The 70147-nt window shown below is 57.1% G+C and overlaps 2 protein-coding genes and 1 pseudogene across 2 annotated transcripts; 1 reads left to right on the top strand and 2 right to left on the bottom strand.

Moving 5' to 3' along the window:
• Positions 1 to 28112: 28112 nt before the first annotated feature.
• C14H14orf180 (chromosome 14 C14orf180 homolog) lies at positions 28113 to 30719 on the top strand. Its single transcript, XM_075531609.1, has 4 exons — positions 28113 to 28235; positions 29671 to 29800; positions 30279 to 30314; positions 30502 to 30719. Exons 1-4 carry the CDS (start codon positions 28113 to 28115, stop codon positions 30717 to 30719), a joined length of 507 nt encoding a protein of 168 aa, XP_075387724.1.
• A 5749-nt stretch (positions 30720 to 36468) lies between these two features.
• TMEM179 (transmembrane protein 179) lies at positions 36469 to 42862 on the bottom strand. Its single transcript, XM_075530629.1, has 4 exons — positions 42558 to 42862; positions 37367 to 37504; positions 36995 to 37073; positions 36469 to 36648 (listed from the first exon to the last, which is right to left on the bottom strand). The coding sequence occupies exons 1-4, from the start codon at positions 42860 to 42862 to the stop codon at positions 36469 to 36471; spliced, it is 702 nt and encodes a 233-aa protein (XP_075386744.1).
• A 7759-nt stretch (positions 42863 to 50621) lies between these two features.
• Positions 50622 to 51034, bottom strand: LOC142426134 (large ribosomal subunit protein eL32-like; annotated as a pseudogene).
• Positions 51035 to 70147: the final 19113 nt, after the last annotated feature.

Raw genomic sequence — 70147 nt, 5'->3', positions numbered from 1 at the left:
CCGATGCGTTTGAATGGTGCTGCCGGCAAAGAAGGCTGACATTAGCGTGGGACGTCAGACGCAGCGAGGAGACGTTCGCGGAGTGGAGGGGCAGCGAGGGAGGGGGAGGCCTGCAGCGAGATGGGCCCACACGGCGGCTCCAACCAAGGGCTCAGAGGAACAGCGGTGAGGACGGGCCGGGTTCTGTTCTGCTGGCACGGGTCGCTGTGGGTCTGAAGTGACTCGATGGCACCTGACAACCACAAGCAAGTCGGTCCTGGAAGAGGTACGGGCGGGATGCTCCTTAGGCTTGGGGCGGGTGGGGCTGTGGTTTAGGTACTCAGGGCATGGTGTCAGGAGAGACCAGTGCCTCGCTGAAGTGGAAGGTCAGGGGGAAAGATGGACCCTCCAGTGGCTGCAACGATGGGCCCGAATGTAACAGCTGGCAGGGTGGGCAGGGTGGGCGGTGTGGCATTGTCCACGGGCGCCCTGGGTCAGAGCGGGCTCCCTGGCACCCCCACAGCAACAATTCTCACTGAAGCAGATGACGGGCTTGTTCCCAGGGGACCCCTGGGTGGGTGTGAGCTAGTGGCCTTCAGGTTAGCAGCTGAGAGCCATACCCCCCCTCCACGCACGCACACAAACGCACATGCTGCAAAGGCAGGGGGTGACCTGGAGCCAGAAGGCAGTTGCAACAGTGCTTTCAGCAGAGGCTGTTTCTCCAGACAAGCTGGGGGTTCCAGACCCCGTCTTTGAACACACGCTCCTCTTCGATCCCAGCCGTTGTGGTTCCCTGGGAACGAGTGGGTTCTGTGACCCTCAAATCCTCTCGCAGCAGTAAGCCAAGCTTCCTCCCCGCCCCTTGTCCGTCCCGTGGCGTGGCGGCTGGGGCTGTCGAGCTCCGCTCCCTGGCCCTCGGGGCTGCCTCCTTCCCGGTGCAGCAGTGTGTGCGGATTGTTTCCTTGACTCAGGGTGTGTGTTGTCCAAACACGTTTGTTGACGCGTCTGTTGTTTACGCTCCTCTCCTTGTTCTCCCCCTGTGCTGGCTCTGCTCTCTCGAGCTGTTCGCTCGGCTGTTCCCCGTTCCTCGGGGTTTGGGGGCCTGCTTCTGCGCCGAGTGTTGGTGGGTGGGGTATGTGTCTGGGCGGATGTGCTTGGCTGCATTAACGGTACAAGGGGCCCCACCTGGGCATCTGGACACACCCGTGACACCAGGACCCCAGCGAGCCAAGAAGCCCATCCCTTGCAGCCTGTCCCATGTGCCCCCAACTCGCACCCACGAGCATGGCTCTGCTCCCTTACTCCACTGGCCACAGCTGCACGCCTGTGTCCCAGAGCCTCAGGCCAGCGGTTCACCAGTGTGTCCTCCTGTTTGACTGGCCTCTCCCCCACGGTGTGACTACCTAGTGGTTCACCCCGTTACCTCCTGTGGTAGTTACATAATTTCATGTCAACCTTGTCAAATGGGTTGTAGGGGTGGAGTCTAGCCTGTCACTCAGGTCATAGCCAATCACGCCTCTGTCCGGGCATGGTCTTCTCCTGAGGATTCTGGGAGCTCCTGCCTTCCTCCCAGGAGGCAGGGCACGCTCTCCCTGCTTCATCTTCCTGCTCACAAGACCCATGGAGCTACACTGATGGAGCCAGAGCCCTGGAGCTGGAGGAGCCACATGGAGACATCTGCCAGCACAGAGATGCTTCCACCACCACTGGACCCACAAGACTCTCCACCCACTAGCCTGTGATCTTCCTGCATTCAGTGTCATTGCCTGTGTTGTGTGAGCCTGAAGAGGAGTTTATAGACTGGTATCGGACATATGGACTAATATCGGACTTGATCTGGACTGGGCTGGGATGTTTTCTCAATATCCAATTGCTCTTTATATAAATCACTTTCTTATACACATATGAATATCTATGAATTTATTTCTCTAGTCTACTTGGACTAACACACCTCCCAAAGCTCAGCTGCACACAGTCCAGTAAAGCTTGTGGGGGGTGGGGTGGGGAGAGGGGATGGGGGCAGGGTGCCAGGGGTGGGTGCACATCTACTGACTGGGAACTGGGAGGTTCAAATCCACCCACAGATAGTGCTTGAGGAGCACTTCCACGTGACCCACATGGGAACCCGTGCAGGGTTTCGTGTGTCATATGGAGTGTCAGGCCTTGGGGTCCTAGACAGCAGCTCGCCTGGGGCTGTGCCTGATGGCCCCTGTGTGACTCTGCTCAATGAGGGGGTGAGCTGCTCTGGGGTCTGGGCTGGTATGAGCCGTGTGTTCACGTGGCTGTGGCAGGGCTCCCAAGGGGCACACTGAGTTGTCCCGTGGTGTGAGCGGCTCAACACCATCCCCTCCATCGCGGGAGCTGCTGCAAGCAGTCCATCAGTAAGGAGACCAGAGGAACGCAGCACCCTGCCTCCGGTCATAGCCCTGATGGCATGGAAAAGGAGCTGTCTCGGGAAGTGGGCTGCTCCCCATATAAGTGGATGTTTTTTGCTGAGTGTGGGTCCTGCATCTGGCTCATTGACCTCCCGTTCTGTGAAATTTGAGCCAACGGCCTGTCCATCTTGGATCCTTGCTGACAACCTTGGATTCACCTGTACTGCAGCTAAGCGAGTCAGGTGGAGCCTTCAGCCTGACACCTGACCACAAACTTGGAACATGCCCCGGCATGTAGCTTGCCTAGTTCCACAACCATAGGAGCCTATCTCTGCTGTGCCTGTCTCTGTGTGCATGTCTCTGTGTGTGCATGTCTCTGTCTGTGTGCATGTCTCTGCGTGCGTGTCTCTGCTGCGTGCGTGTCTCTGTGTGCGTGCGTGTCTCTGTGTGCATGTCTCTGCTGCGTGCGTGTCTCTGTGTGCGTGCGTGTCTCTGCTGCGTGCGTGTCTCTGCTGCGTGCGTGTCTCTGCGTGCGTGCGTGTCTGTCTGCGTGCCTATCTCTGCGTGTGTGCGTGTCTCTGCTGCGTGCGTGTCTCTGTCTGCGTGCGTGTCTCTGCATGCGTGCATGTCTGCTGCGTGCGTGTCTCTGCATGCGTGCGTGTCTGCTGCGTGCGTGTCTCTGCGTGTGTGCGTGTCTCTGCGTGCGTGCGTGTCTCTGCGTGCGTGCGTGTCTCTGCGTGCGTGCGTGTCTGCTGCGTGCGTGTCTCTGTGTGCGTGCGTGTCTCTGCGTGCGTGCGTGTCTCTGCGTGCGTGCGTGTCTGCTGCGTGCGTGTCTCTGCGTGCGTGCGTGTCTCTGCGTGCGTGCGTGTCTCTGCGTGCGTGCGTGTCTCTGCGTGCGTGCGTGTCTCTGTGTGCGTGCGTGTCTCTGCTGCGTGCGTGTCTCTGCTGCGTGCGTGTCTCTGCGTGCGTGCGTGTCTCTGTCTGCGTGCCTATCTCTGCGTGTGTGCGTGTCTGTGCTGCGTGCGTGTCTCTGCTGCGTGCGTGTCTCTGTCTGCGTGCGTGTCTCTGCATGCGTGCGTGTCTGCTGCGTGCGTGTCTCTGCGTGCGTGTCTCTGCGTGCGTGCGTGTGTGCGTGTCTCTGCGTGCGTGCGTGTCTGCTGCGTGCGTGTCTCTGCGTGCGTGCGTGTCTCTGCGTGCGTGCGTGTCTCTGCGTGCGTGCGTGTCTCTGTGTGCGTGCGTGTCTCTGCTGCGTGCGTGTCTCTGCTGCGTGCGTGTCTCTGCTGCGTGCGTGTCTCTGCGTGCGTGCGTGTCTCTGTCTGCGTGCCTATCTCTGCGTGTGTGCGTGTCTATGCTGCGTGCGTGTCTCTGCTGCGTGCGTGTCTCTGTCTGCGTGCGTGTCTCTGCATGCGTGCGTGTCTGCTGCGTGCGTGTCTCTGCGTGCGTGTCTCTGCGTGCGTGCGTGTCTCTGCGTGCGTGCGTGTCTCTGCGTGCGTGCGTGTCTGCGTGCGTGCGTGTCTCTGCGTGCGTGCGTGTCTCTGCGTGCGTGCGTGTCTCTGCGTGCGTGCGTGTCTCTGCTGCGTGCGTGTCTCTGTCTGCGTGCCTGTGTGCACTTCACTCACTTTGCTTCTTAAACAGCTCACGCTGGACCCGTTTTCACTCGAGAAACTGACTGACAACGCAGGCGGGCACGCCCGGAAACGCCCGTCATTAACTTGGGGTCTTGAATTCATCGGTGGTCGTCTTGAGCTCAGAAACCCCATGCTGCCGAAAGCTCTGCGACCCTGCGTTCAGAGACGACACCCCACGTGAGGCCGTGAGGCAGTTTCAGGAGCTTTGCCAGAGAAGCCGGCCCAGGCGGTGAGCAGCCGTCACGAGATGAATGGGTTTAGTTCCCCGGTTTTCAGCCATCACCCGAGGACCACTCTGAGTCAGCACGGACGGACGGCTGGCAGTGAGTTTGTTTACTGAGTGGCTAAGGCGCAGGTGCCTCCCCGCCCGCTGGTGGGTGTTCTCCCTGCTTCTGGTGCGCGGCATCAGGGAAGGCTGAGGGAGGGGCGGTCGTATGGACGCACGTCTTTCCTACACAGGTGTCCTCACTCCTGAAGAGCCCGCAGGACCTTCCCTCCAGTGCATGTTCCAGGGACTCTGGTGGCGCTGCAGGGAAAGCAGTGGCCGGCTAACTGCCCTGGGTCTCGGGCAGCATGGAGGCTCTCGGCTGCCTATGGGAGAGGAGAGATGAGGCCCCCTGCCCGTCAGGGGACAGACAGCCTTATGTCTCCAGCTGTCTGTCAGGGGAATGAGTGTGGTTTGGGACACCCAGCCACACTTGTAGACTGCCTGGGGCAGCGCCACGCATGCACACACAGAGACATGCAGGACGCTCAAGCCCACAGATCTGCACATGAACACACACGTGTATACGCACGTATGTGCGTGCACTCATGCATCCGCATATGCACACTGACAGGCAGGTGCGCACACAGGCACATGGACACACAGGAATGTGCACATGAGCGTGCACACACACGCACAGTCCAACCCCGCCTTCCCCTCGAGCCATCAGGGTGGAGGGGTGGGCGAGAGGCTCCTGAGAATGAGTGGGCTTGGATGCAAGCTCCTCCCTCCAGATGGCTTCCGGCTCGTTAGCATGCTAATTTATTCTGACTCACTCGGCTCCCAGCCCAGTAGGGAGCAGCCCCTGAGGCCCAGCCCAGCTGGAACCCACCCTTCCTGGCTGCCACTGGTGGGGGGGTTGGGGGAAGAAACAGGGCACAGTAGGGCTGTGGCATCAGCTGCCAGGAGCAGGCGGGTTAAAATTCCATCCCTGGCAGCTGAAGTCTCAACAAGTCCTGTACCAACTCAGGCTGTGTAGGGCGAGGGCTCAGAGCTCGGGTCAGGCTAGGACAGACAGGTCACAATAGGGCTCCGGGCACACACCGGGCTCTTGGCCAAGAGAGGCACAGGGTGGTGGGGCCCACATGGGTCTGCTGGTCCAAGGCCCTGATGTCCATCCCTCCTCAACTCTGCCGACACCCTTGTATCCACCTGCATCCCCAGTGCCCGCCCTCCCCTGATACTGTCCTCCATTTACATACCCTCCCTCCTGTACCAAGCCCTCCCCCCTCCCCGTACCTACCCTCCCTGTAGGGATCAGCTCCCAGCACCCACCCGTCTGCCCCAATCCCCCGCCCTGCAGAAGGCGGCTCAGAATCCCTCCAGGATCTCCAAAAGTGCAGGCTGGCGAAGCCATGGGGTCCAGCATCACTGGACCTGGGTGGAAATGTCCATTCTGGCCGGGCCACGCTGCACCCCACTGCAACAAGTGGATGGCCATTCATCACAACCCTGCAGGGCAGAGAAGAGCTGACCGCCATACTCCCAGGCCTTCGAGGGAGCTGACTGCCTCATCTTGCTCTGGTAGAACAGCCGGGCGGGTTGAACCGCCATCCTTCTGGTTAACAGCCCACAGCTTCACCCACAGCCGCAGGGAAGCAAACCCTCACAGAGACAGCGCTGGAAATACAGCAGGTGAAGACTCGCCTCCCCAGGAAGAAATGACCTTCGTGACGAAGTCTGGGCAAAGCGTTCTCTGCCTTGCTTGCCAGCCAGGTAGGATTCAAAATGAGAGCAAACAACTGCTGCTCCATTACTCACTGGAACGTGGAAGGATATACCGAGTGTGAATCTAGGAAAACTGATAGCCATCAAAAATGAAATGGAACGCATAAAGATTGGTAGCCTAGGTGTTGGTGTGCTGAGGTGGACCAGCATGGCCGTGTGCCCCGCAGACAGAACAAAACGCACCCGGTCCTGAGTCACCCTCAGAACTGTCCTTAGGTTTGAGCCCACGGCTGCAGCCACCGTGTCAACCCATCTCGCCTCTTTTCCACTGCCCCTCTACTTTACCCAGCATGATGTCCTGGTAACGTGCCCTGTCCTGATAGCGTGCCCCATGTACAGGAGACAAAGCTCACCATGAGCATGCAAATCAGGTGTAGAGGGCCAACTCCGCCTGATTGGTCGGCGCTGCCGTGCCACCAGGTGTATAGGATCATCTCCGAAGCAGGGGCAGAGACTCCCGGAAGAAGAGCTCTAGCACAGGGCGCCCTGCGGGCCCTGCCTGCATGCAGAGGGGGGCCTGAGACAGGACAGGTCGCTGAGTACCTCTGGGCAAGAGGCTGGCTCGCAGAGTGGGGGATGCTGGGAGCATTTCTCAGTGCTAAAGGAGCTTCGTGACACCTACTTGGTAACCGGTGACCTGAAGGTCAGAGCCCATGGGACCACGGGACAGAGAGGCTGAGGACCAGAGAGAGACGTGGCCGCCGCCGTGGTGAAGGGGTGCTGCAGACAAAAGAACTGTACCCTTAACATTTTCCGACCCTGACGGGTAGCCTATTAGCTTTCCTGCTGAGCACTCAGGATGAATTCTGTGTGTCAGTTGCCCCTGGTTATCAACCCAGCAGAGAAAGCATCGTGTTCTGCAGGGAGCGGGGTGTTGGTGTCAGGATGGGGTAAAGGAAATTGGAGGGTGGTGGTCTGGCTCATCTCTGCCTTGTGGGAACCAGCCTTGGGCTGGCGTAGTGTTGGATCCCCCTTCTCCCTCGTGTCGCTGGGGGAGGCCAGATGTGGCCCCCACACTACTTCTGCAGCGTGGAATGAGGGCGACCACCGCTGGCTGCTGCCTTCCTGTGGCTTTGGGCTGGCACACCAGAGATGCTTGCTCAGGCTCAACTGGCTGTAGGGCTCTCCCCTGCGTGGCTCCTAAGCAGAGACGGGCCGTGGCGCAGAAAGGGGCTGCAGCACGCGTGGCTGTGCTCGTGCGGATCCTGGGCATGGACCAAGAGGCAGCCCTACGGACGGGACCGGGCGATGCTGCCTGGTTTAGAATCAGGAAAGGTGTTCACCGGGGGCATCCTCTCGCCACACTTGCTCATCTGTATGCTGAGCAGTTAATCTGAGAAACTGGATTATACGAGGAATGAGGCATCGCGATTGGGCAAAGGCTCGTTGACAACCGGTGATTTGCAGATGACACAGCTGTGTTTGCTGAAAGCCAAGAGGACTTGAAGCACCTACTGATGGAGGCGCACTACACCCCAACATGCCCACTGAGCCCCGCCGGGGAGGGGGTCCTGACTCGGGGCCCCATGGCACAGAGAAGTCCCAAGTGCTTCTGAGGATTGTAAATCTTTGCAGAGGCAAACAGTGGCTGGAGGATCAGTCCCACCCTCTCAGTTACCAGCCAACCTCTTAGTCCACTGCCCCACCAGGGCTCCAGAACGAGCCTCAATCAACACAGAACCCCTCACAGCTGGGCCAGCAGACAAAATCAAACAGAACTCACTGGCCCCAAGTCCACGCTGACTCACGGCGACCCTGCAGGGCTAGAGCTGCCCTGCTGGCTCCTGAGACTATGCCTCTTTACAGGAGTAGAATCTCACCTCTGTCCTTCGGAGAGGCCAGTGGTTTTGAGCCACTGACCTCGCCGTAGCAAGGACCAATAAGTATCCTCAGAATAAGCAGAGAAAGGCTGGGAGCTGTTAAGGAGTTGTCTCGCTGGGTCCGTCCTCAGTGCTCATGGAAGCAGTAGTCCGAGCGTCCAGTCCGTCTGCTGCGCAGAGCTCTGCACGGGTCGGACAGCCAGGGGTGCACCTGACCCACGCACGCCGTGGTCTTCTGAGCTGCCCCACCTGCATGGGGAAGGCTGGCTGATGAGCCAGGAAGACCCCACGGAGCCCACCCCTGGAGGCCCCACCACCAGCCTCTGACCCACCCTGCCCACAGTGGCATCCTAGGCAGACGGCGTGACTTCCGGAGGCCCCCTCACTGACAGACCAGCCCTCTAGCTGCAGCCTGTTCCTGCCAAGGCTGACTGGTGCCCGGGAGCCCCGGTGGGTCCCTTGGCAGCACCTGGCTGGTCCATGTCCAGTTGGCCCCAAACTGCGTGCTGAGCCACACTGGCCAGCTGAGGGGCCACATTCACTCGAGGCTTCTTTGAAGGAGACATCTGGCAACCACCTTCCAGAAAGTCCAACACGGGGACCCTACGGAGGGCGGGTCACTCTGACCATGGCGCTGGCCACGACTTTGACTCACAACTCTGATCACACGGCACCACCAGGTGGAACCGGCAGCATTGAATGGCTTAGTTGGCTGTTTTATAAATGAATGAAAGTCAACCACTGTCATATTGGGGAGGTCAAACTCTGGTGCTCAAGGTGTGACCAGAAGGCAAGGGGAGGGGCCCCTTCCCCTCAAAAGTGGTGGCATTATACCTCTCCAGGGCATCTGCCCCTGAGGCCCGGCACCCTCCTGTGTGTCACACATCCACCACGGGCCATCAGAAGGGCTGTGAAAGGGAGACGGCTCGTGCGGGCTGCTGAACGAACGGCCCGGAGACACAGCCAGGAGGGACAGGGTTTAGCCCCTAACATCACCGCTGCCCAAACAGAGTGGAGAAGCAGATGCCTCCACCCCAGCAGATGACCTGGAGGGGGGTGGACACACTGGGCTCACTGAGGAAGAGCCCCCAGCAGTAAGTCAGGAAAGAGGGGAGTGGCACCCCAACAATGGTCCTCCAGGACCTCACCCTGGACCCCAGGATCCCTGCCTGACCCCCCCACCCTGGGGCCTCACCCTGGGACCCCAGGCCCTCTGGATGCCCCCCAACCCTGGGCCTGGCCTGGGAAGGCTGCAGTATAGGGAGGCCTCACCAGACAGGTCTGCCCCCAGGAGGAAGAAGATGGTATCACACCTGGGGGGCCACAAGCCCCCAGTGACATCAGAGCTAGGGCACCGGGCAGTCGGGGTGGGGCAGCGCCGTCCACAGCAGGGACTGAGGGCCAATGTGGGGTGCATGAGCTGAGGGGCATCGACCAGCCTCAGTGGGCTCAGGGACTCTGGTCAGCTCCAAGCTCTCGCCTGTGCTCTCCAGCCCCGGCTCAGTTCACACGGGAGCTGCCACACCTCCACAGATCAGGCTGACCGTGGACGGGGAGAGGCAGCCAGCTAAACCCATGCTCCTGGGGGCAGGTGAGAGAGGGCTGTTCCTCAAGTGATCTGTCCCAGGGGGTGCCAGCTTCTTCACTGGCTGGTCCCCATCCCAGCAGGCTGTCTCTCCCGGCTAGCTGGCTCTACCCAGCTCCCCACCCAGGCGAGGCCCCCAGAGACCCTGGCCTTAATTCACTCACCTGCGGCGAAGTACAGGATATTTTTAATAGAAATTAGGTACAAGCAGATACAGGGGATTAATCGCTGCATTATGATTTTATGGTCTCCGTACACACGCGGAGAGAAACACTCAGAGCGGTCGCTGCGGCAGATAAAATGGGGCATTTATTGTTAATGGAAAGAGGGTCTTAGGATTCACTGAGCCGTGCAGAGTGAGCCCGGGGCTGCGCCGGCCGAACAAAGACTCGGTGGAGGCGGGGGGGCGGGGGGTTGTGAAGAGGGGGGAGGGAGGGGGTGTTGGCTGGGGCAGCCAGGGTGAGGGTCCAGCTCTGGGGAGCCACTGGCCGGGCCTGGGCACAAGGGTGGGGCTGAGAGGTGAGGAGGTAGAGGCTCTGGGACTCTGGGAGCCCAGGGAGGGGCGACATCCAGGCCACAAGTGGCCACTGCCCACCCTGGTCCTGGGACATGACCCGGGGCTCAAATCCCCACCACCCCTGAGCAGGGGCATGTGAGCCCACCCTCCAGACCCCATGGCTGTCATCTTGAGCCCACCCAGAGGCCCCACTCTGTGGGGCCATGATCCCTGTGAAGACCCCCGTGCCAGGGGAAGCTAAGTGGGTGCCAGGGGAGGGGCTGCCGGAGTGCTGACAGTACCCCTGGGTGGGGAACCTGGTGGCACTGGCAGTGGGCCTGCCGCCCTGAGTCTCCCTCAGGAGGGCAGGAACCCTCCAGGGGAAAGGGTGGGCGGGGCTGTGTAGTGGAAGCCTTCAGCCCAGGAACCCGTGTCTGCAGCCGTCCCCATCACCTGCATGGCCGGGGGTGGGGGCGGGGGTCACCTTGTGTCCAGGGAAGCGGCCTCTTCGTATGTGGAGCTCCCTGTGCAGCGGGATCACCCCCAGCACTCTGACGCAGCCACAGAGCCTCCCGGCTGGTCTTTTTTCCTGACCCGGCCACCACGGTGACCCCATGTGTGAGATGCCTGCAGCAGATCCCCTGGCATCTCGGTGGCATGAAGGCCACCACAGGACGACAGGTGGACAGACAGACATACGATGAACTGGCGGGGGCGGGGGCGGGGGCACAGCTGTTCTCAGCTCCCCAGATTCCTGCCCTGTGGGGGCACTTGGCTTGGAGAAGCCCTTTTCCCCTAGAGCAGAGGCAGTGGGCCAGCAGGCAGGGCAGAGGCTGGGCTCCCACCCCCCACACAACTAGGAAAGTGCTATCAAGAAGGATCCAGCTCAGAGCAGCCTCTCCTGGTGGAGGGGAGAGTTCTTCCCATTCTGCCGGAACCTTCCAGAATCAGTGATCATGGCTGCAGTGCCAGGAAATCTTGTCCAGAGGCTTACAAGGCTGGGAGAGCCCAGCTCACCCCCTGTGGGAGCCAGGTTCCCACAGAGCATCCTCTGAGCCCTGGAAAGGCGGACGCAGGTGTGGGAAAGGAATGCTGGTCCCTGGGGCACCTTCAAACCCCTTAGGGCCCCACCCATGGGGACATGCCAGAGATGTTCAGCCCCGGTACCAAGGACAGATGTGGCTGAAAATGGGGACCAGGTACCCCCAAGGCTTCACGGAAGCGGACAGTGGTGGGTGAGAGGGGTCATGGCACCCCAAACAGGGCATCAGCAGTCCACATGACAAGAGCAGTCTTGGGGGGCATGAGCTGAACACCATCCCACAGAGCTGAGCTCGCTGACCAGCCGATAATAAGGCCCTGTCTCCTCCACATGGACACTGCCCTTGTCTGAGGCCTGACCCAGGCCACCTTCCTCTGACCCTGTGCCCCAGGGAGACACTGGTGACTCAAGACTGAACCAGCCCCAGCAGGGGGTCACATTTATGGGAGTGGGGCCTCTGAGCAGAGCTGGCCCTCAATCGGCACCCCCACAAGCCCAAGGATGTTTGACCAGAATCCAGGCTAGAAACCACCAGGCTCCCCCAAGACACCCCATCCCAGTGATTCCCCTCCTCCACGCTCGCCCTTGTTTCAGGGTCCCTAAGCCACAGGCAGGCTGGTGACCTCAGAATGTGGCCAGGGCCTGAGACCTGACAGGACACATCACACCAGCAGGCTGGGCTGCCAGGGGCAGCGCAAAGCCAAGCCCACCAAGACTCTCACTCATGGGGAACCTGCTCTCAAACCAGCCCACCTGGGAGGTAAGGCCAGGGCTGAAACCATCCCCATGAGCTCCATGACTGCACCTCTCGGGCCAGGCCCCACTCACGCCCCCCCTTCTGTGTGCTCCCTCTCCCACCCACCCATCCATCTACCCGGTATCCATCTGTCCATCTACCTATCCATCAGTTCACCTACCCATCCATGTAGCCAGCCATCCACATGTATCTATCCATCCACCCATTCATCCATCCACCTATCCATCAGTTCACCTACCCACCTACTCATCCATCCACCCACTCACCTATCCATCTATCCATCCATTCATCCATCCACCTACCCATCAGTTCATCTACCCACCCATCCACCTACCCACCCACTCACCTATCCATCTATCCATCCATTCATCCATCCACCTATCTTTCAGCTCACCTACCCATCCACCCACCCACTCACCCATCTAGCCACCTAGCCATCCATTCATGCATTTACCCATCTATCAGTTCACCCCACCCATCCCTCCATTTACCCATTCACTCACCTACTGGCCATCAACCCCCTCCCTGCCTCCATCCACTTCCCATCCATGCATGCATCCTCTTGTCCATGCATCCCTCCATCAATACCCAACAGCACAAGCCTCAAGCCCATGGGATTGGGGAGGGGTGTGAGGGGGTGCGCTGGCCCCAACAACACCTCCAAGCTGAGAGGCAGGCGAGACTCCCACTTTCTAAATCACACAAATTAATTTAGAAATCAGAGCGGCTCCCGCAGCTCCACTGCAGATTTAAAAACAGCTGAACAAATTACAGAGCCCCTTTAAGAAGACAAATTATTCCGCTCCTCAGCTCCCTGGTTAATTATGCATGCGCTTTTGTTCCTGTTTTTAAATATTCACTGGGGGTGCCTTGGCCCTGGTGCCCCACAGCCTCATCCGGAGATGGGCCCTGCTGGGTCCCCTGCAACTGGGCACCTCAGGCCCTGCCCTGCCTGGGCCCAGCCTGCCCACACCCCCAAGGGCCCCCAGAGGCACCCATTTCCCCTGCAATGAGGGGGGGTGTTCCTGGCTGAGATCCAGACCTCTGCTACCTCCTCACCTCCCTAGATATCAGGGCCCTGCCCCCAGGAGGCCTCCCATGACCTTCCTTGGCTGCAGCTGGACACTGTGGGCAGCTGGGGTGCCAGGGCAGCTTCCCCCTTGGGCAGAGCCCTGCGGGGCCCCTAGGAAACACTGGACATCCTTGCCTGCTCACTGCTCACCAGGCCTCCCCACAGGGGCCCCACTCAGGATAGTCCAGGCTCCGGACAGAGGCCACACGGGGTGGTCCAGAGCCCCATAGAGGGCCCAGGTGGGGTGGTCCAAGCACCTCTCTGCTCCCTTCCCTCCTTGCCCTGCCCAGGAGCCCAGTGTCCACAGACCACTCTCCACAGCCCAGGGAGCCACCAGCACCTGGGCCAGGCCCCACCCAGGAAGTCCAGCAGCATCAGCCATGTGGGCAGGTCTGCATCCTCGGAGTGGACAGTACTGCCAGCACTCGGGCTGTGGGGTCATAGACTAGCTGAGTGTTTGCCGAGTGGCCAGCCAGCCCCTCCCCAAGGCCCCAATCTGCCAAGCACAGCTGGCCCTTGGCTTTGAAGGAGGCTAGAGATCAGCTTTGAAACCCCTCTCACAAAGGCTCCGCCCAATGAAGTCCACATCTGGGGCCGGAAAGGACATGGCAGCCACTGTCAACCCACTGCCCCCACAGCCTCTTCCCAGTGAGGCTGTGCGGGGCACCTGCAGGCGGGACAGGCAAGCCCCGCCTCCTCAGACACACACTGTGCACACAGCGCGTGCGCCAACAGTTGTGCACATTCAGGCATATACAGCCATACATGTACAAGCCCCTTCCATTCACAGCCACACAAGCGTGCACACCTACATGTGCACATAACATCGTGTGCACACAAACCCGCACGTGTATACAAACTGACACCCACGTATAAGGCACATGTGTGCACAAACTCATAGTCATGCACATGCAAACCCACACGTGTACACAGCCCACATGCATGTACAGGGGAAGCACCAGGAGCCCTGACAATGACATCACCTCATGCTCCCCCTCGGGGCCCAGCTGAGACGCAGAGAGGACCACCCTCCCAGGGCTCCCAGAGCTCCCAGAGCCTGGGGCGCAGGCAAGATGAGTCCTAATCTAGCCCAGGGGCCATCGGTCCCATGACCCCCTCCTCACTCCCCAGCCCCTGGCATGCGGGCTGACACCAGAGGGCCACTCAAACATCAGCCTGCCTGGAGATCGGGTCTGCGTCCCATCCCACCCCACCTGGCCAGAATCTGTGACATCAGGGTGCTCCTGCCCCCCCACCCCCCCACCTCAGACACCAGCACCAACTCTGAAATGGAGCTTGGAACAAGCCAATAGGTGCCCTCCCCCGCCAGTGCCCAGTCGCTCACAGCAGCTCAGGGCCAGGGGGGCCCTGGCAGAGCCCGGGTGCCCAGACCTGTGCAAGGACCTCGCTGTCTGCAGGGCCTTGTCAGCCCTGGGGAGGGTAGGGTCTCTGCCCTGTGGAGCGTGGGTGGGCTGGGGGCAGTGCCGTGTCTGCATGCCTTCACCTTCACTTTGGAAACTGTCTGTTCAGCAGTCTGGCTGACTACCTGCTCGCTGTGGCCTTAAAACTGTCCCCACTCATAAATCACCGGGATTTAAATAAGCACCAGTGGCAGGTAATTCTTCAGAGTCACCCCCCCTCCCTGCCCCACGGCTGTAAATGGGAGCAGGGAATTGAGACCAGTTGGACGTGGGGGCACTGTCATCTCAGGAGGCTTATGCAATTAGAGGGGCTGCGGGTCCTCACCCACCACAGCCAGGACATCACACCATCAGGCTGCCACCGGGAGGCCCTGTGGGTCCCCCACAGGCCCTAGTCTCTCTCCCTGAAACCTTATCCCTGAGACTAGCCTCCAGGCTAGGGCAGGAAGGCCGGATGGGATTTGGGCCCTCAGAGGAGAGATGGGCGTCAAGGGCTGGAGGGGGTGCAAGCCCCTGAGAAACTGTCACCTGAGCTCCACACAGGCCCTACCGTGCCAGCACCACGCCCTGGAGGGACAAGGGGCAGGGTCCCTTCCCTGGACTTTCTCCAGACCACCCCACCCTGTAGCAGGTGAAGGTTTGGGTGCCGTGTCTCTGCACAGGCAGTCAGCCAGCATTTCAGAGCCCTATCTGGAGCCAGGCAAGACTCCATGTGGGTGAGATCCAGGTTCAGTGTGGGAGCTAGGATCCAGGCTCAGTGAGGGTACTGGGATCTAAGCTCAGCCTCAAGGAACCCCCACCTGTCTCTGTGCACTCCAGCTGGCCAGAGGCACCAGCACCCCCACCACCGGGGGTGGGGCTAGGACAGAATCCTTGCCAGGTCTCAGGCAATGACCTCTGAGGACTTCAGGGTGGGCAGGCCAGGCAGCTGGGGCACCACAGTAAGGGGATCGGGCACTGCAGAAACAGCTCAGTCAGGCCACTACACAATGGAACCACCCAGACCAGGGCTCAGTGCCAGGCACACAGCATGCTTAGCCTCAGCCCAGACTCTTGTGTGCTGAACCTGGGTGTGTCCTCAGCCAAGGAACAGCCCATCAGACTCCAACCTGCACTGGGCCTCGGGCATATGTGTTAGACAGGGGCAGCATGGGCAGGCATAGGAAGTGTGGGCAGACATGGGCAGCAAGGGCAGGTGTGGGCAGCAGGGAGGGTGTGGGTAGATGTGGGCAGGACAGCCTCCCCCGGACAGCTGTCTCTGGGTTCCTCTTGGGATTCTGAGTGTGCTGGGCCCCTGGATGACATCTCAGAGCCCCCTCACCAGGCCCAGGCCCACCTACCCCAGCTTCAACATCTCTGCCCTCCAGCCAGCCATCCCAAACGTCCTGGCCTGTCCTCTGCCGCCATCTAGTGGACCTCCAGCCATGTGCAGTTCCCTCCTGTTTGGGCTGGGACCCCCTCTCTTGGGCCAGGCTGCTGACCAGGGATCCCAGCCCCGCCCCACATGGTCACTCACTGGTCATCAGAGGGAGCAGACATTGAAGGTCACAATCTGGAGGGGCTGAGCTGCAGGGCCTCCCACCCACCACCCATCCGGGCCCTGGGTCACCCGCCTCCCACCCAAGCTGCCTGATTGTCTCGCAGGAGCTGTTGCAACTCTTATTAAAAAAGACTTATAAAAATTCTCATCAGCAGCACCTCACATGGGGCCTCATCCGCTGGCCCTCGGCGCTGCTGGCAATGCCACGGGGTCCTTTATGAGGGGGTATTACACGCCTCGCAGCTGCCCACCCGTCAGGGGGATAAAGTGGTGTTTACAGCATCTACTCAGAGATGCTCAGGCATGCCTGCTTCTGCAGCCCCCAGACACTGCCATCCTCCTCGTCGCCCCGAGTCTACAGGGCAGAGCTAGGCCAAGCACAGGGGGCTGGGTCTCAGGCCAGGGCCCCCCAGGTCTCAAGGTCTGGAGGCTGTACACCCTTCTGGCCCCATGACCCTGTGAGGTCTCCCTCCCCACTTTGGGGTCAGGGTCACTGTCTGGAGATCAGAGGTGCCCCGTCGTAGCCTCAGCTCCCAGGCTGCAGATGGGCTTGGGCCTCGTGGTCAGTGGACAGGGTAACTACTCCCTCACCATCAGCCTCTAAACTTTGTCCCCTGGGGTGGGGGGCTCTGCAGGGTAGGGTCCCAGAAGGCACAGGCTAGATCAGGCAGAAGGTGGGGGCCCCAGGTCAGCCTGCAGAATCCCTTCCCAGAAGTTCAGACAACATCCAGGCTCCCCCCTCACCTGCTGCTCCTGGAAAGAGCCCCCTAGAAACCACCCTGCCCAACTGGCCACCAAGCCCTAGTACCAGATGTACAGAGTGGGGGTGGGGATGATCCCCACCTCCCCACCTTCCCCAGGAACCTGGGAGAGATAGAGCTGCGGGCAGGGGTCTCAGTGCCCCTTCCCCAGGAAGCCTCCATGCAGCCCCCAGAATTCAGTCTCTCCAGAAAGTGGCCCCCAGCCAGGACCTTGGGGGAGATGCAGGTGGGTGCAATGGGGACCTGGGTAGGTGCTGGAGGAGAAGGTGGAGCACCCAGCAGGGAGGCAAGCGGAAGGCAGAGTCTGCAGTGAGACACATGGGGGCCACAGCAGGGGGACCTGGGAACCCCCATTCTCCCCCCACCCCCAGCAGCCGTGCGAACAGCTAGCACCATGGCAAGTCTGGAGTGAGGACGCACCATGACAACCCTCGGAAGCAAGGCCTGGAGATCGGCTTCCCACCCCCTGGTGCTGAGCCCCCTCCCTCGCCCCCCTGCTCCTGCCCTTGGCCACCTGAGACGCAGGCCGCCAGGATTTCTGCAGCCCCACATGCCCTCGGCGCTCAAAGGTGCCTGCACAGCCGGGAGGTGGAAGCTGCACGCCCTTGGACGGCCATTCAATCCCCACTCCTGAGCGCTCATCAATGGCCCACCCCCCGGACGTGGGCCACCCCAGCGCCCCGGGCCCAGCAGTAAGGGAACCGCCAGTGGAGGGTGTGGCTGCCGCCCCCAGCCCCAGGATGAGCAGCTCTGCCGGGGGTGGGGTGGTGGTGGTGGTGTCTGGATGACAGGGTGAAGGAGGCCTCTGCCTTAAGGGGTTCCCAGAGGACTCGCGCCTGGGCTGTGGGCCGCCGCCCCAGACAAAGCCTTTGCAACAACTGTGAGAAGTAGGGGGGTCGCCTGGCCCTGAGCCAACCTGCCACAAGGAAACAGAAACAAGGGTCACCTTGACCCTGCCTGGGTGCCCTGAGGGGCTGCCTCATCCAACAGAGCCCAGCCCAGCATCCCCTAGGGAGCTCCATGGTGGGCCTTGCAGCACCTCGCGCACCGAGGTCCAGGCGGACAGCACAGAGAGCCCCGAGGATCATCTGGAAGAGCAGACGCGCAGGCCAGAGTCAGACTCGCCTGGGAGCAGACCTGCTGAGCCCGGCACCCCACATGCCTGTTTGTGTCACAAGCTGCAAGGAAGCCCTGGGGTGGGGTGCCCCCACGAGGCAGACACCTCCCACTGTCCCCACAGGCACACAGAATGGACGAGAGTCACAGAGGTGACTCCCAGGCGGTCCCCTCCCCTCATGCCCCTGTCAGCTCCTGAGCTGGTCCAGCCAACCCTCCATGTGTGCGGAGAGCTGGTGCAGTCTCGCCCCCCGCCCCAACCACCACCAAACTCACACACACACTTACCTGTGATGGGGGTGGGGGGAAGGGGGCTCCTGCCACTTTGACTCCCTGGAGCCCCCCCGCCACCCCACCCTTCAGGCCCAGCAGAGAGGAAGCAGGCATATCTGGGTTTTGTTGTGAGTGAGGGTCTCCTGGCTGAGCGCCCCATCTCCCGGGACTGCAGAGCATTGCTTGGCCCATACACGCTGGGTGGACACAGTCAGCCCATGTTGGGGTGACAAGCAGCTGTCTGTGACCCCCTGCACCATCCCTCAGGCAGCCCCGGGAGGCTCCCCGCACCCCCAGCCAGTGCTGCCTCAGGGGCCCAGAATAGAACAGGGCCGGGGCCAGGAGCTCAAATAAGCCCGGAAGGACAGAGAGCAATTGAGAGCCAAATCAACACCTTTTGGAGCAAATTTACCTTAATGACGTGGATATTTCACCCCCCTGCTCCTCCCCCAGGAGTTGTGACCTGCCATGCTTCATGGTCACCGGCAGCAGCCTGTCCCTGCCCAAGGCAAACCCAGATACCCCATCACCTACCATCCCCTGCCATTGGCTTCTGGGCCCCACCTGTGAAGCCCCCTCTGTTCCCAAGGCTGAGGCCGGCCACCTGCCGCCTTGGACACAGCCCCTCCAAACATGCCCCATGGGCATGGTGCCAGGGGGTCCCAGGGCTGTCCTGCCTGCAAAGCCACAGACAAGGAGTGGCCCCCAGGTCGTGTGGGCAGGGTGACACCATCGCTGGGCCAGCGACAGGAGAGGGGACAGGAGTGACAGCAGGTGGGGGAGGTGACTCCACGAAGCCAGCACGCAGATGGGCAGGACCCCAGGAGGGGTCAGAGTGATGAGAGGAACTTACTGGGGTCCCTGCACCCCAGCCCCACGCTCAGGGCAGGCTGCAGGGTGGCTTGGGAGGGACCCCCAGGACACCGCAGGCACAGGACACCGCAGGTACACAGCTGAGGACCTGGGGGAGTGGGGGAGGGGTCAGACGCCCCAAGCTCTCTGGGGAGGGGGCAGTGTTGCCGAGGCGCACCCATCGTTCCACCTGAGGACAAGAGTCTTGAGTTGGGTGCAGAAGCTCGCCCCGGGTGCAGAAGCTCTTCACCTGTGCCGTGCCCACACCTGTGCTGTGCCCAGCCCATGCCCCGCCCATTCCGCAGCTCACAGACACGCACATACATGAGTGCACAGACGCCCGCTGACGCACTTTCCCTGGCAAAGTGGCCTGCGGGTCGAGGAGGGGCAAAGTAGTGGTGAGGGTGGTGGTGTCAGGAGTCAGGCCTGCCAGGAGGAGAAGTGGGGAAGGGAAGTCACCTTAGGGCACTCCTGGGGCCTCGGGGAGGCTGAGCTGGGTGCACACGCTGGTGAGAGCGCGTATATACGCATGCCTGTGAGGTCAGGTGGCTCCCCGGGGCAGTCTCACCTGAACCTCCTCTGCCTTCGTGCCCCACAGATGGAGCAGGACCAGTGGGAGGCCTGCCGGGGTCGCTGGAGGTGTAGGTTCTGGAGATCTCTGTCCGCCCCTGGGCACGCTGATGCCAGCCAGCTCAGCATGGCCCCTAGGCCATGTGACCTGTGTCCCCCTGAGCCCACGTGGGCACACAGCCTGGACGGGGAGTGATATCGGAGAATGGGCCTCAGTGTGAGCACCCCTACATCCACCTTGGGCAGAGCCACCAGCCACGAGTGACGCACAGGGATCCACCACCCCTCAGGGCCACTCCAGCGGTGAATGTGTGAGGACTGCCAGGAAGTGGCAGGCAGGTCCCCCTGCCATGTGAAGGGGGCCAGGAGCTGAGGAAGGGGAGACTCCTCCCACCGCCACTTGACCTTGCTCTGTATGGACAGCCAGCTCTTAGTCACAAGCCTCAGACCCCAGGGCAGGAGCCGACCTCCCTCCTCCAGATCCCCAGAACCTTGGCGGGTGTTGCAGACCAGTCAAGGGGGTGGAGGCTGCAGATGACAGTAATGTGCTAATCAACTGGCCACCTAGGGAGGCAACCAGTGCTGCCCGCAGGGCTTTCAGCAGTGGGCGGTCGGCTGGACGGGTGTGACCAGTAGAGGATGGATGAGGGACCCAGGGAACAGAGTTCAAAACGGGAAAGGGGAAGAAACAGGTCGTCCCCTAGAGACACCAGAAGAAGCCGGTCCAACCGACAGCACCAGCACCAGACCTCCAAACTGCAAGTGCCTGGAGTGTGTGTGTGTGTGTGTGTGTGTGTGTGTGTGTGTGTACCCACATTTAGAGAAATCTACACCTCTCTATGTTGTTCTCTGTTTACTTCCTGTCTATGTATGTTACTATCCACAACCCTATTTTAAGATAAATTTTTATTGTTTTTTCTCCCCCTCATTCCCTTCCCCCCTTTCCCATCCCAGCTTCTCCATAACCACCAACATTTGCTTCTTTGATGCTGTGGTAGTTACATAATCTGGTATCAATTGGGGACCTGAGAGGATTAAGAGTGAAGGGGTAGAGGCTAGCCTGTCAATCACTGTATAGCCAATGAGGTTTCTGTGTGGCATGACCTTCTCCAGAGGATTCTGGGAACTCTTTCCTCCTTGGAGGTGGGAGTCTCTCTTTCTGCTCACTCCCAGAGAGACACTACTGACAAGGCTGACTCCCTCCCTGAAAGACATCCCTGAGGAGAAGTCACATGGACCTACCTTGATGCAGTGGAGACCCCTACCAGCGCTGAGATGCTTACAACACCACTGGATCGATAAGACTTCCACCCACTGGCCTGTGACCTTCCTGCGTTCGGAGTCATTGCGTGTGTTTCGTGAGTCTGAAGAGGCCTAACAGATTGGCATCGGACATATGGGTTAATATCAGATTTATGGACTTGATCTGGACTGGGCTGGGATGTTTCCTCAATGTTCAATTCCTTTTCCTTATACATATGCATGCTTATGAATTTGTTTCTCTAGTCTACCCAGACTAACACATGGGGGGGTGCTCCCCACAACATGAGGAACTGACTGAAAGGGTCGCTTCACTAGGAAGATTGAGAACCACTGCTTCGGGGTACCTACTGCATAGAGAGATGGCTGGGTCACATGGTACTTGTCCCACCTGATTGAGGGACAGTGTGCCACTGCCACAATGGTTGTTCATGTTTACAGCAGTTCCACCACAGTGCATGAGGGTCCCGCTCTCCCCACACCCTCCCCAGCGTTTGTAACCATTTGTCTTTGCATGTTGCTGTGCATGCCCCTGTGAGGGGGTGTGTATCTCGTCATGGTCCAGAATGGCAGTGATCATGAGCATTTCTTCACACGTCGGTTGGCCGCCTGAATGCCATCATTGGTGGCTTGTTTATTCAAGTCTTCTGCCCATTTATAATAGGATCATTCCTCTTTTTCCCCTTTGGGTGTTGCAGTTTTCTGTAGGTTTTTGAAACAAGCCTTATTTGATGTGTCAATGACAGAAAACTTGTCCCAGTCTGTGGGGCCTCTTTCCCCCTTTGGATGAAGCCTTTGGTGCTATTTTAGGAGGTCTATTTGAGGAGGTGCGTTTATGCCCTGCATTCCGGTGCTTAAGTTGGGCCTTGCTTGTCTATGAGTGGCCTCTATGGTTGTAGGGTTTCCATTTAGATCTCTGATCCGCCTTGAGCTCATGCGGGAAACTGAGAACCAGAACAGTGTCTGCCGACAAATTCTCTGTGCTCATATTGAAGGAGTCTGGAGGCAGATTCTGGTGGAGGAAGGTCTTCATCCTCGTCGGTCAACGATGAATCCCATTCACATTCTCATAACTAAAGTTGCCCCCCATAATGATGCCAGTTTTAAGGTGCTGCTTGCAAGCACATGGTTGCTGCTATACACTTGAAAGGAACTGCTTGAAGCTCTCTGCCTGCCCACTGTCGGCCCTCAAAAACCATCAGACCACCCACCCCCAGCACGCCCCTCACCCCTTCTCACAAGGATCATAGATTGCTCCCCTGGAGAAGAGCTCAGGGACGCCCACGGTTCGGCCACCCTCTCAACTCGAGGACCCGCCATCTTGTTAGGTGTGTGCTCCTGGCACACCCCCTTCCTGTTGTTTGACGTGCAGGCCGTAGCTTGCATGCCACGATGACATAAGCCTGTGAGAGAATATGTTCCCCTCCCTTCCTCTTGACCCTGCCATCGGAAGAGGTGAGCCCTGCGTGCCTTGCCTGATGGTCCCTTATCCTACCCTTCAGTCACCCCACGGCCCTTTGCACCCCACAAGTTCATTCTTGCATGTGGTGTGAGGTATGGTCCCGCCATTCTTTGTGGAAGTGGAGGTACAGTTTTCCCGGTGCGGTTTGTTGAAGAGATGGCCCTTTGTAGAAAGCCCGTTTGCTGAAGGTGCACTGTTTCTCCTCTGGCTTCGTGTCGATGGCAATGGCAGGCTCGTTTGACCCCCGCGGCTGTGTGGTCCGTTCTGAAGCCAGGAGCGAGAGGCCTCCTGCTCTGTGCTCAGTTAGTACTTTGCTTTACTCCCCACGCAAAGTCAGGGATTTGGTTTTCCATCTCCTTGAGGAAGGATGCTGGGATCTCAATCAGAATGGCATTATATTCATAGATGGCTTGGCGACACAGTGGTTACGCATTGGGCTATGATCCACAAGGTCAGCAGTTTGAAAGCACCAGCCACTCCCCAGGACAAAGACAGGGCTTTCTACTCCCATAGAGCTACGGTCTCAGAAACTCACAGGGCAGTTCTACCCTGTCCTATAGGGTCGCTATGAGTCGGCATGGACCAGATGGCAGTGAGCTTGCTTTGCGAGTAGGATTGACATTTTCACAAGATTAAGTCTTCTGAACCATGAACATGGGACACTTCCATTTCTGTGAGTCTCTTAGTTTCTGGGAGTAGGGCTTTGTACCTTCTTTTTTATTTTTTTTCCAGTACAAGCCTTTTATCTCTGTGGTTAGGCCTATTCCTAAGTATTTCATCTTGAGGATGGTTATTATAAATGGTATATTTAAAATTTCCTTTTCAGAATTCTCACCCTTAATCCTATTGATTCTTGTGTGTTGATCGTAGAGCCTGCTACGTTGCCAACTTTATCAATTCGTTTCATCATATTTTTATTGAATTTGGGGAGGTTTCTATATATAAGATAATATTGCCTGCAAATCAAGTTTTGCTTCTTCTTGGCCAGTTAGGCTATTTTGGTTTCTTTCTGGTGTCTAATAGCTCTGGAGGGCTAAGACTCTTAGGGCTCTATGAAGCAAGAGTGGAGCTACAGTGAAGTCCTGTTGGTCCACGCTCGCAGGAGAATGTCTAGCTAGCTGTGAGCCTCGGCGTTGCATGCACGATCTTCCCTCTGTTGAGGAATTCCCATCTATTGCTATTTTAGCGAGTGCTTTTATCAAGAATGGATGGTGAATCTATCAAGCACCTTTTCTGCATCAATCGATATCATCATACAATTCCTTTCTTGTTGTATTTCTATAGCAGATTACATTGATTGTTTTCTAATACTGAATCATCCTTTCATAGCTAGCACAAATCAAAGTCGATCAGCACGTACTTTTAAATGTTTTGTTGAATTCTGTTAGCTAGAATGTTGTTGAGTTTTCTTCACCCATGATCATAGGGATAAAGGTCAATAGTTTTATACCCAGTGACATTTCTGCCTGGTTTGGGTACCAGGGTGATATTTGCTTCATAGAAGGAGTTTGTGGTGTGTTGTGCAGTGAGACAGAGAGCCCAGTAAAGGAGCAGCTCTTGTGGGGTGCCTCATTAACATCCACGCCCACCCAGACACGGCCTCATTAACATACATGCCCACCCAGAACCTGCCTTACTAACATACTCACCCACCCAGACACTGCCTCATTAACATCCACACCCACCCAGACACTGCCTCATTAACATACATGCCCACCCAGACACTGCCTCACTAACATACACCCACCCAGACACTGCCTCATTAACATACACCTACGCAGACTCTGCCTCATTAACATACACACACAGACACTGCCTCACTAACATACGCACCCACCCAGACACTGCCTCATTAACATACACCCACCCAGACACTGCCTCATTAATATACACACCAACGCAGACACTGCCTCATTAACATACACACCCACCCAGACATGGCCTCATTAACATACACACACAGACACTGCCTCATTAGCATACACACACAGACTCTGCCTTATTAACATACACACCCACCCAGACATTGACTCATTTACATACAAACACCCAAACACTGCCTCATTAACATACACCAAACCCCTGTCCTCCAGTGGACGGTGAGCCCCAGAGACCATGCAGGACAGGGTGGGCCTGCCCTGTGGGTTTCTGAGGCCCTCAGTCTCTACAGGAAGAGAAAGCCTGTCTTTCTCTAATGCAGCTGCAGGGATTGAAATGCTGACCTTGCAGTTAGCCCAGTAGGAAACCCACATCCCCAGAAACACCCCTTCATTAACATGCAAGGGCTAAGATTTCCAACAGAGAACATGGAATGTAGTTACATGCATCATGGCTTGAGGAGGATGACATCAGATCACACAGTGGCGGGAAGTGACCTGGTCACTTGGATGCATCACATTAATGTTCACACGTGGTTCATAACTGTCACATTTGAGCCCACCCTGACTGCTTCACATTCACACTTCATCAGCCAGCAGACCCTCCAGCTGTCACCTCCTATGATAAGTGGAGGGGCCATGTCTGACCTCTGGCTGCCCCATTACCACGAGTCAAGGACAGACCTCCACATTCCAGCATTCTCTACCTGCCCTGACATCAACCGTCCCTCCCACACAACCCCCCATCTTGGCGGGCTCCCTCACTCATGGCAATGGCCCCAGAACTCACCGACAGCACCCACAATTCAGGGGGCTTACTAGGAAAATGCACAGATCCTGACCACCAGTCAGAATCGGCCCACAGTAAGGACAAGTCAGGGATCTCTGCAGCCAGCAGCTGAGTTAGTCCTCAGACTCTCGGCCATGTGGTCCCTAGGCCTTTGCCCCCATGTGCCAGGAGGTCACCCTGCCTGTGGTTCTGCCCTCTGGGGCGCCCAACCCATGGGCAGGCAGGTGGGTGTCCCCTCACTCAGGTCACTGTTCCAATCCACCACGTGGACATCCCCTGGCCTGGCCCTTGGTCAGACACCAGAAAGCTGCACACAGATCACCCCTGTAGGTTAGGAAGCACCCACAGGCACTCACTGTGTGGGGGCCCTTGGCTAGGGACACATGTCTTCCACCTGCCAGGCTGCCCCCAGTCTAGGCAGAGCCCCACTCCCAGCAGATGCTGCCAAGCCCAGCTAGGAAGGGGCCCCCAGGGCCTACAGCCAGCTCCAGTTCCTTCTCACCCCTGTCAGGACTGCCCACCCGCAGGGCCTCCCCAGAGTCCTCAAGCCTAATTTGGGAACACTGTTATCTGCCTCGGAGCTGCCAAGCAGCGCTGGCAGCCCTGGAGCAGCAACACTGGGACGCCCCATGGGGGCCAGGGGGAGACAGAGGCGATGTCCACACAGAGGGCCAGGCTGCACCCTCAGCTGAGCTCCCCTAGCCTCCCAAGCCTGCGGCTATCCTGCATGGACCCTGAGACGACAGAAGGGCCGCGCCCCTCCCAGCTGTAATCGAAACTCAGTCACCTGGGTCCTCACCCAGCTCCAGTTCCTGGGCTGAGAGACCGGCCTGGCTCTGACCATCAGCCCCTGTGGGGCCCCAGACCTTCAGGGAGCCCACACCAGAGCTGCAGCAGGGCAGGTGCCCAGGTGGGTCACTGGGACCGGGATGTGCATGAGCATGCACTAGTGTATATCAGTGAATGAGTATGGTCACGTGTATAAATGTGTGAGTGTGTGTGAGGGTGTCTGCCTGTGGGCATGTACATGCCTGAACGTGCATGTGTGTCTACTTGTACATGAAGAGTGTAGTTGTGTTTGTGAATGTGTGTACTACATGAGTGTGCATATGTGCACGTGGACATGGGTGTGTCTCTGTGTGTGTGAATGTACATGAGTATGTGTTCATGTGTGACTTGTTCATGTATAGTTTTAAGTAGATGCATGTGTGTGTGCACCCATGTGTGTACGTGTATATGTGTGTATATAAATGTGTGCATGAGTGTATATAAGTGTTACTGTGGGTGTATATATGTGTAGGTGTGTGCATGTGTGCAACAGTGCATCTGGGTATATGAGTGTGTGTTGCTTGTATAGGTGAGCAGGTATGAGTGTGTGCATGTGTTTCAGTGTATGTACAAGTGTGCAAGTGTTTCTATGAGTGTATGACTGTGTACATGTGTGTATAAGTGAGTGTGTGATGATGTGTGTGTGAATGTGCCCATTTGTGAGTGTATACACACATGTATATATGCATGAGAATGTGTATGGTATATATGAGTGTGTACATGTGTGTATGTGTATATGAGTATGTGTGAATGAGTGTGTGACTGGGGTATGTGTGTCTGTGAGTGTGCACCCGTGCATGGGGCAGTTGGGGGAGGAGCGCTCCTCAGTGGGGCATCCAGGAGACTGCAGCAGAATGATCTGGCTGGCCATCAGGGACGCTGCCTGGTGAGTGGGACCAACTGGGACTGAAGGAGGTGTCCCCGACCCATGGACACCACTACCCTGAGGACACAGCTGCTCGCTCTGGCCTACCAGTGAAGACAGGATGGTCATGATGGGCAGAGGGGCTGTGTCCAGGACAGAGGGGCTAGAACCCCAGGACAGAGGGGCTGGAACCCTAGGCAGAGGGGCTGAAACCCCAGGACAGAGGGGCTGGAACCCCAGGACAGAGGGGCTGGAACCCTAGGCAGAGGGGCTGAAACCCCAGGACAGAGAGGCTGGAACCCCAGGACAGAGGGGCTGGAACCCCAGGACAGAGGGGCTGGAAGCCCAGGACAGAGGGGCTGTGTCCAGGGGCCCCGTGCCCCATCCCCCAGGTGCTGACACTCACAGGCCCGCCCCACAGCTATTTTCCGTCTGTTATCAGCCTTGTCACGAGCCACCTCGAGTTTCAGGGCCCCAAGGCCCTGCCCACACAGCAGACTGCTGACACTTCAGCACTCCCCTCCCACCTACCCCCCTCCCACAGGGTCACTGAGGTCAAGGCCTCCAGAGACAGCTTCTTATCTGGGGACAGGACCTCAGCATGGAGCCTGAGAGCCTTAGGGCAGGGCCTGGTCAGGGCTGGGTCTGGGGCCACTGGGGACAGGAGACAGTGGGGGACACCCACCACTGTCCACTCTGGCCAGACCTCCAGGATGGCCAAGTCATGCATAGTCACGGGGGGTGGGAGTTGAAGGGTCTCAGCCCTCCCCAAATGCCTTCCCAATTTACAGGGGTGAACTGAGGCACAGAAAGGTTGAGAGCCCCACCCAAGGCCACACAGTTGGACATGGGCTGAGACATGGGCTGGAATGGGCCGCACAGAGGGGTACCATGACCTCTCCATGGCCCCAGTGGCACCCCACCTTCTGCCAGTCCCTGCTCCTCTGAGGCCACCTCCCACAAGCTTCCTGTCCTGGCCAGGGTGGACACTGAGCCGCAGAATGTCTCAAGATGGCACAGCACCATGTGTGGCATCCTGGCAGTCCTGACACACAGAGGCCAACAAAGGGTGTCCCCGAGTCTGCAGGTCTCACCCCTGGGTCCCAGGGCTGTGGTAGCCGGCCCCACAGGGCTGTCAGGGTTGCACTGTGGCCATCAGACTGACAGGTCTTTCTTCTGAGCTGCCCCTGTGTGGACTCCTACCACCGCCTGCTGCTAGCAGTCAGCCTCTGCACCTCTGGCTGGCCCTGTTCTCTGGGGGTCCTGTGGGCAGGGGAGGGCGGGGGCTGCCCACACCATCCCTCACTACCCCCCACCCCGCCCCTGGCTGCCAGCGTCTGCTCCGCCCCTGTTGGCAATAAGACCCCTGATCCTGTGACCAGAGGCGCCTGCCCCCTTGGGCATACCTGGGCTCTCTCCGTGGCAAGCAGACTTGGGGAGCGGGGCTGTTGTTTGCCGGGTTTATCCCTACCAGGGGAGTGGAATCCCTTTACCTCCCAGCGGGCCCGTGGGGAGCACCCGCTCCTTGCAGGCCTGGAGGAGTGCCCAGACCCCGCGCAGGCCCTCACCCACACAGCCCCCCCCCCCCGCGCAGCACCGAATGAGGGAGTGGCTGCAGCAGAGACCATAGGAGGCCCATCAGGCAGTGGGCAGAGGACCACGCGTGGCCACCTGTCACATCTGTGGGGGTCGCGGAGGCACACACGGCAGCTGCGTGATGGATCAACCAGCTCCCCCTCCTCTCAGGACCATGTGCCAGGAAATGAGGACCTCGGTGCACCCCCTGAGGTCCAACTGCCCACCAGAGATGCGGCGCCAGGCCAAGAGAGACAGCAAGACCAGCACCAGCATGCCAGGGCCCAGGCCTGAGCAGGTAAGGCTGCCGGGCCAGGCTGAGTGACTGAAGCCCCTGGGCTGTAGAGACAGAAACACCCCTTGGCTGCCTGGTTTTTCAGGGCCTCCCCATCCACCCTCACCTCCCTTGGCATCCTCACACTTGTACCCAGGTCCTCACGTGGAATCTGTCCTCTCCAGTGTGTGTGTGCGTGGGTGTGTGCCTGAATAAGTACACGTGTGAACGTGTGTGCAGTGTGTATGTATGTGAGGGTGTGCGCGTGTGCATGCATGTAACCGTGTGTGCACGTGCATGTGTGAGCATGTGTGCACTTTGTATGCGTGTGTTCCTGTGCATTCATGTGAGTGTGTGCACGTGAGCATGTGTGTGCTGTGTATATGTGAATGTGCAGGTGTGCTGGGGTGAGCATGTGTGCACTGTGTTTGGGGGGGGTGGGGGGTGAAGGTGTGTGGGGGTGAGCATGTATGCACTGTGTGAATGTGTGTGGGTGTGCTGTGTGTGTAAATGTGCATATGTGTGCTGTGTGTGCAGGTGTATATGTGTGTGTGGTATATGGTGTACATCTGCGTGCATATGTGGGGGATGCATGGTATGTGATATATATGTGTGTATGTGTAGTGTGCATGTATGTGCATGGTGTGTGCCTTTGTGTAAACATGAGCCCTGCTATTTTTATAAGACCATCAGGAGGGACTGGGCACTGGGCACCCCCCCCCCCCCCAGCTGACGTGACCTCACAGCAGGCAGGACACTGGATTCTGAGCAGGGTCCTGCTCTCCAGCCCAGAGTTAGGGTGTCCACAGCTCGGGAGTTCAGTCCCATTAGGCCCAGAATTTTTGCTCCCCTCCCCACATACACCTTGCCAGCCTGTCACTATCCCTCAGGTCTGACCTCACATCATCCACAGTCCCTGGGGCCCCCTCCTGTGGGGGAGGTGGGGCTGGGGTGGGTCTGCAGGAGAGGTTGCCCCTCATCTGGTCCCCACGGCACTCTGGAGAGACAGGAAGGCTCTGAGAGGGTGATCCAGGCCAGTGCTGGTGCCCAGGGTCCCACCAAGCCCATACATTCTCGTGGTGCCCCACCCCCAACACACACACACACACGCACACACACACACACAGTGCGCCACTGCATCACCAAGAAAGAACTAAGGCTAGCCCACTCCTGCATGGTGTAGCCTCACTGCCCAACTGGTGCTGTCCACGCCATCCTGGCAGGCCTGAGCAGGCCCTGCCCGCGGCCTCTGTCGGCAGGCTGCCAGCCCTCTCTCCCGCAGCAGCCAGTGGGCTCACACGGCCAACTTCCCACCAGCAGGCCCAGGGAGCTCCAGGCAGCTGAGGGCTGAGGTTCCCAAAGCCACCTGCAGAGGTGTCCTGGGGGGCAGATTCAACCCGACTAGGAGGCCTGATCTGTGAGGGGCTCACCCACCTGTGTCTTCCTCCACCCACCCCAGGAAAGTCGCGGGGCACTCCCACCCTCCATCCTGAGATGCAGCCAGCCAGAGGCCAGCAGCGGTGCCGAGGGGTCCCGGAGGGGGAGGAGGCGTGTGAGGTTCCGAGAACCCCTGGAGGCTGCCGTCCACTGTGAGGGGCGCCCGAGGGGGAGGGGCAGCTGAGGTGGCTGAGCAGGGCCTGGGCTCGGGAGAGGGGTGGGGTAGGGGGGCCCTGGGTGAACCAGGGGGCCTCATACTCCCCTTGTCTGGGGCCCAGCCCCGCCCCGTCCACATACACAGCGCACTTCCTAAAAGCCCCAGCAGCCTGGAGCCCACAGGGATCCGCCCAAGGGGCAGGGCAGGGTGAGTGGGTTCTAAGTACCAGCCCTGTTGCCTCAGCCAGTAGCATCCAGGCCACTCTGTGTCCTACCCAGCTGGCCACTGGCCACCCTCCAGGCCCACGGCCCAGATGGACCCTGACAAGGCTCTGCCCCTTCACCCAGGATGGCAGGTGTCCATCAGATAGATCAAGACCAAGGTTGCCTGTGGTGGGGACTAGGGATGGGGGGGGCAGTTGTCTGTACCCCCAAACTGGCGCTCTCTGATCCCCTTCTCTGCTCTCACCCCAGATGTCCCCTGCAGGGACCGCCCTACCACCACCAGGGGTAAGTTCTGAGCCCCCCTTCCCCAGGGCCTGGTCCCCAGGGTCACACACAGGGACCTGCCTGTGCAGCACTGTGTGGAGGCTGGGGGCCAGCTGGGGTGAAATGAGGTGGGCAGTGTCCCTCCCTGGTGGAGGGGACAGCCTGCCATTTGTTCATGACCCTGTCTTCCCTGCCCCTCCATGTCCAGGCTCAGCCCAGTCCATGCGGCCCACCCCCCAACGTGGCGGCTCCCTGCTCCTGTGGCTGGTCCTGTGTGTCCTGCTCGCCATGGCCCTGGGCCTGTGCTGCGGCCACACCAAGCCTATGGCACTGGCCCTGCAGGACCTCCGGGCCCGGGCTGTGGTCCTCGTCCTGCGCCTGCAGCACGCGGCCTCCACCTTCTGGCAACGCCTCCTGCAGCTCTGACGGACGGACTGAGGGATGGTGAGACAGAGGGACCCACATACTCAGGGCCTGCGAGGGCCTTAATGACATGAACTCCCGGACTCAGGGGGTGCTCATGTCCTGTGGCCAGGACACCATAGGGGGGACTCAGGGGGCATCATGTCCTGTGGCCAGGACACCACAGGGGGAGGTGCCCTCTCCCCCATCCCATCAGCAGCTCTGAGAGATCTGGGGGGACAAGACCCACTACTAAAGCCCCTCACCCCAAGTGGAACACTCGGTGTCCCCTGGCCTGTCACCACATGGGAGACCCCCTGTCTGGATCTGTAGACAGCCAGGGAAAGGGAGACCTCATAAATCCCTCAGGACCAGTAATGAGATTAGCAGTACCAGGAGGGGAAGGGGACGGTGGAGGACAAAGGGGGACCACTCACAATGATCTATATCTACTCCCTTTTCCTGGGGCAGACAACAAAAAAGTAGGTGATGGGAGACATTGGATAGTGTAAGACATAAAAAAATAATAATGTATACATTATCAAGGGTTTGTGAGGGAGGGAGAGTAGGGGAGGAGGGAAAAAATGAGGAGCTGATACCAAGGACTCAAGTAGAAAGAAAATGTTTTAAGTAGTGATGTTAACAAACTCAGGGGCAAGGGACAACAAATGATCCAAATAAGTGGTGAGGAGGGTGTAGGAGGCCTGGTAGGGCATGATCAAGAGTAATGTAACCAAGAGGAATTACTGAAACCCAAATGCATACTGAGCGTGATAGTGGGACAAGAGGAAAGTCAAAGGAAATGGAGGAAAGAGCTAGGAGACAAAGGGCATTTATAGAGGTCTAAATAAAGGCTTGTACATATGCAAATATATTTATATATGCGGATGGGGAAATAGGTCTATGTGCATATATTTATAGGTTTAGTATTAAGGTAGCAGAAGGACATTAGGCCTCCACTCAAGTACTCCCTAAATGCAAGAACACTTTTTTCTATTAAATTGGCATTCTATGATGCTCACCTTCCTGACACAATCGCTGACAAAGCTGGTGAATAAGCAAGTGTGGTAAAGAAAGCAAGCTGATGGTGCCCGACTATCAAAAGATATAGCATCTGGGATCTTAAAGGCTTGAAGGAAAACAAGCGGCCATCTAGCTCAGAAGCAATAAAGCCCACATGGAAGAAACACACCAGCCTGTGTGATCACGAGGTGTAAAAGGGATCAGGTATCAGGCATCATCAGAACAAAAAATCTTATCATAGTGAATGAGAGGGGGAGTGCAGAGTGGAGACCCAAAGCCCATCTCTAGGCAACGGGACACCCCCTTACTGAAGGGTTGTGGGGAGGAGACGAGCCAGTCAGGTTGCAGGGTAGCAACGATAAAACACAACTTTCCTCTAGTTCCTAAATGCTTCCTCCTCCCCACACTATCATGATCCCAATTCTACCTTACAAATCTGGCTAGACCAGAGGATGTACACTGGTACAGATAGGAACTGGAAACACAGGGAATCCAGTGCAGATGATCCCTCCAGGACCAGTGCTGAGAGTGGCTATACTGGGAGGGTGGAGGGAGGGGGTTGGAAAGGGGGAACCGATTACAATGATCTGCATGTGACCTCCTCCCTAGAGGATGGACAACAGAAAAGTGGGTGAAGGGAGACATCAGACAGGGCAAGATATGACAAAATAATGATTTACAAATTATCAAGGGCTCATGAGGGAGGAGAGGGAGGGGAAGAATGAGGAGCTGATGCCAGGGGCTTGAGTGGAGAGCAAATGCTTTGAGAATGATGAGGGCAAAGATGTACGGATGTGCTTTACACAACTGATGTATGTATGCATTGTGATAAGAGTTGTATGAGCTCTATAAAATGATTAAAAAAGAAGAAAAATATTTTGAGAATGATGATGATAACAAATGTCTAATGTGCTTGACACAATGGATGGATGGATGGATTGTGATAAGAGTTGTAAGAGCCCCAATATGATTTTTTAAAAAGAACTATAAATATTTATGCAATGCAATGAAGTTAAGTCCATGTTTTAAAAGGTAGCAGTGCATATTAATAATCAGTGGAAGAAATGTCCAGTTTTCTGCTACAAAATTAATTAGCTTCTGAAATAAAATACATGGAATATTTAAAAGATAGAAAGGGAGACCCCACCAACCAGCCCAGGACCCCAGTTCCAGGAGCGAGACCTGGTCCCTACACAGAGCCTGCCTAGGCAGAGCTGCTGGGGGCTCTGGGCTCCAGGCTGGCTAGCAACTCAAGAGCCACTGAGGCCCCACCCTCTCACCACTGAGACCCCACCGTCACACTACCGAGAATCCACTCTCTGACCACTGAGACCCCACCCTCTGATCACTGAGAGCCCACCCTCTCACCACTGAGAGTCCACCCTCTGACTACTGAGAATCCACTCTGACCACTGAGAGTCCACCCTCTGACCACTGAGAGTCCACCCTCTGACCACTGAGAGTCCACCCTCTGACTACTGAGAATCCACTCTGACCACTGAGAGTCCACCCTCTGACCACTGAGAGTCCACCCTCTGACTACTGAGAATCCACTCTGACCACTGAGAGTCCACCCTCTGACCACTGAGAGTCCACCCTCTGACCACTGAGAGTCCACCCTCTGACTACTGAGAATCCACTCTGACCATTGAGAGTCCACCCTCTGACCACTGAAAGTCCATCCTCTGACCACTGAGAGTCCACCCTCTGACTACTGAGAGTCCACCCTCTGACCACTGAGAGTCCACCCTCTGACCACTGAGAGTCCACCCTCTGACCACCAACAGCCCATCCTTGGGCACAGCCCCAAATCCCCTCTGTGGGAAGACCAACTGCCTATTTAAGCTGTGGCCAGTCAGTCTGAAGTCCCTGCAGCAGAAGGAACTTCTGCCGGGTCTTCCTGACCCCTCAGGCCTGGGCGGGGGTGGAGGGGGGCTTCAGGTACTTCTAGAGCTTTGGAAGTCAGGGATCCCCAGAGGAGAGGGTTTGTGTCCAGGATCTGTGCCCCTGGTCATGGCAGGGGTCAGCATAGCATCCTCACTAGGGTCACAGCCTTCCACACTAGCCGGCCAAGCAGTGGACAGGACGGAGAGGCGCCGAAACGGGTGGTCACAGTTCAGCCTAGCTGTCTCCAGAGGCTCATGGTTCCTTCTGGAGACAACTGTCCCCACGGGCCACCTCCTGGACCAGGTCCCTGGACAAGTGCTGCTGCGGCAGAAACAGCTCTGGGGGTGTGGGGGACTGCTGGACAGACAATCCTTCTCTCCCACTTAGGGAAAGTGAAACACAGGGTGTGGCAGGGGTGGGCGCTCTCTGGTCAGGTTCCTGCCCCAGCTTCCTCCCCGGGCGTCCCAGCTCTCTGGTCCATGCTGCTCTTAGACAGGCCCACCCTGCCCTTCTCCAGCTCAGGGTCTCTGTCCAAGACATACCCTGCCAAGGCGCTCACCCAAGGCACAGACCTCTCTTCCCAGACAGCATCCCAGCAGCAGGCATCAAAACACGCAGCCCCCTGCCCCGGGGCCCTGAGACCCCTCAGGGTGTCCAGCAGTCCACCACACAGAGGCACAGCCTCCTCTATCTGCCCAGGATCTGCTGGTGGGCTTGAACCATAGACCCTCTAGTTGGCAGCCCAACAGGTGACCCCCAGGTATAGGAAGTGGGATTCCAGTAGGTATTTTAGGGGTGCATGGGGGTGGGGCTCGGTGCATGAGGACTAGATGCAGCAGGGAGAGGAAGAGGAGGCCCTGAATCTGTATCCTGGGGTCATGGGGGATCTGCCCACTCCCTAGCCTTGGGAGGCTGCCCACAGGGAGGCCGAGTCCAGAACTCCAGCAGCAGTAGGGCAAAGCAGGGGTGGGGGGGGATGCAAGGGGTCAGCAGAGAGCAGAGATGAGGATCGAGGGAGTCCAGACCAGAGCCGGCATTTTTATTTTGAGAAACAGATACATTGAAGGGGAGTGGGCAGAGGAAGGGGCAGGTCTGCGGGAGGAAGCACAGGGCCGAAGGGGAATGTGTCAGCAGCCCCTCTGAATCCGCACCCACCCCGGGCCGAAGCCTAGGGCTGCCCACTCTTGGAAGCCCCGAGCCCTGGCGTCTAAGGCAAAATCTTAGCCACCTACGTAAACAACATGGCACTGGCACTGCCTGGCCACGAGGGACAGCTGCACGGGTGGACCTGCCCAGCCCACCCAGGGGCCCCAAGGAGGAAGCTGCTGTTGGCGGTGACCAGGAGAGGAGCTCTGGGACTGCAGAGGGTTCTTCTGCGAGGGGCATGGGGACCCAGGTCAGCCCACAGCCTTCTCCTCTACAGGCCTCACGCCTGGGCTCTGAGATGCTGGCAGCCCTGCTGCCAGGCCTCCAACCCCAATGCCATCCTAACTCTGCCTAGGCACTGACCCCCCAGGATGGCCAGGCCTGGCCCCTGAGGATTGTTTCCCTGCTGAGCCGCTGGTGGTGGTGATGGGGAGGGGCCACAGGCTGGAGCTAGCAGCCTCAGGAGTGAGCTTTGTAGTGGGGGGAGAGGAGAAAGTGTGTGTGTGTGTGTGTGTGTCCAGGGACCTCTCGGCTCTCACCCTCCAGAGCAAGGCCTGCCATCTGCAGGCACACACACCCCCACGGGCAGGCATGAACAGCTGGGGGCCAGTGATGCATGCTGACATGCATGCATACTCACCAATGCATGCACACCAATATGCTTACACACTACTACACCCAAATGCACACGTGTGCATGAATCCACACCTGTGCACACATGCATGCTTGTGTCCACATGTACAAACGTGCATATATAAATGTACATACATACACTCACAAGTACACGCATGTACTCACATTCATACCCTCATGCATGTGTGTATGCAAATGTGCATGTACACACTACAGGTGCACATTCTACATATGTACACTCATGCACACACGTTCATATCCATGTGCACATACTGCATGTACTCACGTACACACTCTATCACATACATATTCACACACGTGAGCGGTCACCCACACACGCATGCACAAACCTACCCCCATAGAGGCACCTCGCTCCCTCCCACCCCCACCACAGGCAGAGCCCACCCTCAGACACAAGCTCTCCAGGGTCTCCCTTGGCCAGGCCCCTTGCCCAGGGCAGGGCAGCTTGGCCATCTCCAAGATGTTCATGCAGCCACCCCCGACCCAGGGGACACCAATGTGCTGTACCTGACCAGCTCATACCCCTGGGGAGGGGTCCTAGAGCAGTGCTGAGGGAATCTGCCCCCCAGGGAGGAGGCCATTTCTCCCACACTTGGGGTGAGTCCTGTGTGCAGATTCAGGAACGAGTGACAGGGAACATCTGGTCATCACGGTGGGGGCTGATTAGGGGACACAGGTGCTGCCCTGGGACAGTGCATGTAATTGACCAGCTGCCAGGCAGCTTCACACTTGAGCAAGGGGTGCGAACCACACAGGAGCAAGGCCAGGGTGCCGGCACCTGTAGAGCAGGTGTGCCCTCTGAGACAGGCGTGTGAACTGTGAGACACGTGTGTGTCCTCAGACCCACACCTGCAGGACACCTCTACTCCACCTGAGTCCTCGCTCAGGTCCCACAACGGACTTGCTCACCACAACCCAGATCTCTCTCATGCCTGCTGGCTGCTCCTGCAGGTGGGGTAGGGGTGGGGCACAAGTTCTCAGAGGGTTGAGGGAGGGGCATGCGAGAAGCTGCAAGGTGGGGGGTGGTGCTCAGCTCCCAGGGTGGGGCCGACAGCAGGCGGCCCTAGATGACTGCACTCTTGTCCTGCCGGCAGGCAGCTCGGAGGCCAGGCCGGGCCAACAGCAGCTCCTTCTCATGGACTAGGCTGTCCAGCAGGTCCTCCTGGCGGTAATTGTGGTAAGCCTTCAGGAAAGCTAGCACCATGATGGCCAGCCAGGCTGCCCACGCTGCCCAGAGTCCAAACTAGATGGGCAGAGACACAGAGGTCAGCACTGGCCTGCACAACTCCCCCTTGATCAGGAGTCACGGGGGAGGGACTGGGTCCCGAGTGCCCCGTGAGGCAGGAGCATCCTCTGAAACTCTCCGCTTGCTCGCTCGCTCGTCAGGGGCCTCCTCCCTGCTGAGTCCACTCAGGTAGAGGCAGCCTCCTGTCCCACCAGACTCGCACTCGCATGTGACTTGTGAACTGAGGACGGTATCCTTGGGACAAGCTAGGCCAGGGCATCTGGTGGTCAGGGGCATGGACAGCTGCTGGGGGTATACTATGGACTGGGGACCATCCTCCCACCCACCCCTCCCTCATCCCCACCTGGGCAGTGGCAAACTGGTCGTAGAAGGCAGAGTTGTCAACGTTCAGCTCCAAGTCGACGTCTTGCAGTTCTTCACAGCTGGAAGGGCAACAAGGGAGTGGGCAGTGACCACAAGGCCTGTCGGACAGCAGCTGGCCCAGGAGCAGCCCTCTGATGGCAGGAAGTAAGGGACAGGGCAGGCAGGGACCTCTGGCGTCATCTTCTGAGGCCACGGTTCGTGCCCCCAGCCCCACACTCATGGCCGCCCGGCTGCAGAGCTGCGGTGTTTGCAGTGGGGACGGGCAGCAGGGTGGGGGCGGGGGTGCCGCAACAAGGCTGGCCAGGCTGGGCTGGGCGCAGAGGGATGCAGCAGGGGCTGGGGGGCAGCGTACCTGCGGGGCAGGGTGCCCTTCTCGGTGATGGTGTCACACCACATGGTGAAGCCCACGCTCACGATGGTGCTGGCGATGAAGACGAGGAAGACCACCAGGGCACTGACCAGCAGGTGCAGGAAGGCACAGAAGAAGGAGCTGCCGGGCAGACACAGAGCAAAGGCCACTCAGAGCCCCCGGGCCAGGGACAGACAGGGGACACTGAGAGCCTCCAGGGCTGCCTGAGACAAATAGGGGGGCTGGAGCCCAAAATTAGCTGAACCTGGGTTACATGTGGGGCTAGGCTGTCAGTGGGGCAGAAGCAGATAGCAGTCCCCCCAGGAGAGCCCTACAGGCCACTGACCACATCGACCAGGCAACCCGAGCCACCACCAGCAGGTCCCGTAGGGACACTGGATCCACACAGTGACCAAGTAGACCCCTTCCTGGGGGGCTTTAATCAACAAGATCTCCAGTGGGGTCCCAGCCAGGATAGCCACCAAGTCACCAGTCACTGGTATGGGGGCTACTGACTGGCCAGATGGGAGTCCACACACTGTCAGCCTACCCATCCATCCATTTATTCACTTATACACTCATCCATGCTTTCATTTATTCATAACCCACCTATCCATTCATCCATTCATTCACTCGCTTATCCACTGACTCATCCATTCATTCATTCATTCACTCGCTTATCCACTGACTCATCCATTCATTCACTCATTCACTCGCTTATCCACTGACTCATCTATTCATTCATTCATTCACCCACTTATCCACTGACTCATCCATTCATTCACTCATTCACTCGCTTATCCACTGACTCATCCTTTCATTCATTCATAACTCACCCATTTGTTCACTCACTCACTCACTGAGTCTTCCACCTGGCCTTCAGAGCCACTCCCCCACCTATGCCCTGTCTGGCCTGAGTGTCCCTATGTACCCTGGTGATGAGCCCTGACCCCTGGCTCCCCATTAGGTTTGGCCAGTGGGGGTCCTTGTGGAGGGAGGGAGGAAGAGGAGGATGAAGGTGGGTACTTATTCCTGTGTCCCCTCCTGGAGGGGCCTCAGGCCCACACATCCCCAACCAAGCCCCTCCCCCCCCTCTCTCAGGGTGCTCTTTTCCCCAGGACCCTCCCTCCTCTCCCCTCCCCTCCTCTGGGAGTGCCTCTGTAGGTCAGCCCTCCTGAGTCACTCCCCTCAAGGGGCACATCTGTTCCCTGCTGGGACCCAGGTCCAAACCCTGAGCCTCTCCGCCAGGGGCCCTGACTGGAGGCTGTAGCTACACCAGGGACTATAACAGTCCTTCTCCCTCCCCTCTCAGCCCTGCCCCCAGGGACCGAAGCCCACCAAGAGCTCAGGGGCCTCAGACTATCGCCTGCTCCCTCCCCTTCCTGCCTCCAGGGAGGTTAACAGCCCCTCTCTGACACAAGAACCCCTGATGTGCAGCTGCACCCCCACTGACACCCCGCTAAGAGGGCCTGACCTCAGAGCTCCACCCCATTGGTGAACCACAAAGAGATCCTGGCTGGACAGGCCCAAGCCGGGTGACCACCAGAACACCCCAGTCACCATCTCCCTTCCTTCCTGGTCTCCCCTAGTGCCTAGCAGCTTGGGCCCCTCCTGGGGAGTCACCTGCCAGCACAGCTGAGCCTGGCACACACAGGGTTAACCCATCTGGCTGCCTCTCAGCCTCAGACAGCTGTCTCCACAGTGCCAGAAACAGACTCCAGGCATGTGAGCAGAGGCTGTGTGGGTGGCAGGTGGGGGGGTGTTAAAGTGGGGCCAGCCTGCCACCACCCCGTGTAAGCACCAATGGGCCAGCACCCTGACCCACAACTTGGCTGAAACAGCAACCAGAATCCAGGGGTCCTAACCATCTCCCCAGCAACCAGAGTGGGGTGCTGGAGGCTTCCCCCAACCTGTAACCTGTTAAAGTTATACTCCAGGACACATGCTCTCAGGGACCTTTCTACAATGACATGCTCTGTATGGGGTCACAAAGCTCTGTATGGGGGGGCAGACAGCCCTGTATGGGGGGCAGACAGTCCTGTGGGGACACCTAAGTCACAGCTGGGGTGTCCCTAGAGAGCCTTCAAACAGACCACAGGGTAGGGCCCCTCCCAGTGCTGAGGAAGCCATGTGGGAGGGACCCTGAGTGAGGTGTCCCAGGGGAGCCCATGGGTGACAGCCCCAAGCATGTGTCGCTGCCCTGTGGGCAGCCTTCAGGCTCACGTGGGCAGGAGTGCTAGAAGCTGTGCCTTCTGCACTTCACACATAGCAGGGTCACCCACAGAGGGCAGGCTGCAATGGAGGCTCCAGACTCAGACTAGGAAGATAGACTCACAGATCCACCTCTGAAAAGGAGCCCGTGGAACCTGTGGTCACAGAAGTTGCAAGACTCTGCCCACTTACGTTGGACACACTGCCTAGAGGGACCCATGTTGGGCAGCTGTCAGTGAAATTGAGGGAGACCCCACACACACACACACACACACACACAGGGAGGACTGGCACACAGTGCCCAGAGAGACGAAGGACCAGGATCACCAAGGGTCGGAGCCAAGTAGCAGATCACTGGCAGCAGCCAGCTGCCCCACCCTCCCCTCCTTGCTGCCTCTCAGACCTCCCATACCAGGGTCTGCTGGATACAGTGGTCTTGGTGAGCTGAGGCGGGGCCCAACATGGACTCAGGAGCCCTCATCCCCCCAGGAGCTTACTCTGAGCACCTGTCCCGACCCCAGGGCTTGCGTGGGTTTCCTCCACCCACCAGCACTTGTCACCCGGCCTGCACATCTGACCAGCAGCAGAGCTGGTGGCCTGCCAGTCACTGAACTGCAGACCCTGGCTCCCTGGGGCCCAGCTCCTGCCTGCACAGGAAGGCTGGCCAGCTGACCTTGGTCAGGTGGGAAATCTGCAAGACATCAAGGCCAAGACAGTGAGGGAGACCAGCCAGCCCTCTGTCAACCCAGGGCCCTCCTGGAGGTAAAGGTAGACACACCCTGCTGTAGCAATGCCCTGGAACATCCCAAACACCCCAGCCCAGCCATCCAACTGGACCTCCATGCTCCGGAAGGATATTGGGCCAGAGATGAGCCTTCGACGGGTCGTGGCAGCTGGCTGACCACTGGCCAGACCCCACGGTCGGTGGCAAGGAGAACAGACAGCAGAACTGTGCCATGCTGGCCAGCAGCTGACACTGGTATCCCCAAACCCAGCCTTGACTGCAGTGACCATGGCTGGACAAAGGTCATTGGAGGGAGGACAAGGGGCCTACACAGAGGCCACAAGACCTCCCCCTGCCAGGTCCACAGCCACAAGAACAGGGTCTGTGTATGCAGCTTCAAGACAAGGCCATGAGGGTCCACCGTGAGGTGCCTGTGCCCCCAACCATGAACAAGCCCCAGCATCTAATGCAACTCTCAATCCCACAGATGGGTCCCACTGGGGTGCAGGCAAAGGACTAGGGCGGAGAGGGAGGGCTGGCTCAGAGGATGCCCCTGGACCCAGAGTCCCAGGCCCAGCTCCAAGTATGCTCCCGGCCACCCATCCCCCGCCCCAGAGAGCCCCAGATGCAATTCTGATATGCCACCTCCTCTAGTGGAGTGGGGATGGGGGGCCCAGGAGGCTGGAGTTGTGTGCGGACTGATGGCCCAGCCACATCCCCACACAGCCTGCCAACAGCTGGTTCCTCAGAAGTCGGCTGCCAGGCCTTTCTCCCACACCACTGTAGGTGGACTGCCTGCCCACGGGACAGGCAGTGGACGGCATTGACTTTGGGAGGAGATGTCCATTGACCTTACTGCAAGCTCATCTGAGGGCAGTCCACATGGTGTCCCTCCCTCCCTTGCTGCCCTTGTCCTTTCTCAGGCTCTTGGCCGGGGGCACCAGTGGCCCTGAGTCAACCCCTTGTGGGCCAGATGCACAGCGACTCCACTGTGACCCCACAGTGGCCAGACACACAATGACTATACAGTGGCCCCACTGTGGCCCCGAGGGCCAGGCTGTGCCCAGGTTCTCACGGAAGCTCTGCAGACCTTTCTCCTGGGCTCATGGGGCTCGAACCTGCAGCCTTTGCGGCAGCTGTGTGAGAGAGCCCTTCCACCACCCAGGCCTCCACTGCGGGTGAGTGACCCAAGGTCCAGTGGTCAGGAGCCTGGGGATCACTGGGCCAGGCGTTGGACTGCTAGCCCACATGTCGCTGGTTCACACTGGGTGAGAGGGAGGCAAATGAAGCTGTCTGCCCCTCAAGGAGATATGGTCTCAGAAGCCTGAAACCTAGGGGCTTCCATGGGTCGATCTGCTCAGGGGCAGTGGGCATGGTATTTGGTTTGGGTGAACCCCAGTGTCTGGTGGAGAAGGTGCAGAGACTCAGAGAAGGCAGCATGTGAGGAGGGAGCCAGAGATGAGGTGACAAGCCAAGAACTGGCAGTCCTCCAGGAAGTGGGGGTGTATGGGAAGACCCTCCCTGGAGCCCCAGAGCCTGGCCAGCCCACACCTAGACTGTGAGGTCCAGAGCTGGGCGGGCGGAGTTTCTAGGTCCCAGGCCTTGGTCTGAGGTGCAGCTGCCTCAGTTACTCACACCCCTCACCAGACCCCGCCCTTCTCCCTGCAGCCCCTTCCTGTCCCAGTCCTCATAGGTCAGATCAGGGTGTTGGGGAGGGCCCCTCATTCCCTCACCCCCTCCCACAAGGAGTGAAGAGCCTCTCAAGGCTGCCAGGGGCAGGGTGGGAGAGCCCGGGGCTCGGATTAGGGTGTGGGTGAGGGCAGACCTGGACACTAGGTCTACCGGACCTCTGCAGGGATCTGAGCCAGATGAGTGGACGGGTCCCCAGTGACCCTTGGCCCCTCCTGGCGCCCTGGTGCTAACAGGAAACAAAACGGAGGCTGGGAGGTGGGCTGGCATGAAGCCCTAAACCTACAGCCATGTTTTGCGCACACCCAGGCACGATCTTAGCCCCAGAGTGGGTGAGGGGCGGGCTTCAGGGCCTTCACTATGCCAGCCCCCTCCCCAGCCAGCCTCAGTCACCCGGCCTGTTCCCTCCTGGGCTAGCCCTCGTAGGGAGCTGTCCCGGGTCCTGAAGGCGCAGCCCAGGTCGGCAAGACGACAAGCAAGCTGATCCTGGAGGGGCAGAGGGTCGCTTCGCTGGCTACGGCTGTGCGTGGGGACCAGAAGCGAGGGGCGGTGGACGCCGGGCCTACTTACTCCTCGTGGCCCTTGCAGAGGAAGAAGAGTGCGCGCCAGGCGTGCGCGGCGGCCAGCAGCAGCGACAGGAGGCCGGCGAGCAGGCTGAAACGACAGGCGGCCGGCGGGCCCCACTCGTGCACTGTGAAGCGCTCGCGCTCCTGCACCGTCAGGTTGGCGCTCAGCCACATGCCCTCGGTGAAGAGCAGGCATCGGCCGCCGAAGCCGTGCCCATTCTCGGCCAGCGGCACCAGCGCCACTGCGCTGAAGAGGAAAGCCAGCAAGTAGCAGGCGCACTGCGCCAGGAGGATGCTGCGGAGCGCCATGGCTGCGCCGGGCGGAAGCCGGGGCCGCGGGAGTCCGGAGGCTGTGGCCTCCGGACCTCAGTGCACCGGGGCCAGTCAGGCGGGAGCTGGGACCTTGGGGTCTCAGTCACCCAGGGCAGCCGGGGCCGCGGGGCTCTGTGCGCAGGCCCGGCCAGTCGGTCCCTGGGGCCTTGGGGTCTCAGTGCGCTCAGGCAGGACCGGGCTGGAGACGCAGCCTCAGGATCTCAGTGCGCCCAGGGCAGGACCGGCGGGGGCCTGGGCCGCGGGGTCGCCAACGCAGGCAAGGCCGGGCGGGGTGGGCGGGGTGGAGCGGAAGCCTGGGCTGCTGTCTCCAACGCAAGCCGAGAAGGGAGGGAGTCCAGGCCCGGGGTCTTCTTACGCGCAGGCCCTGTCGGGCACGAGCCGAGGCCGCTGGGTCTCCGCGCTTGCGGGCCGGGCCGGGCGCACGGAGGCTGCGCAGTGGCGACAGCGCCGGATCCTCGCGCACTGGGACCCGGGAACGCGCGCGCACAGGTATGAGAGTGGCCGCGCCTGCGGCCAGAACCCCAGACAACTAACTCCAGGATGGGGGCGGGAGCGGCGGGGTGGGTGTGGTGCACCCCGCTGGTAATGCAGCTCAACCATAAGCTAAGTGGGTTATGGAGATCTGATTTTGTGCCATTAACTTGGTTGTCGCTGGCATCTTGGTGGACTCATGGTGACCCCCAACGCTGCCCGGAATGTGGTGCGTTGGAGACCCATGGGACCACTGGAATCCTTGAGTTTGACAGTAGCGGAATTCCAGGAGAGAGCCGGCCTTTTCTCCTAGTGGGTCTGAGTCTGGAAAGCGTCCTCCGATACACGTGCGGTGGCAGCTGTCAGTGAGCTCAGTCTCCTTCATGGACAGCACTGAGTGCTTTGCTACGTCCCCTGTTCGAGTCTCTGTACTGCCCGTTGTGGTCCGCAGAATGGCCGGCCGCTGGAAGGAATGTGTCCAGGAAAACCTCAGGGAGGGCTGCTCCACCTGCGCTGGAAGGCCACTGCTAGGGTGCTGGAGGGTAAAGAAGGGAGGGGGAAGACAGAGGGGCAGCCCATGGGGGGATGGAGAGGGAGAGGGGGGGCTGCGGGGGGGGGGCTGCTGCCCCTGCTCTCCAGCCTGCAATGTCTGATGCAGCAGGACCCTGAAGTCGATATTTACAAGATAAATAATGGATGCCCTGACACCTCATTAAGACACGCTTTGCCGAGGTGGAATCCACAGATGCATTAATTAATAGAATTAATACCCTTCCCAGTTCCTTTGAAGAGGGGGCTGGCTGAGTCCAACTCCCAGGGTGACCCATCCTGGCGCCTGGCCTGCAGCTAACAGCCAGATGGTTTAGTCACAGCCCCATTTTGTTGCAAGCCCACACAAAATGAAAGTTTTAGCTGTTTTATTTCCAGAGTAATATATCTCCTCCTCGTTACCCCCCCCACACACACACATCCTCCCTCCCATCACACCACCAGTGCAACCGCTGTATCCTTTTGTTCGACTGTGGTGTCTGTAACAAAAGACGTGCCGCCTCAGCCATCTCTGCTGGACTTTCCTTCTCCCAGCCCACCCCCAGCACCCACAGGGGCACAGTGAGGGTCAACCTTGCGGGGAAGCACACACCCACCCCAACAACAAAAGTGTCCCACGCTGCTCTGCTGACTGACTCTGCTCCCCAGAATATTCCGGGGACACGCCCCTGTCCGGGACGACTGTGCCCGTCCGATAACTGTGCTCGGCTCTGCAGTGATGGAGACCCCGTGTTTTCTCAGCACCCTCTCCTCATGAGGGCTCAAGGCCCCCAGATCTGCTGTGCCCAATGCTGCTAAGTGAACACTGGTGTCCCCATGTGCACGCAAGTCTCTGGCTTGTTTGTTTGTTGGAAATGAACCAGTCTGTCGCTGAAGACTCCACGTCTATTCCCATTTTTCTTTCCTTTTTTTTTGTGGAAGTCACTCAGATCACTATGTAGGTGTGGGGTATAAGGAATCTGGAGAGATCTGTTTGTTTGTTTTTAAAGAAGCACGCTGTGTCTATTTACACAGCCCATCTTGAGAAATGAAATTCAACAGAATATCCCATTAAGCCCTCCATAAATGCAGTGCTCTTTCTCTGCCCACCATCCCTCTCCCTCCCCTCAACATCCCATCCCTCTCCTCTCCCGGTGGCCGCCCCACCCCCTCGTCATCATCAAAGCCTTGTCTTCCCGTGTATGAACCAAGTTTCTTTTCCTGACAGCGGTGGCGGTGATAGTAAATGTGCATCCTGGTAAGATTGCCTGAGTTGGCCAAGCACCTTGCTCTCTGGTTTTGCCCGTGTCCGGTGGCGCTCAGGAGAGTTGTCGGGGCTTTGATTGAAGCAGAACACTGCCTGTGTGAGCGTGGCGGAGTTGCTTGGGCTTGGGGTCCCGTGTGTGCACTCTGTAGGTGTAAGCATAAGTGTGCGCATGCCTGCTCGTGTGGTATGCCCAGTAGAAAGATGGTTGGATCGTATTTGCGTGTGTTTAAGGAAGCCCCATATGGATTTCCAGAGTGCTTGCACAATCCTACAGGCGCCCCCGCAGTGTAGGAGCGTGGCAGTCTCCCTGCATCCTCCCACTATTGATGGTTTTCTGTTTCCTTGCATTTTGTGCATGTTTCTTGGTAGAGAAATCCATGCCGAGGAGTTGCCTGGTCGTGGGGCACACACAGGTGGAATTTCAGCAGAAAACCCCAGTTATACCATCTAGACTCAGGATGTGGGAATCTGCCCTTGCCCCTGGTTCTCAAAGGAGCCTGTGTGGACACGGTCTCCAAAGAGGAGCAGCCCCTGTCCTTTCAGGGTTTTTCTCAGCCGACACGTGAAGGCCACCACAGGGGGAAATCTCACTCCCGCTCCCTTACTGAGGCGGGGCATCCTTGATGCCCATTCCAAAGTCAAAAACAAACACAACGCGCACGTCAATCAAACCCCTGGCCATCAACCCAACTGGCACCGACCCCAGGGGACAGAGCAGAACTGCCCACAGCCTTCCTGAGGCGGCTGCACCTCTCACAGGGGCAGGCGGCCACATCTTTCCTCCCAGAACAGCGGGCCTTTCAGGTCCCAGCAGAGCGCTCAGCTGCCACACCACCAGGCCTCCTGCACTGGTTCCCCTCTGACACTGCTTGGTGATGTCATGGAGGGCCAGTCATGAGGCCCCTCCCTTGAGGAGTCTGCCCTGCCATCAGTCTTCTCCATTCAGAGGGAGGGGCTGCCGCTGGGAACATGCTGCCCCCAGACTGGGGCAGGGTGCGAATCCCGCCCACTCATTGATCAGGTGGCTTCAGTGATGTGAGCTGCTCTGGGGTGGCTCCTGTGGGGCTCTGACCTGAACAGAAGTCACCAGGACACGTGGGAGGGAGGTGGCAAGGGACAGTTGTGGGAGGAGTTGCGTGGGGGGGGGGGCGGCGGGGCGGGTGTGTGAACGCCAGCATTAAGGTTAAGACCTAATTAGAGTAGATTGGGAAGGGAATGAGGTGTTTCATTCACAAGGGTTCCAATTAAGAGCTGGAGACTGCAACATGCTCCCCTATAATAAGGAAATTTGGGAACAGGAACAAGCAGGTATCATCCTACAAAGATAAGCCTGGTTTAAACCCTGCGGCTCAATCGACTCTGGCTCATGAGCTGCCATCAAGCCGGCTCCGGTTTATAGCAATCAATTGTTCCTGTGTACACCGTCAGACACCCCTGTTCCTGCCCCTGCCTTACAGTCGTTCCTGAGCTCAAACCCATGCTCGCAGTCACATTAGCAGCCCATCTCCTCAAGGGCCTTCCTCCTCTCACTGCCCTTCCTCTTCACCAAGCCCGATGTCCGTCTCCTACGCCAGTCTCTCCTGGCAGATGGGTTAGTTGACCTGAAAGTACCAGACCATCCTGACCCCTCTAACCATGTGATGCCCCAGGGGTAGGTCCTCTGTGCCTACTGGGGCCCAAACAGCATGCCCAGAGCTGTTTCCTAAGCACATCTTATAAACCCAGTTCCCTGAAGCAAACCGCCTGGCCTGGCTCCAGAACCATGCGGGTCTGCAGAGGGAGTATCCTGCGGAGCTTGCTGTCACTCGATAGAGTGTCATTCCGCACACTGTCCACTCTACGCTGACTCCTCTCCACTCTATGGGAAAGGGCAGACATTTCTGACAGGTTTGCAAGGCTGTGACCACGCCCTTCTCCTGAGGAGGGACTAGCGGGCTCAGCCCTCCAGCACTTCAGGTAGCAGCTGTGTGTGTCCCCCTAACCACAGGACTCATACCAATATGGTATGAGGTGGTTGGATTGTATTTGCTCATACCACGGACACACATGGAGCCCTCTGTGTGGCCCAGGAAGGAGGGCTGCTAGTACCACGCCGAGGCTTTTGGCAAGGCCTCTTCCTGTTCTGCACTAGTCAAAGCCGGTGATCCTCCGTGCCCCTCGGGGTGCCCAGGCGTGAAGCACAGGACCTTCAGAAGCAGAGGGAGAAGCTGGGCGGGGGTGAATCAAGTGTAGCAAAGGCCTCCACTGGCTCCCTTAGAACCTCCTTTGAAGATGGTGTCCCAGACGGGAGGCAGGAGGCCAGGCCTCCAGACTCTCACATTGCCAGTCTCGAGATGTAGCCTGCCTTCGTCCAAAAACCCTAAAGGGTGGCCCTGGGGTGGGTGCTGAGTCTCTGCCAGTCTTCTGCCCACTCCATGGACCTCGCCACGTCTCGCTGCTCCAGCAGATGAGCACGTCATCAATACAGGGAGGTAGGAGCTACTCTCCAAGGTGTCCAGATAGCTCCCATCCCTTTGGCCGCATTCTGACAGAAGACAGGAGCACGAGCAGAGCCCTAAGCAAAACCACAGAGCAGGTTTCCTACCCACCTGAGCTCAAACAGGCTCACATGGTAACCAAGACCGGTGGCTGCATGCCACGCACCTGGCGACAGGCTCTGCAGCTGCAGCAGAGACACACGTCTGGTGCAGGGTCTGCAGTTCATCCTACTTCGTTGCGTTTGCTGGGTTCCCTGTCATCTCCAGACTGTCTGCTCTTTATAGAGGCCAAGCTGATGGGTTAAAGGGGGATGTGATGGGGACCAAGGAATGCCAGTGGTGGTGTAGTGGTCAAGGTCAGCAGTTCTAAACTACCAGCCATTCCGAGGGAGAAGAATGAGGCTTTCTGTCTTAGAAGGAGTCCTGGGGGCATAGTGGTTACAAGTTGGCCTGCATCCACAAGGTCAGCAGTTCAAAGCCCCGCGGGAGAAAGACGGCTTTCTACTTACAGACCTGGAAACTCACAGTTAGTTCTACCCTGTGCCGTGGGGGGCTATGAATCGGCATGGGCACAGTGGCAGTGAGCTGAGCTGGTGAGCTAGAGAGTCACTATGAGTTGGAATCCACTTGGTGCCGGTGAGTTTGCCTAATTTTGTTTTCCGTTTGGTGCTGAGGACACGCACACACTACACTACAACCATTCCTACTACCGCTACTACCCCCACCCCCCACTGCCACCCCACAACCATCACACTAGCCATCAGCACCCTCACAACCACCCTACCACCCCCACCATCACCCCTTCACCATCTACCAGAACCACCACCGCTGCCTTGAGGGTGAGGGGGCGTGACAGGGAGAGAGCAGCAGGGTGCGGAGGGGGAGGGAAGCAGCACACCAGGCTGGGACTTGAAATTGTGGTGACCCTGGGTACCCCGAGGGGCACGGAGGACCGCTAGCTTTGACTAGGTGCAGAACAGGAAGAGGCCCTGCCAAAAAGCCTTGGCGTGGTACCAGCGGCCTCCTTCCTGGGCCGCACAGAGGGTTCCACGCGTGTCTGTGGTATGAGCAAGGACGGTGCCCATGGGGCTGTGGGCCTGAGGAGCGGGCCACACTGGAGAAGGCTGCAAAGCTGGGCCATGACTGCAGAGGGAAAGGGGTGAGTGGAGCATGAGCACACCCTTAGGATCAAAGATGCTATGCGCAGCTCCGGGGTTGGGGGGTAAGAAAGGGTGGTGTCAGGAAGACTGCTTTCCCTTTGAAAGATCACTGAGGACCACACGGTCCATCTATCATCTCACTCACTGAATCCCCATGACAGACTCCTCTCCCTAGGCAGCGGGAGAAATGACTGTGTTATTCCGGAAAAGCAAGCCAAACTAGTCAGGGAGAGAGCTGATGGATGCAGCCTGGGGGGCACTGGGGAGGGGGTGCTGGGAGGCTGACTGACTGAGAGACAAGTGGTTGAATAAATGAATGGATGCATCGGTGGAGGAGAATGGTCTAACAAATCAGTGAGAGGGTGGCTAGATGAGTGAAAGGATGGATGGATGGATGGATGGATGGATGGATGGATGGATGGATGGATGGATAAGTGGATGGATGGATGGATGGATGGATGGATGGATGGATGGATGGATGGATAAGTGGACGGATGGATGGGTGGATGCGCAGATGAATAGATGCATACATGGGCAGGTGGGTGGGAGGACAGCTGGCAGGCTGGGAGGATGATGAATGAAGAGTGGATTGCCTAAGCAGGAGGTGTTAGAAGGGTTGATAAATGTATGAGTAGGTGGGTGGGAGGATCTCTGCGTGGAGAGGTAGGGAGTGACAAATGATTAATAGAGGGGCTTCCACCAAGATGGTGGAGTTGGCAGACATGCTACCCAGACCCTCTACAGCAAAGACACAAGAGACAAAACCATACAGGTACAGATGACAATCCTGGAAGCTGAGCTTCAGCAGAAAGGAGTGGGTTGGACGTTGGCTGGAAAGGTGAGCAAAAGGAGCAAGACAGACGACAGACCTGGGAAGCTTCCAGCCAACCTGCCAGAACACGGCCACTCTGAACAGTCAGACCAGTAAGCTGGCAATCAACCTGCCAGTACACGGCCACTCTGAAGTCAGACCAGTAAGCTGACAATCAACCTGCCAGAACACGGCCCCTCTGAACAGTCAGACCGGTAAGCTGACAATCAACCTGCCAGTACACGGCCACTCTGAAGTCAGACCAGTAAGCTGACAATCAACCTGCCAGAACACGGACACTCTGAACAGTCAGACAAGTAAACTGTCAGCTGATCAGCCAGGGCACAGCCACTTTGCTTTTGCAAGCTGTGTCGGATCAGGACTGTGGCTTCGTCATCGGCTCCCCCGGCCAGAGCAGCATAAGCACGAGCACGGTGGCTCTTCCTCTTGCTTCCCATGCCTTCCTGGCGACCAGAGCACGGCCAGCCCCCATTCTCACGCACCCAGTGTCCAGTCACACCTTCCACTGCAGAGCCCCTGCTCAGACTGTGGTCGGGCACATGCCCTCGCAATTCAGGCGCCCAGTGCACGCCACCTTCTCCACTGCCATGTCTGGAGGCATAAAACACCTCGTTGCCCCAGCAGATGGTGTAGTACCAGATGGGTGACCAGCCCCTAGCAACCTTTCTATAACTGGCTGCTCTGCCCCACCTGCCCTCTGGGCCCCAAAGAGTCCCTTCCAAGAACAGCATCCTTACCATGGTCGCCTGGTGAGATGGCACAGACTCCTCCCACACCAGGCACCCAGACACCTAGGTCAGCAGGAACTCCACCTTGCCCTGGGTACCCTGCTCCCATCACCTGTTTGCCTGGGGGCAGTGCCAACCCACACCAGGTGTCCATCTTTGTAGATTGCTCTCTGGGACTTGCCCACCACCCACCGCCTGGGTTTTCTCCTTTCTTCTTCTTCTTTTTCATGTATAGTCTTATTTAGCACAAATAAAACTCGCGAATGGGCCATCTACTCATTTTCTTCGCTGCGCAGCCTGGAGTTGGGATTGGTTGGTGACGCTGATGGCCAGCTGGGCTGCTCTTTCTACAAAAGCTTTGCGATTCTTGGAGGAAACGTGGTGGGCGATCTCTGCACAGTAAGACTTGCTGCACATCAGGAGCACTTCCGGCTCCTTGACGTTGTGGACCAGGAGCCTGCGGAAGCCTCTGGGCAGCAGATGCGTGGTGTCCTTGCTGCTCCGCCACTAATGTTGGGCAGTGAGATCTGGCCGCTGAATCTTGTCCTCACCCTGCTGCCGATGCTCCAGGCTTGTGCCAGTGCAGTTCCTCTTGACACTGCGGTTGGACTGGTGCCGGATGAACGAACTTCTTGGTCCTCTTCTTGACCATTTCAGGCTTCACCAGGGGCCTGAGGGCAGCCATGATGCCGTCGGCAGCACTGAAGAAGAGGTGCTTTCTCCTGTCTTTGTTCCCAACTCTCCTGCTCTTCTCCTCCCCTTGGTTGTCCGCGCTCAGACTCCCTTTAGTCTGTTCTCCTGCTTCCCTCCCGTTTCTTCCTCTTGGCTCTCTCTGTTTCCTGCCTTGCCATTGGGATTATTATGGTGCTTTCTTTCCTTTTTCTCTCTATTTGTTTTTATTTTTTCTTCCTTTGTTATTCAATTGTTTTTCTTGATGTGTTCATTTTTCCCTTTGATATATTCTTTTTTTGCTCTTTGTGGCTTTTGCTGGCTTTTTGTGCTGTTTTGTTTTGTCTGTATGTTTGCTTTATTTGTACTTTGTGCCAACCAGCAACTGTACCAACATGGGCCAGCCACAGTCTTGCCTCATGCAGCCCCTCCACCGGCCAAAGCCAAGCGCCCACTTCTCTATTTACAGTAGATAGCAGCCAACACTAGCCCAACCCACCCTCAACTTCCATTCTTTGTCACACCCACCAAGAGACAGATGATGAGTGTTTACACCAACATACAATCACCCATTACACACAAATACAATATCACCACAGTGTCTCAGAGGCAACAGAACAGACTGACTCAAACAAATGATACGGAGCCAGAGAACCTCCCTGAAGAAGAAATGTCACTGGTGATGATGCCTGATAAGGAATCCAAAAGAAGATATGTTTTGCGATAAAGATCAAGAAGCTGCAGGAAAACTCACAGAAAGCATAGGAAACACTGCAGAACAATTCCAGAAAACATAAAGTACAAGAGCAAACTGACAGAAGCATATGAAAATTTGGAAACCATACAAAGATAGTAGATAGAAATCCAGGAGAGTCATACTGAAATTTCAGAATAGATAATTCATTGAAAGGACAAAATAATAGAATTGAATCAATGGAGGATCAAATTAGTAAGCTTGGAAATTAATCTGTCAGTACTCATCAATCTGCAACAGAAACAATCAGGGGAAAAGAACAAATAGTGAATGTAAGAGAGAGAATTAGGGTTACATAAGACACAGCAGAAGGAACAATATGTGAGTGATCAAAATTCCAGAACAGAATGAGACCCAAGAAAAGTACAGAGAAAATTGCCAAAAAGCTACTGGAGAAAAACTCTCTTACTATTGAGACAAGAAGCGGTTCATTCACAAAGCTAAACAAACCCTAAGCAGGATAGACCTCAAAAGTAAATCACCCTGTCATTTCCTAATGAAACTTTTCAAAACCAAAGACAAGAAAAAAAATCCTAAAAGCAGCTCAAGAAAAATAAAGTTACTTATGAAGGACAACCAATGAGACTAAGCTCTGGTGTCTTGGTGGAAACCATACAGGGACGAAGGCAGTGGATGACGTATAGAAACTTTGAAAGAAGAGAGTTGCCAACCAAGAACCACACATCAAGGAAAATTACCCGTCAAATGTTAAGGGAAAATCAGGACATTTCCAGACAAACAGCCATTAAAGGAATTTGTAAGAATCAAGCTAATCTTACAAGACATACTAACTGTATTAGTACTTTGGAAAACCCACCGTGGCAGGCACTAACCTGAGATGCACGTGTAACACCACCCAGAAGTCCACTCAGTCACAGACATCGCCAAAGAGCAGCAAACCTACAAGACTGAACATGGGGAGCCAGAGGCATCGGTGTGCAGGGGTGACGAGGAAATCAATGGTGCCAGTGCCAAACTTCCAAATGGGAAGGAAGCAAGACCATTCTCGTTGAAATAAACAGGAGGGCTGTTATAAGGACTTAGCAAGCACTAAAACTAGAAAAGAGGAAGACTTCCCACAGGATGGATGGACACAGCGGCTGCAGCAATGGGTCCAAACACCACAGCGGTGGGGCAGGCGGCGCAGGACAGGACGGTGTGTCCTTCTGTTGGACATCGGGTCACTGAGCCGGGACCCACTCAACAGCACTGAAGGGAGTGCAGAAAGCTAGAAGAGAGTACAGACAAGTAAGTCTGCGCAGAAAATTAAATGGAACCAAGAAAACCACAGCACCAAAACCAGAAGGAAGGAAGGAAAGACACACGGAGGACACAGCAAAGTGACCGCAACAAATCCCTATGTGTGGATACTGACACTGACTGGAAAGGAATTCAACACAGCAGGACCCAGCAGCATGCCCTTTACAAGAGACACGCCTCGGCACGAAGGCAACACTGACTAAAAATCAAAGACTGGGGATATATACTGAGCTGCAAAAAGTGGGGGGTCGTGGTGGTGCAGAGACACAGAACACAACTGCCTGCAAGGATATGAAGAGACTGCTCTTGGATGCTCATCCACTGCTGGTGGGACTGGGAAGCGGGCCAGCCCCTGTGGGAAACGGTATGGCACTTTCTTACGTAGCAAAACAGATGTCCCATATTATAGAAATAATAATCCATAACTTATCAAGTAGTTTGTGAGGGAGGGCGGGGAAAGAAATGGGGAGCGGATATCAGGGTCTAAAGTGGGAAGAGAATGCTCTGAACATTATGATGGCGGCATGTGTGCAAATGTGCTCGACACACAGGATGAATGTATGGATCGTGATAAGAGATGTAAGTGCCCCCAATAAAAGTATTTAAGAAAAAGAAATCCCGTATTATCCAACAATTCCTCTGTTTGGCAAGTATCCCAGAGAAACAGAGCCATGAGGGTAATAGATAGATGCGCACCGACATTCCTCACGGCACTGTTCACAACAACAAAGAAACAGAGACAACCCAAATGCCCATCAATGGAGTAACAGATAAACAAGCTATGCTGCATACACACAACACACACAACGGATAAACAAGCTATGACACATCCACACACTGGACAGGTCTACAAGAGGGACGATGACACTGGGGGTCCTTGCTCTTGACAATGATGGACCATTTGACCAGGAACAAAGCAAGTTCAGAGGAGTTAGAAAAGAAGAGGAAGCCGAAATAGGAAACGTGGGAGGTGGCTAAGCGAAGGGGCATTGTGGGGTGTTGTGGGTACATCATTTCGTGTCAACTTGATCAGTAGGTTATAGGGGTGGAGTCTGGCTTGTCAGTCAGTCACAGCCTGATGATGCCTCCTTGTGGGCTTGGCCTTCTCATGAGGATTCTGGGAGATTTCCTCTCTTCCACCCTGGAGGCGGGACACACTCTCTGCTTCACATTCCTGTTGACAAGCCACATGGAGCCACGCTGATGGTAGCCTGAGCCCTGGCGATGCCTCCACCACCATTGGATCCATGGATCTTTCCACCCCCGGCCAGTGATCCTCCTGCACTTGGTATCCTTGCATGTGCTGTGTTAGTCAAAGAGGAATTTATGGACGATTATCAGACATATGGGCTAATGTGGGATGTATTATGGACTGGGCTGGGAGGTATTCTCAGCAGACAACTGCCCTTTGATATAAAGTTCTCTCTTACACACACATGAGTGTCTCTGGGTTTGTTTCTCTAGTCAACCCGGACTGACACATGGGATTACAACCAACACCTGAAACAACTGTGCATGAGCTGTTGAGTGGGAAACGGATCCGCTCTGCAAACCTTCACCAAACTCACAATGAAGAGTTTACGTTTTTTTAAGAATCGTCATCGGGAATCTGGAAGAGACCAGCAGGCTGGCTCCCATGCCCTCTCCTGGTGGGCGGTCTTTGTGGCCTCGTTAGTGAGTCTGTTTGGAATGTAGCCCTCAGCAAGAGGCAGAAAGATGCATTTACAGGCCAGCGGTCCCACCTTCACCAGGCTCAGGTGGCTGATGAGAGAGCCAGAATGTAAGTCTAGTGATTCCCCAGAGAGAGGCTACCAGCGGGGCCAGAGCAGCAGGACCCTGTGCCCAGTGGGCATCTGCTCCTGTCTGACCTGTCGGGGGAGCACCACCAGAGGGCATCTTGGGGAATGTGGTCATCTGCATGGGAATGACCTCAAGCCTCTGCCTAAACCTACCAAGAGCATTCACTACAGACCTGACTAGAAGCTGTTGAGGTCCCAAAGGGTCCCCTCTCCACGGGCTGGGCTGCGAAGGGCACGATCCCTGGGCCGGTCCTTCTTCTGTGATGCCACGGCAGCTTATGGCGGACACAGGATAGGAAAAGCCACAAGGGTCAGAGCCTGTGTCAGGTGGAAACGTATCTGAGAAGGACAACTCAACTCCGCCCCACTGAAAGGAGCAAGCCAGAGCAAACAGAGGACTCCGGGCCACAAGAGGAAGCCCACCTGCTCCACAAGACAGCCCCACGACTCCCCCGCCCCTCCCCGCTCCCCCGTGAGCACAGATGGCTGCTCTCTGCCTCGATTCTCCACATGGAATCACGAACTTTCCGTTTTCATAAATGGATCGAGGTCTGTGCATTCTCCTCTGGATGATGTCTTGGCCACGTCCCCGAGGTCTTCTCAGGAGATGTTCCCAGAGTCGCTGACCTAGAGATGGTTGACCCCTGCTAAAATATTAGGAGCATGTTTCCAGCTACATGCTTTTTTCTCATTGTTGCTTTTAATCGCTCGTTGTTTTGCCCTGCGAGTCATGGATTGCACTCACTCGCTCCCCATCATCTGAGTCTACTCAGACCCACAGCAATCTGATAGGGGAAGGTCAACCTCCCCAGTGGGTTTTCAAGACTGTGCTTCCTTATGGGAGTGGAAACCTCAGCTTTGTCCATGGAGCAACTGGGGGTTTCGAACTGCTAAACTGCACGTAGCAAAAGGAAAACTAATTTTGTTTTCACCTAATACACATGTAGGCTTGTTTGTAATGCTCTTTCTGTGCTGGGAATATGTTCCGTTTGCTGAGAACACATTTGTATGCGTGTAGATCAAGATTTCATTCTGGGTCTCCAGTCTGGTAGGTGGGCTTCTAGGGCTGTCCCACATTGCTGTGTGTTTGTGCAGTGCTGTCTGCGTGACATATCTCTCATTGTGCAGTTTGGTGCCTCTGTCCTGGAGGAAGTACAGCCAGGAAGCTCCTGAGAAGCGAGGGTGGGAAACTTCACCCCTGCCTGTGGGCCTGTTCTTGGGAGAGCCCTGCCCCTGGCAAAGGACCTCATGCTTGGAAAAGTAGGTCAGAGAAAAGACCCCAGTGAGATGTCATGACATGCTGGCTGCAGTACGGGCTCAAACAGGACAGCGGTGGTGCAGGTGTTGTAGGGAAGGCAGTATCAGGTTCTGCTGGGCCTGGGGTCCTGATGGGTCAGAACCAACTTGATCCATTCTGACTCACAGTGACCCTGGAGGACAGAGTGGAACTGCCCCTGTGGGTTTCTGAGGCTCTTTGCAACAATAGGAAGCCTCACCTTTCCTCCCAAGAAGCGGCTGGTGGCTTTGAACTGCCGATCTTGTGGCTAGCAGCCCGGGGATCACCGCTGTCCCACCAGGACGAGGCAGCCCCTGACATGAACAGCAGCTCAGGAGATGGCTGTCACTTATGCCAAGTGAGTTGTTCCTTATCAACATGAAACATCCTTCTGGTCCCTGTGGAATATTTTGCTTTGGATTTTATTTTCTATGATGTCAATTTTTCTAAGACTGCTGGGCTTTTCTGACAGATTTTTCCTAGCCCTTTGTTTTTCAACGTTTGGAGTCTTTTTAGTTCAAGTATGCCTTCTGTAAACACTAGTGTAGCGAGAATTTGTTACTGGCTTCAATTCAACTTGAGACGGTCTCTTCGCATGTGTGTGTAACACATTGATGACGGTTCTGGTAAAATAAAATCTTGTATTTTATCTGTTTGTTTTTCACAATCGTCACCTTATTTCAGAGAAAATATCTATTCTACTCAATGTTTCATTTTCTTTACTGCACTGGAAGTATTTCAATTCTATCCCCAATCTCCTCGTGATTCCTTGTAGATTTAGAAGATGTGTAGCTATCTCTGAGCTTGTTTTCCAATGGTGCCTAGAAGGAGTCATGATCTAGACATTTTCCAAAGAGGACAACGCCTTCGTGATTCACGTGTCTCCACTGCCCACATCTGCCTCACACTTCCCATCCAGAACCCCGTCTGGAGGGGCGGCAAAAAGGAAAGGGCCTTCCATGAGGTGCCTCGGCCCATGGCATGGTCTTGAGGATGGGCATGGTCTTGAGGATGGCGCAGGGCCGGGCTGCGTTTTGTCCTGCTTCACGTGGGCAGGGCGGCTATGACTTGGAACGGACTCAGCAGCACCTCGCAACAACAAGCAACTTTTTCCCCCACAATGCATACCTACTCGAACCCGACACTCGGTTATCCTTCAGGTCCCACGTGTTCTCAGCTGGAACAGGCGACGAGCAGACCCTGTGGATCACGCATGTAGAGCATGTCGCAGGGTGCCGGTGAGGGACAGCCAGGCCCACAGCCACCAGCAGCCGGCTGCTCTGCTTCTTCCTCGGCGCCGGCTAGCCAGCGGCCCCCAGAGTCGGTGGGCCGTGGGAGAGGGGTGTCTTCGCTTGCTTTCACACACGTTCGGGAACTCACTCCAGGGTCTGGCCCCGCAGCCTGGAAGCCTGTGTCTTCTTCCTTCCAAAGTGGCCGATGAAGACAGGTGTCAACATAGTCACAGGTCCTCTGACGCTACCAGGACGCTCTCCGCCGCCTCTCCGTCAGCCTTCAGGGTGCTCGGTGTCTTTTTGAAGCTGCAGTGTGTCAAGAAATGGAGGCTCTGTGTCTCCTCATTCTGGAAAATCCCCATCACTAGCTGCCTTGTCCCAGGATGCGGTTACACAGAGGTCGGAGGTCGGAGCTCCTACATCTGGCCTTCACAGGGCTTTGGCTCGGCTACTTTCCAGTAGGGTTCCTCGGCACGGTCTTCCAGCCACCACGGGCACCCGACCATCCAAGCAGGCCACCTGGTTGTGCTCTGAGTTCTGCCCTACCTTCCAAGACCCCGTGTGGCTCTCCTGCCTGCTTCATCTGGTCCCTCCTCTTGCTGAGTTTCCCATCTCGCTTCCGTGACAAGGACTTTCCCGGAAGCCGGGGTTGTGACTGTGTGTTGGCCTCTGCTGGCCTCATCCCCTAAGGGGGAGGCTCAAGCTTTGGCCGAGACTGCGCTCAGTGAGAGTCATCCACATGTGGGGGTGGAGCAGCTCTTTGGTGTGGGGCATTCTGAGCAGAAGAGGACATTGGTGGGTTCCTGGTAGGATGCTCTCCTTCCATGCTAGAGATCCACATGTGGGCCCAGTCAGTGCTCCTCTGGAGTGGCCACCAGGCACTGGTCAGTGGAGGCTGGCACAGGCTGGTGCTGAGCTGATTCCAGAGCAAGAAGCCCATGAAGAAAGGTCTGCTGATCTACCTCCAAAACCATGAGAACCTGGCAGGTCACGGTGGTTCCAACCCCAGCCAGCCACGGGATGATCAGGATGGGTTGTGCTGCACCTTGCTGAGTCTGGTGGCCAGTGAGCAATGGCCACTTCAGGGCCTGGCTGCTGCACCTTCCTGTCAGTAACCACTGAGCCAAGACCCCGTGGCTGAGGGGATCTCCCAGCGCCTTCTCGGCTGATTCAAGGAGGAGGGGGGTTGATGGGAATGTGTTGTCTCCACTGTTCCCCTCCAGGACACAACTGATCAGCTATTTGCTGACTCCCAGTCCTCCCCTCCAGTGGGAGGTGCTCTCTCTCTCTGCAGCCACACCGACACCCAGGCTCCTCTGTCAGCTTCCAGGACTCCCACTCCCCATCATCCCCAAAGTGCTGTCCCTTTGGTCCCTACTGTTGACCTGAGAACCCAGCGGCCAGAATGGAGGACAGTGCTTACGAAGTGGCAGTAGTGACTCCGAGAGTGATGGGGAAGATCAAGTGGTTTTCAGGGGACCCTCTCAATGCAGGCTTTCTGCTCCCATAAAGAGTTGCAGCCTCGGAAGCCCAGGGGGCAGGTCTACCCTGTGCTGCCGTGTCACTGGGAGGCAGCGGTAACTCTGTGGCAGCGAGTTTGGTTGGTTGGTTGGCTGGTTGGTTGGTTGGTTGGTTGGTTGGTTGGTTGGCTGGCTGGCTGGCTGGCTGGCTGGCTGGCTGGTTGGTTGGTTGGTTGGTTGGTTGGTTGGCTGGCTGGTTGGTTGGTTGGTTGGTTGGTTGGTTGGTTGGTTGGTTGGTTGGTTGGTTGGTTGGTTTGCTGGTTTGCTGGTTGGTTGATTGGTTGGTTGGTTGGTTGGTTGGTTGACTGTCTGGTTGGCTGGCTGGATGGCTGGTTGGTTGGTTGGCTGGTTGGCTGGTTTGCTGGTTGGTTGGTTGGTTTGGGCTTTCTCACCACAAAGAACTGGTTCAAACTCCAAACCAAACTCGCAGCCATCCAGTCAATGCTGACTCGCTATGACCCTACAGGACAGGGTGCAACTGCCCCTGTATGTTCCTGAGACTGTACCTCTTGACAAGTTCAGAAAGACTCGTCTTTCTCCCTTTCTGCCTGCTGGTTTCTAACCACTGTCCTTGCAGATTGCAGCCCTATGCACAACCACAACTCCACCAGGGTGCCTTGGAGAAAGGATGGGAACTGGTTCAGGATGTCGTGGTTGAGACAAGTGGACTCAGCAAGGTGTGAGGGTCTTGAGGAGAATCTGGGCAGCAAGGTCTTCACCGAGTGAGGAAGGGACCATTCTGAGAGAGCACTGTTGCCCCCAAGGAATAGAGTGTTTGCCCAGACGAAGGGGCTCATGGGAATTGCCTGAAGTGAGTCATTAAGTTCTTTGCTGGTTTACATTATGGAGCTGAGAGGAATCCTGGGATATCCAAATCACATTGTTGGGTGTGGACTCAGTGCTCGGTCCCAGACTTTTAGTTCTGTTGCTGTGGGCTCTTTAGGGGTTCCACACAGTTTCTGAGGCCCACAATGTAGTCCCATGGGTGTAGTCTACAAAGGGTGCCTCCACCGACACTCAGATGGCCATCTTGAACCAGAAACTGTGTGCATCCCCCGACTTGTCAACAGCTTCAGGCAAGGCGAGTCCCCTGAGAGCCCTGCTACCTCTGGTGAGTCTGCTCTGCACCCCTCCCACCCCTGCCATGGCTCCCCCACTGCCCATCTCTAGGAGAGTTCTCAGCTTCATCCTCTTCAACTTCCTGAGTCACCATCTGCAGGGTGGACAGATGGTGGGAGGAAACGCAGGATACATGGGGTGGACAGATGGAGTGGATACATGCACACAGATCTGAGCACGGATGGGTGTATGTGCGGTGATGGGTGCGTGAATGGGTGGATAGACGGGTGAATGCTAGATAAATCAGTTCAACTATCAAGCAAAGATTCTGGTCCCAGGATGGGTGGGTGGTAGACAGGTGAATTCCACGGTCAAACAAAGGCTCTTTAAACAATCACATGGAGAGACGTGCACCTATGCTGAGAGGAGGCTGGCAATGAAACTCCAGAGAGCCGTGAGTCACGCCAGCCTAGTGTGGGCTGCAGACACTGGGTCAAGACACAGAGGCTGTCTCGTAAGGAGCCTCCTGGCTCCAAGTGTAAACATCCTGTCAGCATCTCACATGAGCCATGCACAAGAGAGAGTCCAACGCATTCCTGCAAACGGGAGACAGCAGCAGTGAGTCTGCTGTCCCCTGGATGTTTCATTCATTTACTTTCCATTCAAGAAACACTGGTGGCTTCCAGTCTGTTGTCAGCCATCTGCCCCAGGCTGAGGATTCAGATGCCATCCCCGCCTCGCAGGGACACCTCCCTCAAACACGGCACTGGTTGCCAAGAAGCCAGGGGCACTGTTGGCACATGCATGGAGCGAGGCCGTGGGGCTTGTATGAAAGTCGTGAGCACAGGGCGTGTGTTCAGCCCAGGGAGACAAGGGTGTGTGAAGTCTGAGAGGTGTGAAGAAGCCACCCGGCCTCCCCCGTGCTGTGAGGATGTTGCCAGCCTTCTGTGTGCCATGGGTATGCCTCACCGGGTTTACAGGATGCTCCCCCCTCCAGGGCGCAGAGACCCCCCCACCCAATGCTCCTCAGAACTCTAAGCCAACAGAAGGGGTGCGAGAGCGCTCCCCAACTCGAGAACATCTGGCTCTCCAGGCTGAGACTGAAGGGCTGAGGGCGGTGAGTTTGGAGAACTGCCTTTATTAAAAGAAAAAGGGTTTTTTTTTTTTAGCTCAAGAACCCAAGAGAGGAACCAAAAATAAAGTACTGGCCTACTGGTGCCTCTCTATCAGAAGACCAATTGCAAGTCCTCGAACGTGTGCATGGGCAAAGAAATGGTTCCTGAGAACGTGCAAATTGCTACTTCCCTGCATGTAAATGAGCTGCTAATTGCTTTTTGCAAACAATATTTATGCAAATTGCCTCACACTCTGCAAAGCTGCACACACTACACATGCACATTTGTCACGCACACACACACACACACACACACACACACACACCTTTCATCTCTGGGAGCTGGCGGGTACAGGCAGCAGGAGCCCCCACAGTCACACTCACTTGCTTCCCTCCCTGCCCCTATAGCCTCCTCCCCTGCCCTCCATTCACAGCCCCGCAGGAAAAGAGCCTGAGCCCTGCCTATTTCCAGCCCTTTGCACATGCAGATGCCTGCTCTCCCAGCCCACAGTCCAGGCTGCTGGTACCTTGGCCCTGTCAACAAGTCAATGACAATCTGGACACCTGCAGGAACTGAACCTGCAAATCGGGTCCTGACTTCCTGCTACTCAGAGACTTCCTGAAAACCAGCAAGGGAAGTGTCAGTCAGCCAACAGGAGGGCGCTCAGAGAAACCTTTAAGCAAAGAAAGTCGGCAGGCCGCTCACATAAGAACTGGACATGAAACAGTCCTAGAAAGGCTCCCTGATTGGGTCTGCATTCCTCTGTGCCCTCCCCGCCCCCGCCCCGCCCCCCCTAAAATCAGCTTGAGAAAGAAGGAGTAAAGCCAAGACCAAGCACCAAGCCCCTCTGTCCAACCAGGGGGCAGGGATGCCCCAATGTCAGAACCAAAAAAACAAGCAGAAAGAAGAGCAAGCTGGAGGGAACAGAGCCCAGTGCGCGCACGCTGCTCCCCATGTTTTCAGTGATCAAGTGTGGTCGGTCTGAGAAGCAGGGACCGGAGAGAGGGCTAGTGGCAGGTGTGTGGTGCTGGAAACTCATCAAAAAGCGAGCATGGTCCTTAAGTGTGAAAATCTGAATGCGTGTGCACATCAATGGGAGCTCAGACAGCGGAGCTGAGACTGACAGCACTCACCGTGTGAAGTGGCATCTCTGGGGGAGAGTGGCATGGGGAGCAGGCCTGCGCCCGCTCTTCACCAAGTGCTGCTGACAGAGGCAAGTCAGTGGGTGAGGGGCATGGGGAGCAGGCCTGCGCCCGCTCTTCACCAAGTGCTGCGACAGAGGCAAGTCAGTGGGTGAGGGGCGGGTCCTAGGGCCTGGGCAGCAAGAAGGAACCAGAACACACTGGAGGGTCTACAGTCCCTCCCACCCTTGTCACCTAAAGAGACGTTAAAGGCCATGAAAGAGACACCGACTCTGCCCTGCTGTAGAAGGGGCACCGCTGAACCAGCCATCTTGCAAACAACCCCAAAACCACAAGGAAGAAAATTAAGTGCACTTATTCAAAATCACGTCAGCTATCAGAGTGTGAGCATCGGCAGACTGAGGCTGATAAAACTCCCTTTCTGTGCCGGGGGCAGGACAGAGGGAAGGCTCAAAAGAGGAAGGACAAGTAACAGGGAGGGTGGGGGCAGCTCCTTAAACGGAGCTCAGTGCACTCACCGAGCGTTTGGAGACATGAAATGCGTTTTTAATCCAAAAGCTAAGAAGAGGAAGGGAGCAGCGAAGGAAGAAGTGAGAAAAGCCGGGGATTGCTGTTTGGCTGGCAGTCTCCCGCGCCTCTCTCTATCGAGGTTGGTGGTTTTGCACACCACGATGTCTTTCTTCCACCTCTTTTCTGGCCTCAACCAGCTCTTCTCACTCCTTCCTTCTTTGCACGCTTCCTCTTCCGAAAGCTCGGAGGGGAGGAGAGCCAGAAGGAACGTGGTGGAAGTAGAAAGCGCTGGGAAGGTACAGCACAGGCTCAGGTGGAGTTGGGGAAAACCAGCCCTGAGGCATAAGATGACGCCCTCTGCTCCTGTCACAGCCTTAGACTGGGTCAGGGTAAGTCTGAATGGAGTGGACTGCAGCGTGGCGGATAGCCTCATTGTTCTCCTGCAAAGCAGCTGGCGGGTTAGAACCACCAGCCTTGTGGTCAGCAGTCCAGCACTTGCCTGACAGATCAGCCACAGCCCCTTTCCACGGGTACAGAGGTTAGGACCCTGACTCACATTTGGGGGAACACAATCAGTCCCCAACACCTGGCGCAAAGCTTCTAAAAAATCCCTTCTACCGGAAATTGTAGGATCCAAGCAGGGAAAGCGGTGGCTTCCTGGCTCGTCCATGAAAGGCTGAGGGACTACTTTCCTTGTGTGGGGTTGGTCTGCCCAGTTCTGGAGCCTCCTGTGGGGTCACCCTCGCCTCGGATGTTTCCTTTATTATCGACCCTCCTTTGACGGTGCTTGTGAGGGTAAGTCATGGGTGTCTAGTGCACAAGTCCCACGCTCATGTTAGAGCACACACTCAAGACACCTCAATATCGAGCAAGAGGCCCACCAAGTCTCAGAAACAGCTCCAAACGTGCAAAAACCCGGGGTATTTGAACCAGGGACCCTAGATTCAGAATCTACGAGAAGATGAACGTTATCCACAATATGTCTGGGGGAACTTGGGGTGTAAGAGGCCACGCTGGCAAGGACTGGGTCAGGCTGTGTCCTGCAACAAAATCGACACAACGGACTCTTTCAACCAGGAGGATGAATCAACAGGAAGAAGCTCGGGGATTGTCGCTGTGATGGACAGGGTTTTTTGTACCAGCATTGCTTCTGTGGGAACATGTGGGTGGAGTTTAGCCTGTCCGTCAGGTCGCAGCTTGATAGGAGAGTGACCAAGATAAATGACTCACAGGAGATTGCCCCTCCCTCCTCTCCCCTTATTGACAAGCCACGTGGAGCCACGCTGAGACCTTCAAGAGCTCTGGAGATGCTGCCACTGCCGCTGGATCCACAAGACTTTGCATCCAGAGACCACTGATCTTCCTGTGTTTGGCATCATTGCATGTGCTGTGTAAGTGTGAATAAAAATTTGTGAACGAGTATCAGACTTATGGGCTAATATTGGACTTATGGACTTGATCTGGTCTGGGCTGGGATGTTCTCCTGATATATAATTACTCCTTGATAGAAAGATCTTTCTCACACATAGATGAGGGTCTCTGGATTTGTTTCCCTTGTCAAGCCAGTCTCACACCGTCACCTAGGTGATAAGGAGGCAAAGACCCTGCAGGAGAGGGCTGGACACTGTGGCTGCAACAATGGGCTCAGGCTCAGCACAATGGTGAAGATGGCGCAGGACCGGGCAGTGCTTCTTTCGTTCAATGTGCGTGGACCGGGCAGTGCTTCTTTCGTTCAATGTGCGTGGGTCACTCTGAGTCAGAACTGACTGGACAGCCCTGGACAACAAAAACAAAGCCACTGCTAACGGCTGACAGTCCTTCCCCACCACCCCAACACACACACACACACACAGTAATTCTCAGATGACACTTGCAGAGATAGAGTGAGGTTGAGGCTCAAACTGAAATCCCTAACAGCTGCACACAGGTGGCAGAAGGGACCAGGGAAAGGGCCGCTGTGGACAGTGGCCATCGATGTGGGTCTGACTCATAGAGACCTTCTACATGGAGGGAGTCTGACGAGTTTTCAACTGGGACCCGAGTACTTAAGCATGGTGGCATCAAGGTCCTTAGGAAAGGGGTAACCCTGTCAAGCAGGTCACAGACCGATTGGAGGGTGACAGGGAAATGGCTTGCTGGAGTCCGCCTCTCTCTCGCTCTACCTTCACCTTCCCATTGAGTCACTTGGAAAGCTTCTGGAGCCACACTGAGACCTGCGTGAGTCCTGGGATGCTTCCACTGCCATTGGATCCACAAGACTTCTCACCCACCAGCCTGTGATCTTCCTGCATTCCGCATCGTCACATGTAGCTGAGTGATTCTGCAAAGAGACTTATGGACCTGAGCTGGGCTGGGCTGGGATGTTTTCCTGATATACCATGACTTCTTTAATACACATATCTGAGCATCACTGGATTTGTTCCTCTAGTCAACCCAGCCTAGCACAGGTAGGTATGCTGACGTAGGACAAACCAGCACCGGAGTCAAACAGCATCCCACGTGCCAAGAAAGGACCGCTTAATACTAAAGGACACCACTTATAAGACAGGTGAAACATGCCATGGAAACCACAGCCTCCCGCTGAGCAGAGTGAGGACACGGGACACAGGGGTGACAGGAATGACATCAGACTTTGGCTCATCACCCTCAGGACAAGCCACATTGGGTGGATACAAACGAGTGCCGTCTAGCAGCTCTGATCTGGGGAAGCAGGCAGGAGACAAAGTTAGGACAACAAAAGGCTTACTAGGGGAGAGGTGGGGTGGACCCACCGGTGTCCCAGAGACAAAAGGCCTGGTGCTCTGCTCCCACAGAGATTACCCCCGCCATCGAGCCAAGCCCACTCACACAGGTCAGAGGGAGCTGCTCATTAGCAGCTGAGACTTTATATCTCTATGAGAGCAGAAATCTTTTTCCTGCAGAGTGGCTGGTGGATTTGAACTGCCGATCTTTCCATTAGCAGCCTGAAGTTTAACTCACTGCGCCACCAAGGCTCCTTGAGAAATACGAGGAAGCAACCTAAGTGAATGAGGTGCAGCCACAGCAGCGTCTGAAGACCGATGCATAGCCTGAAAGTCCATCTGCTGTCACAGAATCAACCCATGAGTTAAGAAGCCAACTCAAGAGACAGAGAACCCTGGAGAAGTGCCATGTGTCTGCACTGCCCCACGTGCAGGGAAGTCGGGAGTCGGAGAAGGGGCCTAAGCAGAAGTGATGTGCTTGAACTGTGATGCCGGAGAAAGATGATCGAAAGTACCACAAACTGCCAAAGGACAAACCCATCCGTCGTGGACGAAGTCCAGCCAGAGGGCTCCTTGTGGGCAAGGACAGTGAGAGGACCTCTCATGGGCTTTGGACATGTTGTCAGGAGAGGCCAGTCCCTGCAGGAAGATATCCTGCTCGGGAAAGCAGAGGAAGGCCCTCAAGGGGAGGGACTGATGCCGGTCTGCATCGATGGCCTTGAGCGTAGCAACCGTTGTGAGGACGGCCCGGGATGGGGCTGTGTCTTGTCCGGCCGTCTGTGGGAACCAACCGGATGGCCCCGGGCAGCATCAACAAGCATGTTCTAATTCCCATCATGATTGCCTCTGAGAATTAACATCAGGAAGTGTCTTCTATTGTCAAATGCAAAAGTCTGGGCTTCGGCTTTGGTTTCTGGTTTTCTGGCAGTTGGTCAAGGAAGGAGGCTCAGCTCTGGGTCTCCGCGTCCGCCCGTGCCGGCACTGCAGCCAGTGTGTGTGAGCGTCACATTGGAGCTGAAGATGAAGGTCCCTCTCCAGTCGACTGTTGCCCACTTGTGTCCACTTGATTAAGCAGCTTAATTGTGTTGTCCACATCTGTCCAATCCCTATTAATTTTTAGAACTGATTTCTCTGTTGCGTGTGAACACCGAGCCCTAGAAATGTGGTCGGTCCAACTGAGAAACTGAGTTCTAAATTTGACTGAACGTTCATTAGCCTATATGTAAACCATGACACACAGCCAGTGGCTGCCCCCCGGCACCCCCCGCCAGAAAAAGCTGCTCTGCTGACCACGTGGCTTCAAGGAAAGTGGCTTGGTGCGTGGAAGAAGGTAATGTTGGATGCCTAGTTCACGCTCTGAGCCTAGTGCCTAACCCCAGCAGTGAACCACGAAATGAGGAGAGTATGGTGACCTGCCATCTCCACAAAGGGCTGATCTCTGAACCAAGACGCAGATGAATAATGAAGGGTGGGGTGTCGGCGGTGTGCCACCTAAGGGGTGACAGCTGAGGTGCAGAGCGAACCCTGTGCGCACCCACACCGGGCAGCCTGAGAGGGCAGACACGAGCACCCGAGACTAGGCCAGGTGTGGGTGGTCCGAGCCCGACAGGCCCAGCAGCAAGCTGCCTCAGAAAGGCCCCTGCCATCGACAGCCCTGGGCCAGGCAGCGCCCCTCTGACTCATGAGGACACCAGGGGCCACAGCAACCGGACACCCAGGGTCCATGGGAACCACCAGGGCCGGTGGACCCTATGGCCATGGCTCATTAAGCACCAGAGCCGGGTGGCTGGGTAGCAGCAGCCTTGCCTTCCAAGCAGGAGGCCTGGGCTCGGTTCCAGCCAGTGGTCATCCCACGCAGCCACCACGGTCCATCAGTGGTGCTGAGCTGGACTCGGCAGAGTGTCCGTGGCCCTTCCATCTTCTCTGACAGCTGCCAGGCAGCTCGTGGGGACGGCCCTGATTAAATGCCTGTAATGGGGGACCATCCATTGCCAGGTGACAAATCACGGCTGTAAGCAGTCCCCAGGGCCCGCTGGGGCAGGGTGAACCGCAGACCCAGACTCCAAGACCCCCAGCCCAGCTGCTCTCCTACCTCGGGTCATGGGTTTTCTCACTGCTACTGTGCACAGGGGAGGCACACAAGTCGGGGGCGGGGGGAGGGGGCCGCGTGCAGCACAGACCACGCAAGGTGGGTACCGGGGGTAAGGCGCTGGCAGGGCCTCACTGACCCCCTCAGAAGACTCCAGCAAGAAGATGCCTTTCTCTCTCCCACCCACCGCTCCTCTCTCTCTCTCTCTCTCTCTCTCTCTCTCTCTCTCTCTCTCTCTCTCTCTCTCTCTCTCTCTCTCTCTCTCTCTCTCTCTCTCAGGGTTATATGCCACGGTCCTGGAAGCCCACAGGGCAGTTCTACTCTGTCCTCAGGGACACTGTGAGCTGGCGGAGTGGACACGATGACAGTGAGCTCTTACACCGGCAGGCAGGAACCCTGGTGGTGCTGTGGGTTACATGTTGGCCTACTAATCGCAAGGTAGGCAGTTCAGGCCCACCAGCTGCCCCGCAGGATGAAGATGAGGTTGTCCACTCCTGCAAAGATTTACAGTCCTGAACCCTAAGGAGCAGTTCTACTCTGTCCTCTAGGATCACTGGGTGGGTCTCCGTGTGACCATGGGGCCCGTGTCCACAGGTGCAGCTGACTGCAGTGCATGCGCGTGCGCGTGCGTATGAACACACACACACCCTCTGCTGCCTGAATGCACACACACCACCACCACTGCTCAAATAACTCGTTGGCTCCTGGAGAGGAGAGAATGGCTCGTGGCTGGGGCAGGGCGGGGACCACTTGGGGTCCACAGAGGAGAGAAGGAACCCAAGGGCGACCCAGGAATCAGAGAGAGCCACGGAGGGAGGAGCAGGAGCCACAGAAAGGGTGCAGAGCCCCCACTGTGTACAATATCCCCGTTATACCATCTCCCACTTTGTACTATCCCCCAGTTTGTATAATGCCCCCCTAGTCTGTACAAGCCTCCTGCTTTGTACAGGAGCCCAACCACTGAAGGGTGTTCACACTGGGGGGGTAAAGCAGCACCCCAAAGTGCCCAGGGACAGGCACTCGCCAGGCCCGATGGGGCGGGGGTGGGGGCGGGGGAGCGGGGAAACCTGCTCCAGGAGGCCACTCTGAGACCGTGGGCTCAGCACAGGCAGCCGACAGTGCCGAGGCTACAGCCCACAGAGGGACACTCACTGCCTGCCGCCCCACCCCCAGCTGAACACTTCAAACGGGTTCTTTGAGGGGGGCAGAAGCAATCTTCTTCACATAAATGTTTAATTGAGAATTAATATTTATGAGGGACTGACTGGGGGGTTAATAAATATTAACAAGGACGCTCGCTAGCTCCCTCCCGGAAAGCTGTTTACCCATCATCTATTATTCACCTCGCCCCTCCACACACACCCACCCTCCGAGGGTTGGGGTCCGTCCCCTCAGGGCCTCAAGGCGGGGGCGGGGGGCCTCAGGAAAGAGCCTCACCTGGAGGGGGAGGGGTGACCCCAGGGGGAGAGGACTCCCACGCCGCCCCCCCCTTCCCATCTCCCTGGCTGAGCCCTCCCCCAGGAAACCCTCGGGTCTGCAGGCAGCAGCGTGTCCCCCACCCCAACCAGGTTAGAGCCCGGAGCACGGGAGGGGCTGGAAGCTGCGCTGCGAGGGGGAGGGGGCCGGGAGGGGTGTACGCGCTGGTGGGGTGGGGGGTGGGGGGCTGCCCGTCCCTGTGGAACACCCTGTCCCCGCTGCTCGCTCACCCCGCATTCTTAGCGCACCCCGTCCATACAGCGCATTGCGCCCGCAAGCGTGACGCTCAGCTCACCCCGGTCCACACTGGCCCAGGGCCGCGGCCCTCGGTGGAGCTCTCGCGCCCTCGTGCGGCCGCGCTGGGCATGGCCTGGGCCCCGCGGTCAGCAACCCCAGAGCAGTGGAGGGCAGGGGAGGCTGGGATCAGGGTCAAGGCAGGGTCTGAGATGACCAAACAGGTCCCTGGGGTGGGTGTCTGGTCAGAGTTGATTTACCAGTGGTGGGAAAAGCGGCCAACACACCTGAACTAGGACAGGGACCGGGCACACAGCCAGTTTACACGTTCAGCATAATGTGCCCCTCACTGTGCCCAGGGCCACCTGGGGGTCCCTTCCAGCATGGCCCTGCCAGTCCCTCAGCTCCAGAGCCCGTGATCCCCCATCTGAGCCCCCACCCAGCTCTGGACTTCCTGAGACCGCTGTGCCTGGTTCCTCTGTCCACCCAGAGGATGCAGACCCCTGTAGTGAATGCCCCATGGGCAGAGCCCCTCGCTCTGACCCTCACTGCTCTGGCACCCTCCCCCCAAGACCCAACCCTGAGTGGACTCACAGGGGCAGGAGCAGGCCCTGGGTGAGCAGGACCATTGTGCCCACTCCCCAGCCCCCACCTGCCTCTCTTTCCCCTGCCTCCACCATGCCGGGAAGACACAACCTTGCAGAAAGTTCTGAGCTGGACCTCCTCAGAGACCACCTCAGAGACCACCCTGCTGTGACAGTCTTCCCGGTACTCTGCCCAACATGTCCCACGCGGCCTGGATAGTGGGAACAGAGAATATCAGGACAGGAGATCGGACCTCCTGGATGGGGAACTGCAAAGCCCAAAAACTCCCAAGAGGAGGCCACTCCCCCGTCTAGCAGACAGGCATCCAGTGAAGGAC

The sequence above is a fragment of the Tenrec ecaudatus genome, chromosome 14 (assembly GCF_050624435.1).
Source record: "Tenrec ecaudatus isolate mTenEca1 chromosome 14, mTenEca1.hap1, whole genome shotgun sequence".
Taxonomy (NCBI): Eukaryota; Metazoa; Chordata; class Mammalia; order Afrosoricida; family Tenrecidae; genus Tenrec; species Tenrec ecaudatus.
The sequence above is the reverse complement of the archived record's forward strand: the minus strand, read 5'-3'. Positions and strand labels throughout refer to the sequence as shown.

Coding starts and splice junctions, on each gene's coding strand:
- C14H14orf180 (XM_075531609.1), top strand. CDS start 28,113: ATGTGCCAGGAAATGAGGACCTCGGTGCACCCCCTGAGGTCCAACTGC. Junction 29,801..30,278: donor CCTGGAGGCTGCCGTCCACT/GTGAGGGGCGCC, acceptor CTCTCACCCCAG/ATGTCCCCTGCAGGGACCGC. Junction 30,315..30,501: donor CCGCCCTACCACCACCAGGG/GTAAGTTCTGAG, acceptor CTCCATGTCCAG/GCTCAGCCCAGTCCATGCGG.
- TMEM179 (XM_075530629.1), bottom strand. CDS start 42,862: ATGGCGCTCCGCAGCATCCTCCTGGCGCAGTGCGCCTGCTACTTGCTG. Junction 37,074..37,366: donor AAGGGCACCCTGCCCCGCAG/GTACGCTGCCCC, acceptor TTGCCCTTCCAG/CTGTGAAGAACTGCAAGACG. Junction 36,649..36,994: donor ACCAGTTTGCCACTGCCCAG/GTGGGGATGAGG, acceptor CTGCCCATCTAG/TTTGGACTCTGGGCAGCGTG.